The sequence below is a fragment of the Chenopodium quinoa genome, unplaced genomic scaffold (genome assembly GCF_001683475.1).
Source record: "Chenopodium quinoa cultivar QQ74 unplaced genomic scaffold, ASM168347v1, whole genome shotgun sequence".
Classification (NCBI taxonomy): Eukaryota; Viridiplantae; Streptophyta; class Magnoliopsida; order Caryophyllales; family Amaranthaceae; genus Chenopodium; species Chenopodium quinoa.
The window spans coordinates 824305-896393 of record NW_018744504.1 but is presented as its reverse complement, the minus strand read 5'-3'; the positions used below and the strand labels follow the sequence as shown (position 1 = coordinate 896393).

The 72089-nt window shown below is 37.6% G+C and overlaps 1 protein-coding gene and 1 long non-coding RNA gene across 2 annotated transcripts; one reads left to right on the top strand and one right to left on the bottom strand.

The window, feature by feature from the left end:
• Window positions 1–33665: 33665 nt before the first annotated feature.
• On the bottom strand, window positions 33666–42799 carry LOC110698329 (FK506-binding protein 3-like). Its single transcript, XM_021875739.1, has 6 exons — window positions 42534–42799; window positions 35338–35719; window positions 34613–34780; window positions 34051–34405; window positions 33847–33944; window positions 33666–33746 (listed from the first exon to the last, which is right to left on the bottom strand). Exons 1-6 carry the CDS (start codon window positions 42797–42799, stop codon window positions 33666–33668), a joined length of 1350 nt encoding a protein of 449 aa, XP_021731431.1.
• Window positions 42800–46696: 3897 nt separating this feature from the next.
• Window positions 46697–52258, top strand: LOC110698315. Its single transcript, XR_002506695.1, has 8 exons — window positions 46697–46919; window positions 48029–48080; window positions 48196–48241; window positions 48338–48383; window positions 48510–48613; window positions 49993–50052; window positions 50134–50569; window positions 52143–52258. It is a non-coding gene; the product is annotated as an uncharacterized LOC110698315 (long non-coding RNA).
• Window positions 52259–72089: the final 19831 nt, after the last annotated feature.

The window sequence follows — 72089 nt, the reverse complement described above, 5'->3', positions numbered from 1 at the left end:
GAGACTTGTTTGACTCAATTTGGCAAAGAAATGAGCAATCCTCCATTGTTGGACCTCCTAAGGTCGTGAAAAACAATGTGGCTCGTTCTTGATGTTTTTGCTAGCAATTCTTGTTCAATTTGTCACAATAATCACTATAGTGTTGCAAGAAATTGTTTGATTGCTTGAAAAATGCTTATCATGCTCAATTCGAATTTGTGCTTTGTTTTAGTACTACGTACTCTGTTTTTGCGAACATAGTATCATGCGGCTAGGCAAACCTTTAGATACTATAGAAACTTGATTTATGATGATTTTGCACAATGTAGCATGGCTAGACAACGAGGCTCCAGTTCACGGTCCCAAAACACTAGACGGGAGCATGAGCCCGTGGAGGACGACACTACACCGTCCACTTCGCTTGGTCAGTTCCCAGAGTGGGATGAGCAGACCTTGTTCTTTGCCCCTGTCCACCACATTTCTGAGAGGGTGAGACGGAGAACCGAGCTGGGAAGAACACGACATCACGGCTCTGACTGCGATGGTCTCGGCGATTTGTATAGGATGCGTATCGCCAGAGATCGAGAGACGAGACTCCTATGGGAGTCTTGCGGATTGGTTGCCCTATTTGAGACCTCCGAGGCTATGGTTGCCTCTAGCGGGGGTCACCACGTAGTACGCGCTATGGTGGAGTTCTTTTGGGTCACCACCAACACATTTCATTTTCCATGGGGTGAGATGATGGTCACTCCTACAGACTTCAGTCTCATCACAGGACTGGAGTTCTCTTCTGTGCCGCTGCCATTCGACGGCGGTATCGACGTCTTTTCTCCAGAGGTCGAGGAACTACTGGGGCCGATTGCTGTTTGGGCCCGAGCTGAGGTCGAGACGACTCAGTTTAGTGCTGGAGGGATTCGCCGCTCGACGCTGGCAGCGGCTCTTGATGACGATGCGACCACCTGAGAGCAGCGGGTGCGCATCTTTGTGCTGATGTTGTTGTCAGGGACATTCTCCCCTGATAGGGGTAGTAGGGCGTTGCTTTACTACCTCCCTGCTGTTCGCGATCACCGGCGGATCGGGACTTATGACTGGGCCAGCTTGGACTATACTGACTTCGTTCGCGCACTGAGGGACTCGTGTCGCCACCGGTCTCTTAGGACGAATGTCGCTTTGTCCGCTTTCTGGAAAGTTGTAGAGGTAAACATTATTCCCTATAAAATTTAGCCCTATATGTTTAGTTAGCATTTACTTATGCTTTAGCCTTTTGTAGATCTGGTTCTATGAATACTTTCCTTCCATTGCGCCGGCGAGACCATCGCCGAGGGGGTATCCGGTGAACGCCTCTTGGGCGGCCACCATGTGGACTTGTCTACTGCACGCGTCCGGAGTCGGATCATCTCGGTGCGATTTTTGGCGCTTATCTTGCTCTTCTGAGATGTTTTATACATGTTCTTACCCGATTGGTATTTTTATAGGGACCTGAGGTAGTATACCGGCCATGGGGTGATTGGACAGTCCCTGGATTAGCTGCACAGTACTCTGCTGAGCGCCGTTACTTTCTGGGGACCTACGGAGCAGTTGCGTATTTAGGAGAGAGAGTTGCTAGACATCACTCTTCCGATGTCTTTGTCGTTCCTGCTCCTCCACCACGCCACATGTTCGACGAGAGAGAGTTGTCGAGCATGGATGAGGAGCCTGGTTCTCTTTGGCGGTCCCATGTGATCCTTGGGCGGAGTTATGCTGAGGAGCTACTTCCTTTGTTAGCTCCAGCCCCCGTGCCGGCCGAGGATATGAGGGTAAGATTCTTGGCTTTTTGTTTTTCGCTGAGTAGCCCCCAAGTAACACCTTACTGATTTCTTTTCTAAAGTATTTAAATAGTTGTAATTATTTTAATTAAAGTATTTTAATTAATATTATTATTAAAGGAAAGTTTATTTAATTATTTTATTTAAAAGTTGGGGTTTTATTTTAGGAAAGTTTAATTTTCAACAAGTTTTATTAGGGAAGGAATTAGGAAAACCTAAAAGAGGAAAGTTTAGGGAAGAGGGTTAGTAGAGAAGGGGTATAAATTTCCCACTTGTGAGGCAAATCATACTTTGCCCAGAGTGGAGAAAACCCAAGGTAAACTTCTCCCTCTCCTCCTTATTTTTCTTTCTTGTTCTTTTTCTTTTTCCCCTTCCCCTTATTTTTTTCGGCCGCCCTTCTCCCTCACCACCGCTGCCAGCCACCGGCAACAGGCAGCCGCCGCCGCCAGCAGCCGGCAGCCGGTGGTGGCTGCCGTTCTTCCTCCTCTTTTTCCCCCTTTCTTTTTCGAACTATATATATAAAAATAAACTTAGCTTTCTTATTTTAATTTAACCTATGCTTAGATATAATTCTAATTTATGAGTTTTGGGATTTAAATTTGATGTTTGATAATTGTAATTGTATGAATTAATTTTCAGATTTGGTTTTTAATTAAAAACCCCAATTTTTGAAACCCTAGGTTCTTGTTTCATGGTTTATTGAAAGATTATGTTGTATAATAGGGTAGGCCTTTGTTTTAAGTGTTTTAAAACCAAATTACAGCAAGTTTTAAGTATGATAAAGTGCTGAAATTTTATGTAGAACACTTAATATTGGGTTTCTTGAAGAAATTTTAATTACCCACTAATTGGGACTTAATTTAGGGTGTTTTAAATATAATTTCAGCTTATTCTAATTAATTTATGAAGGGCTTTAAAATAATATATATTGCTGGAAATTTGTTTAGAGTGAATATTAATACTCTATTATGGATTTAATGTGTAGGAGACTTTGAAGTAAGCGATTTCTTCTAGTTGTGGCAGTTTTAATAACGTACTCAAGGTACGTTCGCGTACTTAGCATATTTTGATGATGTAGAATCATGCTAGGTTTAATTTCAATCAATTACAAGTAGTATCATGCTAAGGTTTATGTATTGAGTTGTGAATTATTGGTGTTGGTGATTGAATTGTGAAGCATGAATTATTTGTGAAGGTTTATGGATTGGAAAATTATATTTTGGCATGATTATATGGACTACATATTTATTTATAGCATGATAGAGAGCATGTTTAATTAAACTAATTGTTTAATTATGTTTGGAATATTGAAAAGAAATTTTATTATGGTTCATATAATTTTTATTGATGCTTTAAGCATGACAAAGGAGCTATATAAGTGTCTATGTACACAAGGAATAAATTGTATGTTGGTGCCTTTGTACACTTAAGGTGTTTTTAACACCGAGGGATAGGATTTTTGGCGCTTTATGCGTTTAAGGTATCTTTGACACTGAGGTAGAATTAAAAAGGGTTCAACATTAAATATTATGAAGTCACTAAATATTCAAGAATTAAATTGGTATGTTTGAGTGATTGAATAATTATTGATGATTGAATTGTTATGCTTTGAGGGTCATCACCAAGTCTAATAATATGTAAATAACGTAAAGTGAAAGAGATTACACACCAAAACTCTTAGAACGTATATACCTTGAGTATGAACATATGGGGGGGGTTATGTGACTTTATATTTGATCATAACTTCTAACGGAGTACAGGACGCTGTATATTCCTTATTATTATTATTATTATTATTATGCGCTAGATTCTGCCACCTATGTGTGGCACAGGTTTGTTGCTGGCACGGTTAGCTCCCGTGTCAGTTAACCTCAATTTATTGGGGGAGGTATAGTTGGAAACCCGTTCGATGCGTAATCAACGCTAAATGAATTATTTAGTGTCTAGTTAAAGTGTCTTGTTGATTGTTGTGTGTGCTTGTAAACAGGTGCAATGAGGTAAGTGTGTGTGATGATAGGAGAATGCATGTTAGTGTGTTTAATTACGCTTATGTACTCAGCTTTGCTGATTGTGTGTGTTGTTTGTGTCTGGCCATGTCTTTATCTGGCCCTAGGATGATCCATTTTAATGGAGAGTAGTGGGGGCAAGTAGAGATACACTTTTCAGGTATTGAAGCATGTTCATGACGGGGCATGAGGGAAGAGAGAATCATGCTAGCTTCCATTAGAATATGATGTGTTTTATGCATTGAATATTTTATTATATTACTTTATGGACTAACACAAAAGTTTGGTTGTTTCGGTTTTGAATAAGGGCCTTAAATGGTTCCAAGTTATATTGGATTTTATTTGACTTTGGTTTTGTTGATTTTCAACTTTACTTTAGTTGGTTTGGTTTTTAAATTGTGTTATTTAAATAGTTTTGGTTTTCAAGTCTTCCGCTGTGTATCTTTGATAGTTGCCTTAGCCGTTTTCACGATGGCGGTAATGTCTTAGATATTCCTAAAACGTATTTTAAAAAGAGTAAAGTGTGTATTAAAAGGAAAGGAATTTCTAGGGTGTTACAAAGTGGTATCTGTGAGCTTAGGTTGAGATTTTAAATTACCACTAACCCAAAAACATTTTTTTTACTGGATTTAAACTTGGCCAAGTGTTAATTTAATTATTAAACGATGATTGTTCTAATTTTATATTTTTTTTACATATATATTTATATTTTTTTAAGGGCATAATTTTTTTTTTTTAATTAATTTATTTATTTATTTAATTATGGTCCGATTTTTTTTTTTTTTTAAAAGAACACTCGAATTTTTTTTGTGTCAAAAAAAAAATTTTTTTTTTTTTTTGGGCCGAAATTTGATTATTTTTGAGGGAAATATGTACACTTTATTTTTTTTATGTATTGCAGGAAGCAAGGATTAAGGTAAGTACTATGTGTTAAAAGCTTTTATTAACATTTTGGTGAGCTTGGGTAGGATAAAGAAAGGGCATATAAGCTAAGATTTAAATTTCTCCCTAAGTGCATAATTTTATTTTGAGTAACAAGCATGTGATTTGACTAGATGTTCGTTGATGAGGCATGCAAAATATGTATTATTCTATGTGAACCCTAAAGATTGTATGATTGAACACTGAACTTTGTATTATTTATTTCATTTTATTTTATTTCTTTAGGGAAGGAAAATCTTTTCTAAACCTTTTCTCTACAGGATGCCAATCTTTCCTAGCAAGTTTACCCAAATGGGATCTCTCGTAAAGAAAAATAATGAACACCCCTATGACTTTGTAGAAAAGATCAGATACTTTTGTTCCTACATGAGCAATGTCCTACGAGAGAAAGTTTATGATACCCCTGATCGTATTTCGGCAATGATTGTCCATTGTCTTCCAGAGGAGCCCCCTTACTTTGCTGTCAAACAAAGATTTTCTGATTTTTATCTTCCAGGAGATATCCCAAATTACCATAAATACAGAGACTATTATGGCCAGTGGTATCCAGACTATATTTTCTTAACCAAATATCTCGTAAGGGTGGAGAAAGCTTATTGTCAGCGCTTAAACCTTCCTTACCCTAACTACTACTTTGATAACCCAGCAGAGAACAATCCTCCTCCAAATCAACAACCAGAAAATTCTGCTTCTTCTTCTTCGTCGGGGGGTAATCCAGCAGAGAATGGAGAACAACAAGAGGGTAATAGTTCACTTATGGACATTTCTGATCCAAACCCACCTCCAACTCCAATAATTATAGATATTTCATCGGATGAGGAAGAAGAAGGGGAGTTTGTTCTAGTAGAACCTGAACCTGAATCACCTGAACCAATGGAGGAGTCAAATTATTCTAACTTCGATCCTTCAAGCTACAAGCAATCCACCGACAAAAGGGACAACATTCGAAAGGATTAAATCTTATGACTTTCCTCGCCACGAATTCATATTCTTTAAAAGGTAGTGGTGGAAATGATTTGAATGATGTAGTGAGGCAATTGGCAGTGGTTGCCCAACAATTGGCAAGGAACTCAACTGGTAACGGGGATGCTCAAGGGGAGCTCTTTAAAAAGGTGGTGAAGAGCAAGCCACCAACCTATCAGGGCGAGCCTGATCCTGTTGTGTTGGAAAATTGGTTAAGGGAATTTGAGAAACTGTTTGGAGATGTGGGATGCCCTGAAAACTCTAAAGTGAGTTGTGCTACCTACTATCTGAGGGGTGAAGCTGACCTTTGGTGGAAACAAAACGAGGCTACCATTAGAGCATTACCTGGGTTCAACTGGACCAAATTCCAAGAAAAAGTGAGAGACAAATTTTATCCTAGCTTTTTGCAGAAGCAAAAGGCCGAGAAATTTTCAAACCTTAGGATGGACAAGATGACAGTTACGGAATATTACACCAAGTTTATTAAGTTATCCCGTTTTGCTGAAGGATCCGTCTCTACGGAGAAAGCAAAAGCTAGGAAGTTTGAGAGTGGGTTAACTACTGATCTGCAGTTGAAGCTGTGCGGGCAGGTATTTGAGACCCTGGATGAAGTATATGGGAGGGCCGCACACCTTTATGCTCTGGAAGAAAAGAAGAAGAAAGAGTTAGCTGAAATAGAAGGAAGAGAGAAGAGGAAGGAAGTGGGACAAGTTTCTGGAAACCAACAGGGAAACCAGAATGGTTTTAAGAAACAGAAGTATCACCATGGTAATAACTTCCACAACAATAACAAATTCCATGGTAATAACCGTCAAGGGAACCGTAACAACAATGGAGGGGCTAGAAACAATAACCAGGGGAATAATAAGAATGTAAGGATTTACTTCTGCAAGAGGTGTAGGAACAATCACCCTGGGAGGGATTGTGAAGGCAATTTGGTTACTTGTCGTGCTTGCAAAAAACTGGGGCATAGGGAGTATGAGTGTTACTCTACGAATGTTAATGGGAATAAACAGAACAACTATAACTCAGGAGGAAACCAGAAGAATTTCCAAGGGAACAACAACAATTTTTCTGGGAATAAGGGGGTGCAGCAGAATGGGGTGAGAAACAGTAACACCAACAATAGTAACAGCCAGCAAAAGGGAGGAACTGCAGGGAAACTGAATGTTTTGACTAGGCACGAGGCAGAGGCCACGAAAGATGTTATCACTGGTACTTTTTCTATTAACTCTATTCCTGTTAAAGTATTGTTTGATTCTGGTGCAACTTTTTCTTTTGTTTCTAAGGGTATTGTTTCAAAACTTAAGGACTGCTTAAAAACAGTAGAGGCAGTAGATTTACCTATAACCATCCCGACAGGTGGGGTAGTGAAATGTACCAAAACTTTTAGATATGTGACCTTAGAAATAGAGGGAAAGATATTTCCGTCTGATCTTATTGAGTTTGGGCTGAGCGACTTTGACCTTATCTTGGGGATGGACTGGCTGAGTAAGTATAATGCTGAGATTAGTTGTAGATCACAGAAAGTGAAGATGGTCACAAGCGGAAATGAATCAGTGACTTATTGGATGAATGGTAAAACAAAGTGCCCAATGGTAATATCAGTGCTAAAATTAGCAAAGTACATGAAGAAGGGACATCCAGTATATTTCTGCAGCGTTAAGGATATGAACCATGAACAAGTGGGAAATCCAGGAAATATAGAAGTGGTCAACGAATTTCTGGATGTGTTTCCGGAAGAGATCCCTGGGATGCCACCTAAGAGGGCAATCGACTTTACCATAGATTTAGTTCCCGGAACAGCCCCAATATTCAAGGCACCATATAGAATGGCACCTGCAGAAATGAGTGAATTAAAGGATCAGTTACAAGATTTGTTGGACAAAGTGTACATTAGACCAAGTGCTTCTCCTTGGGGAGCACCTGTTCTGTTTGTGAAAAAGAAGGATGGAAGTATGAGGTTGTGCATTGACTACAGGGAACTAAATAAAGTAACCATAAAGAATAAGTATCCCTTGCCAAGAATAGATGATCTGTTTGACCAGCTGAAGGGTGCCACTGTGTTTTCAAAGATCTACTTAAGATCTTGGTATCACCAACTAAGGATTTCCGACGAGGACATTCCAAAAACTGCATTTAGGACAAGATATGGGCATTACGAATTTACAGTTATGCCTTTCGGATTGACCAATGCCCCAGCAATTTTTATGGATTTGATGAATAGAGTGTTTCATCAATTTATAGATAAGTTTGTAGTTGTATTCATAGATGACATACTTGTGTACTCGAAGAGTAAGGAAGAGCACGCAAAACACCTAAGGGAAATTCTGCAAACACTAAGAGAAAACCACCTCTACGCAAAATTCTCTAAGTGTGAATTCTGGTTGGAAAAGGTAGCTTTCTTGGGACATTATGTGTCCAAAGAAGGAGTGGAAATAGATCCAACCAAAATAGAAGCAGTTAAGGGTTGGCCGACACCCAAGACAGTATCTGACGTGAGAAGTTTCTTAGGCTTAGCAGGGTATTATAGACGTTTTGTTAAAGATTTCTCCAAAATTGCTAAACCCATGACCACCTTGATGAAGAAGGACAAAAATTTTGAGTGGGACGATAAATGTGAGGAAGCATTCCAAACCTTGAAGCAGAAACTAATCACAGCACCAGTACTTACACTCCCGGATGATAGTGGACTATATGATGTGTACAGTGACGCATCAAAGAATGGCTTAGGATGCGTGCTTATGCAAAATGGGAAGGTGATTGCATATGCATCGAGACAGTTATAGAAGCATGAAGTAAACTATCCCACTCATGATCTGGAATTAGCTGCAATCATTTTAGCGCTAAAAATTTGGCGCCATTATTTATATGGGGTGAAATGTAGAATTTACACAGACCACAAAAGCTTAAAATACATTTTCACCCAAAAGGACTTAAACTCCCGTCAGCGAAGATGGTTAGAGTATACGACAGATTATGATTTAGACATACAATACCACGAAGGGAAAGCGAATGTCGTTGCGGACGCTCTAAGTCGTAAGACTTGTTATGGAAACAACTCGTTGGTAGTGGCTAATGAACTATGCAGAGAAATGATGAAATTGAACCTGGAGGTCGTGGAATGGGGAGTACCAACGGGTATTCTTGCAAATCTAAGCATCCAACCAACTATCTTTGACGAGATCCGAGTCAACCAAGAAGGGGATGTAAAGTTGGATAGGATTCGCGAGAAAATTAAGCAGGGAAAGACTACAGATTTCAAAATCCACGAAGATGGGAGTTTGAGGTACAAAAATAGATGGTGTGTACCACAGAAATGTGAGGAGGTGAAGAGGAAGTTGATGGAAGAAGGCCACAATACACCTTACTCTGTACACCCGGGAGGAGACAAACTATATAAGGATTTGAAGAAGATGTTTTGGTGGCCAAGAATGAAAAATGAGGTTGCTGAGTTTGTGGCAAAGTGTTTAACATGTCAAAAGGTGAAGATAGAGCACAGAAGGTGTAGGGAATAGTTTCAAGCCTTTAAAAATCCCACTAGCTTGAACCCCACTGTGATCATACACTAAAGTACGGTGGCGTCCAAAAGGGAAGAAGATAGAGCAAAAGAGTCGCCAACAAGTTTTTAAGGAACTTGTAAACCGTTCACGAGGTGAAGGTTACACCCCTTAACGATCCAAGAGATCGTCAACTCCATAAGGTCATGAACCAAATAAGGGTTCGGGGATGTTGGTACAAATCCAACCTAAAAGAGATTGAACCTGCCCTAATAATAGGCCTCTACTTTATCCTGCTCGTATTCATGTGCGCTTTCTGATTAACATGCAATCAATAGGATTAACCCTAAACCTGTTTAATCTATGTTGGTTGAATATAATGCACAAATAAACTATTATTGGCGATCACTTGAATTATAATCAAAGTTAACCTAACAAGATTATTAATATCTTATTAAGCGTGATTGTAAATACCAATTCCCTTTAACCTGCAATAAAAGGTGATCAAGCAATAACAATATATAATATATATGCATATCAAGAAACATAATAAATAATCATCATCAATCATAATCATAAATGTTAGAAAGAACATAGGAAGCATCATATTCTTAATCATGCTTAATATTAAAAACACCCTAGACATGATACTAGGAATATCATAATAATAATATAAACATGATGCCTACATCATAAAATCAATTAATCAATAAAGTACTTACTTGGATGCCTCGTACCTCTTTCTAATAACAAAATACAGACGTTAGTAACTTCAAGGAAAATAATAGATTAAAACAATTAAATTAAATAATAGAGATTTGGGACCAAACCCTCAGAAATTAAAACCTTTCACGTCTAGGGCGAAGGCAACTTCGAATATGGCTAGGTGTATCAAGATCTTGTGAATGCGGAATTTTGTGTTAAAGAATAAAGTTTTAAAAATAATGAACGAAAGATTAATGATTCATAAACTAATTTGTTGACGATTGAAGATTGTAGATGATGAATGAAAACAGAATTTATTAAAACTTAAGAATAAAAGAAGTGGTGAATGATAGATGACAATCCGTCCATCAAAACGGAGTTTTTGATACGATATTTATAGAGAAAATCAGCCAAAAAAGATAATTTATCAAAACAGAGTCTGAAGATCGCAAAAACAACTTGGCACCAGCCCTGGCTCATTGGCGCCAGGACCAGTGGCTAGCGCCAGGCGCCAATGGCTGGCGTCTGGAGCCAATCCTGGTTCCAGGCGCCAAGGCCCGGGGTTGGACGCCAAATCGGATTTTAACGCGTTTTCGAAAATCTGATAATTTTACCGTACTGGAAGATAAAATAATATAATTTCAATCGAAAATGCTATTTGATCTTGATTAAAATTCTAAAGAATCCTAATTGAATTAAGAATGATGAGAACCTTCTAGAATGTTCTAGAAGACCAAAACCATTCCTAATTACATTAGGAATGATAAATCATATTAGACCCTCCCCTAGATCATTGGGCCGTATTTAAAACTCAAACCGGGCCCAGTTCAGTAAATTGGCCATAACTTCCTCAATATTCATCGGAATTGGGCTTATAATATATCGTTGGAAAGGTCTTTGAAAGCCCCATCAAACTACACCACTATTGGACCCATATCATGGACCAAAAAAACTGGATTGGCTGTTTTCTTAAAATAAAGTTTTCAAAAACATAGAGAAAAGAAAAGAAAAGAAAAGAAATAAAACTTTCCGCAACACTAGACCTTTCCACACTTTCGTTTCATTCGATTATGATTCGACGTGAAAGGCACTCATCACTGGGTTTGGTTTTGGGGAGACACAAATGGGTGTCTACAGAAGCCCCCACTTTGACTGAGTTTGGAGAAACGCAAGTTTCGAAAAACGAAAGTCAAAGTAACGATAGGGACGAAGAATGATTCAGAATGTTCTGCGATCCTAAATCAATCTTATAACGCCGATACCTGCAAAACTAGCATTAGTTAAACAGATAAAAGAGTTAAGAAACGCGTATCTTGCACCGTCGAGCACACGTCTCTGAAAGTAACCGATTGCTTTGATGACCTCCTGCAAGCTAGAGAATGTCATCCCGCTTGAAAACCGCTACGCCTTGTAACTGCTTCCAAATTAGAAGATTGCTTCGCCTGAAACTATCCTCTCCGCCGTGATAATATTCCGCGTCCAAGGGAATACCATCGAAAATTATTTCTCTTGAAATAATTCTCATCCGCATTATGATCACGTTCCATGCCTTAGGAACTATGATCGAAGACAATTTCGCCCGAAATTACCTTCAGTTGTTTGTGAAAACTTTCTGCAAGCTAGGGAATGATGCCGAAGACATCTTCTCTTGAAGTCATCCTCATTTGATGCGATAATCTCCCAAAGGAAAATACCGAAGATCCACGCCCGTCGATCTTTAAAAGTTCGCCTGAACTTTTCTTTTTTTTCTATGCCTGTACGTCGGCGCTCTTTGCTCTTGAACCTATATGTCGGTGTCCCTTTTTTTTTTTGCTAATGAACCTGTATGTCGGCGCCTTTTGCTAATGAGCCAATGCTTAGGCGCTTTAAGCTTAGTGAGACGATCTTTTCATCAGGTCGATCACTTCATGTAATCAAGCCGATTACCTAATCATGTTAAATTGCTCAGAGGGGCTAACTGGCATACCAAGGAACCCAAAATATATTGCAGAAGGCTAGCACTACCCCAAAAGGTGGCTAGCTGCTTTGGCGTCGCTGAAAATCGATCAGCGCCAGTTTTATCGCATTAGCGCCATGCGCTAAAATTGGCGTCTGGCGCCAAGCACATAATGTGACGCCAATGCCTAGGGACTGGCGCTTGCACGGGAATCACTTTAAATTCGCGTTTTCAGTTCATTTCGTGCTCTGGTTTGTTGCGAACGCTGCTCGAAAGAAGTCGAAACTTCAATTGATCGTTGCTCATTCGTTTCTCAACCAAATTTGCTCAAATTTGTTGCAAATAAAAGCTCTTTTCATCCATATTCCCGATCTATGTAAGTTTCCTTCCAACTCACACCAGTTTTTATGAATTATTGGCATGTTCATTCACAAATTTCATGAAAATTCGAAATTTATAATGCTCAATTTGCGTTATTTATCAAGTTTTATGCCATGAAATTGCTTGTTTATGTTTGTATATTTCCTTAGGAGTAATTTGAGACTTGTTTGACTCAATTTGGCAAAGAAATGAGCAATCCGCCATTGTTGGACCTCCTAAGGTCGTGAAAAACAATGTGGCTCGTTCTTGATGTTTTTGCTAGCAATTCTTGTTCAATTTGTCACAATAATCACTATAGTGTTGCAAGAAATTGTTTGATTGCTTGAAAAATGCTTATCATGCTCAATTCGAATTTGTGCTCTGTTTTAGTACTACGTACTCTGTTTTTGCGAACATAGTATCATGCGGCTAGGCAAACCTTTAGATACTATAGAAACTTGATTTATGATGATTTTGCACAATGTAGCATGGCTAGACAACGAGGCTCCAGTTCACGGTCCCAAAACACTAGACGGGAGCATGAGCCCGTGGAGGACGACACTACACCGTCCACTTCGCTTGGTCAGTTCCCAGAGTGGGATGAGCAGACCTTGTTCTTTGCCCCTGTCCACCACATTTCTGAGAGGGTGAGACGGAGAACCGAGCTGGGAAGAACACGACATCACGGCTCTGGCTGCGATGGTCTCGGCGATTTGTATAGTATGCGTATCGCCAGAGATCGAGAGACGAGACTCCTATGGGAGTCTTGCGGATTGGTTGCCCTATTTGAGACCTCCGAGGCTATGGTTGCCTCTAGCGGGGGTCACCACGTAGTACGCGCTATGGTGGAGTTCTTTTGGGTCACCACCAACACATTTCATTTTCCATGGGGTGAGATGATGGTCACTCCTACAGACTTCAGTCTCATCACAGGACTGGAGTTCTCTTCTGTGCCGCTGCCATTCGACGGCGGTATCGACGTCTTTTCTCCAGAGGTCGAGGAACTACTGGGGCCGATTGCTGTTTGGGCCCGAGCTGAGGTCGAGACGACTCAGTTTAGTGCTGGAGGGATTCGCCGCTCGACGCTGGCAGCGGCTCTTGATGACGATGCGACCACCTGAGAGCAGCGGGTGCGCATCTTTGTGCTGATGTTGTTGTCAGGGACATTCTCCCCTGATAGGGGTAGTAGGGCGTTGCTTTACTACCTCCCTGCTGTTCGCGATCTCCGGCGGATCGGGACTTATGACTGGGCCAGCTTGGACTATACTGACTTCGTTCGCGCACTGAGGGACTCGTGTCGTCACCGGTCTCTTAGGACGAATGTCGCTTTGTCCGCTTTCTGGAAAGTTGTAGAGGTAAACATTATTCCCTATAAAATTTAGCCCTATATGTTTAGTTAGCATTTACTTATGCTTTAGCCTTTTGTAGATCTGGTTCTATGAATACTTTCCTTCCATTGCGCCGGCGAGACCATCGCCGAGGGGGTATCCGGTGAACGCCTCTTGGGCGGCCACCATGTGGACTTGTCTACTGCACGCGTCCGGAGTCGGATCATCTCGGTGCGATTTTTGGCGCTTATCTTGCTCTTCTGAGATGTTTTATACATGTTCTTACCCGATTGGTATTTTTATAGGGACCTGAGGTAGTATACCGGCCATGGGGTGATTGGACAGTCCCTGGATTAGCTGCACAGTACTCTGCTGAGCGCCGTTACTTTCTGGGGACCTACGGAGCAGTTGCGTATTTAGGAGAGAGAGTTGCTAGACATCACTCTTCCGATGTCTTTGTCGTTCCTGCTCCTCCACCACGCCACATGTTCGACGAGAGAGAGTTGTCGAGCATGGATGAGGAGCCTGGTTCTCTTTGGCGGTCCCATGTGATCCTTGGGCGGAGTTATGCTGAGGAGCTACTTCCTTTGTTAGCTCCAGCCCCCGTGCCGGCCGAGGATATGAGGGTAAGATTCTTGGCTTTTTGTTTTTCGCTGAGTAGCCCCCAAGTAACACCTTACTGATTTCTTTTCTAAAGTATTTAAATAGTTGTAATTATTTTAATTAAAGTATTTTAATTAATATTATTATTAAAGGAAAGTTTATTTAATTATTTTATTTAAAAGTTGGGGTTTTATTTTAGGAAAGTTTAATTTTCAACAAGTTTTATTAGGGAAGGAATTAGGAAAACCTAAAAGAGGAAAGTTTAGGGAAGAGGGTTAGTAGAGAAGGGGTATAAATTTCCCACTTGTGAGGCAAATCATACTTTGCCCAGAGTGGAGAAAACCCAAGGTAAACTTCTCCCTCTCCTCCTTATTTTTCTTTCTTGTTCTTTTTCTTTTTCCCCTTCCCCTTATTTTTTTCGGCCGCCCTTCTCCCTCACCACCGCTGCCAGCCACCGGCAACAGGCAGCCGCCGCCGCCAGCAGCCGGCAGCCGGTGGTGGCTGCCGTTCTTCCTCCTCTTTTTCCCCCTTTCTTTTTCGAACTATATATATAAAAATAAACTTAGCTTTCTTATTTTAATTTAACCTATGCTTAGATATAATTCTAATTTATGAGTTTTGGGATTTAAATTTGATGTTTGATAATTGTAATTGTATGAATTAATTTTCAGATTTGGTTTTTAATTAAAAACCCCAATTTTTGAAACCCTAGGTTCTTGTTTCATGGTTTATTGAAAGATTATGTTGTATAATAGGGTAGGCCTTTGTTTTAAGTGTTTTAAAACCAAATTACAGCAAGTTTTAAGTATGATAAAGTGCTGAAATTTTATGTAGAACACTTAATATTGGGTTTCTTGAAGAAATTTTAATTACCCACTAATTGGGACTTAATTTAGGGTGTTTTAAATATAATTTCAGCTTATTCTAATTAATTTATGAAGGGCTTTAAAATAATATATATTACTGGTACTCTATTATGGATTTAATGTGTAGGAGACTTTGAAGTAAGCGATTTCTACTAGTTGTGGCAGTTTTAATAACGTACTCAAGGTACGTTCGCGTACTTAGCATATTTTGATGATGTAGAATCATGCTAGGTTTAATTTCAATCAATTACAAGTAGTATCATGCTAAGGTTTATGTATTGAGTTGTGAATTATTGGTGTTGGTGATTGAATTGTGAAGCATGAATTATTTGTGAAGGTTTATGGATTGGAAAATTATATTTTGGCATGATTATATGGACTACATATTTATTTATAGCATGATAGAGAGCATGTTTAATTAAACTAATTGTTTAATTATGTTTGGAATATTGAAAAGAAATTTTATTATGGTTCATATAATTTTTATTGATGCTTTAAGCATGACAAAGGAGCTATATAAGTGTCTATGTACACAAGGAATAAATTGTATGTTGGTGCCTTTGTACACTTAAGGTGTTTTTAACACCGAGGGATAGGATTTTTGGCGCTTTATGCGTTTAAGGTATCTTTGACACTGAGGTAGAATTAAAAAGGGTTCAACATTAAATATTATGAAGTCACTAAATATTCAAGAATTAAATTGGTATGTTTGAGTGATTGAATAATTATTGATGATTGAATTGTTATGCTTTGAGGGTCATCACCAAGTCTAATAATATGTAAATAACGTAAAGTGAAAGAGATTACACACCAAAACTCTTAGAACGTATATACCTTGAGTATGAACATATGGGGGGGGGGGGTTATGTGACTTTATATTTGATCATAACTTCTAACGGAGTACAGGACGCTGTATATTCCTTATTATTATTATTATTATTATTATTATTATTATTATTATTATTATTATTATTATTATTATTATTATTATTATTATTATTATGCGCTAGATTCTGCCACCTATGTGTGGCACAGGTTTGTTGCTGGCACGGTTAGCTCCCGTGTCAGTTAACCTCAATTTATTGGGGGAGGTATAGTTGGAAACCCGTTCGATGCGTAATCAACACTAAATGAATTATTTAGTGTGTAGTTAAAATGTCTTGTTGATTGTTGTGTGTGCTTGTAAACAGGTGCAATGAGGTAAGTGTGTGTGATGATAGGAGAATGCATGTTAGTGTGTTTAATTACGCTTATGTACTCAGCTTTGCTGATTGTGTGTGTTGTTTGTGTCTGGCCATGTCTTTATCTGGCCCTAGGATGATCCATTTTCATGGAGAGTAGTGGGGGCAAGTAGAGATACACTTTTCAGGTATTGAAGCATGTTCATGACGGGGCATGAGGGAAGAGAGAATCATGCTAGCTTCCATTAGGATATGATGTGTTTTATGCATTGAATATTTTATTATATTACTTTATGGACTAACACAAAAGTTTGGTTGTTTCGATTTTGAATAAGGGCCTTAAATGGTTCCAAGTTATTGTGGATTTTATTTGACTTTGGTTTTGTTGATATTCAACTTTACTTTAGTTGGTTTGGTTTTTAAATTGTGTTATTTAAATAGTTTTGGTTTTCAAGTCTTCCGCTGTGTATCTTTGATAGTTGCCTTAGCCGTTTTCACGGTGGCGGTAATGTCTTAGATATTCCTAAAACGTATTTTAAAAAGAGTAAAGTGTGTATTTAAAGGAAAGGAATTTCTAGGGTGTTACAGCCGAGCACACGCCTCTGAAAGTAACTGATTTGCTGCTGTATTCTGTTGTTTTGATGACCTCCTGCCAAGAGAATGCCATCCCGCTTGAAAACCGCTACGCTTGTAACTGCTTCCAATATAGAAGATTGATTCACTTGAAACAATCCTCTTCCACTTTGATAATATTCCATATCCAAGGGAATACCATAGGGAATACCATCGAAGATTGCTTCGCTTGAAACAATCCTCATTTGCATTGATAATATTCCACGTCCAAGGGAATACTATCGAAGACTGCTTCGCTTGAAACAATCCTCAGTTGTTTGTGACAACTCTCCACAATCTAGGGAATGTCGTCGAAGATATCCTCGCTTGAAGCTATCCTCATTTGTTGCGATAATTTTCTAAGGAAATTACCGAAGATCTTCGCTTTGTCGATTTTTAAAAGCTCGCTTGAACTTTGCTTCTGCTATGCCTGTACGTCGGCACTTCTGCTGCTTTCAAACTTGTACGTCGGTGCCTTTGCTGTGATGACAATCCTCTTTTCTTTGGGAATTGTTTCCAACACAAATCTTGTATGATGTATGACAATCCGGTTTAGGGAAAGTTGTCAATGCTACGTAACAATCCATCCTTGGAAATGTTGCCACGATGAAGCGACAATCCGTATCTTGGAAAATTTGCCAAAATCCAATTTTTGGGAAAAGTTGCCAATGCTTCGTAACAATCTGTCATAAGAAATTTTGCTACGATCGAAAATCCACATCTTGGAATATAACTCTTGAAAGCAATCCACCTTGGAAATTTGACAATGCTATGCGACAATCCTTTTAGGAAAATATTGCCACAATTGACAATCCGCGTCTTGGAACATTTGCAAAAAAGAGTCGGCCGACAATCCACTCCGGGAAAATTTTCCACTTACTGAAATGAATGACAATCCACGTTGAGGAACCTTTGCCAATTTTTATGATGAATAGAGTCCTACAACAATCCTTTGGGAAATTTTTCCATAGGGAATTGGGTGTATGACAATCCAATCTCGGAAAACTTGCCAATGAGTCGATGAATGTATGATAATCCGAACTTGGAAAAACTTACCAAACAAAGAAGGAGCACGACAATCCACGCTTGGAAACTTTGCCAGAGATGACAATCCAATCTTGGAAAAATTGTCGTTGAAGAAGATGCACGACAATCCATTTTTGGAAATATTGTCGTTTAAGTGCTTGCTTTTAAACCGATACGTTGACCCTTGTTATGATCAAGTGTTTTAGGCGCTTAAGCTAAGTGAGATGAAATTTTTTTGTCAGGTCAATCACTTACCATGATTGTAATCTAGCTGACTACTAATCATGTCAAATTGCTTATAAGGGCTAACTGGCGTACCAAGGAACCCGAAATTGTTGTATGAAGTCGAAATAACCATTCTAAGAGACTTCGATCTCTGTCGCTGCTGAAATATCTCTGGTGCCAAGAATTGACTCTGTCGCCAGACGATGGGATCTAGCACTAGGCGCTAAATGTTATTGCCAGACGCTAGATGTTTTCGTCTGGCGCTGGGGTAGGGTCTTCCTTATTCTGCTGCACCTGTATTTATTTTTGACTATAGAACTTTGCTAATCTCTTTAATCATCTTAGGGTTGACCTAAGGTTTAGCATTGCTTAACTCATTGACTTGACACAACTCAAGGTATAAACTTGACTCGCTGTGATTGACTCGAGGTTGACTCGACTCGAAGTGAAACGACACGTGTGACTCATGACCCGTGTGTGCATAGTGTTAACTCAATGTGACTCAAAAATGCAAAAAAGCAAAAATTTTCCATCATTTTTGTGGAGGGTACCGACTTTCTCCCGAAAAAGAAAGACACGAAAAAGAATCGAAGTTTTGAGGGTGCATGTTGAATGAGCTTAGTCAAATGTTGTTTGATACTATCTCTCAAGGTGCAAGGATTAATCCATCCTAGGCTATCTCAATTGTTGACTCAATGATGAAAGCATTTCGGTAACTTAGGCACGGAGGCTAAGCACTTCATACTTTGTAATGCAATGATGATTATGATTGATGAGTGATTTCGACATGACAAGGCATGGTTCAGCGTTGTGTTAAGATTTCATGACAAAGGGTTCCTAAGGGAAAGTATATTTGGTCATGTATCTGTGCGGTGTGTGATAGTGACACTAAAGTTAGGCCATAAGGGCTAAGTGTGTGGAAAGATATTATTTTTAAAAGAGTCAAATGGTGGTGACTCTTAGGCTAGGTAAGCTAATGATGTAGGGATCAAGCCCCCAAGTCTAGCTCTAAGTAAATAGGGATGATCATAGGGATCCCTTGATATGATCAATTGTGAATGTAAACATGAATGCATTTTTATTACGACCGCACCTCGATGTGAGGTTGCCTACGTATCCGTTAGGAATCAGGCCGAACGTAGCTCTAGCCGAACCTCGCACAAGTATGTGTGTACCTCAAAAAGGTTTTTTTAAGGGTTGTAACGTGGTTAGGCTAAAGTTTATAGAAGAAGGGGATAAAGGCTCAAGACCCTAGATAAGCCCCCAAGGTGTGCAACCTCACTTTTGAGTCTTTATATTTTTATGCTTGAGTTTCTACTCTTTTTTAGCTCTTTTCTTTTGCTTTATTTATTTTATTTTAATAAGTGTGGGCAATCCCGATCATGCGGTCTATCACTCACTTGGCATTCATGTTTCTCAGGAACGGTACCAAGGACTCGATAAGAGACGCAATCTTAGACGTATTCATATCAAAGATATTTTCATATCAAAGACATTGGAACACTTGCCCTTTTTGTACACTTTTATTTATTTTTTTGCTTATTTTATTTATTTGATCTTTTGAATTCACTCAAGCCTTTTTTAGAATTGCATAAGTTGCACACTGTCCCATCCCAAGGTTAGGTAGACATGGGTTGAAAAATGAAAGGTCTATCGTTAGACAAGGCTCAAACTGGTTTATGAAGAAAGGATTGTAAATTAGAAGGGTGAAAGGCAATATGATGTGGCTACAAGGGGTGCCTCAAATCATTAGTATACCTTGTTCTTAGTTCGACAATGATTTTTTTTTTTTTTTTTTTTTTTTTGCAATGTAATGAAATGATCATATGCAAGAAAATAAATGCTCATTTTATTAAAGGAAAATAAATAAAGAATCTACAAAAATAATCTAAGGGAAAAGAAAGGTTCCTATGCTTGAATTATTGGGGAAAGGAAAAAATGAAAAAGAAATAGAAAAAATAGGTCATGAAATCTCATCATTGAAGCTCGCCTCAGTCTTGTGTTGTTTGCTCCGACATCATCCAATCTTCTCGCTAGCTAGAGGCAATGGGATCTTATTTGCCTCTATGAGATCTTGAATGAGGTTTTGAAACCTGTAGCATTCATTAGTGATATGACCGTGTCCTCGATGGTACTTGCAATAAGAATTGGGATTCCATCTCGAAGATCGATTTTCTGGCGTTGGATCCTCGGTAGGTCCAATAGGTTTGATTAATCCTCAATCATAGAGACGATCGAAAGCAGCATCGTAGGTCATTCGAATGGGTGTGAATTATCTTCTGGGTTTCCTTTTAGATCCTTGATTTTCCATGGCTAAGACACCATTATGGTCAAAGGTACTAACATTATTACTAAAGTGGGCGTTTTCGGAAGAAGAAGGATTGTCGTTCTTCTTTCCTTTCCAGCCACTGTGGTTACTATTGTTAGTAGCTTTTTGTTTTGCGAGGTCATCTTCGATTTCAATTCTGATGTCATAGACGGCCTTGAAAGTATTCAGATTGTGTTGATATTTTAAATGCTTTGAATACTTCTCTTGGAGATTCTTGATAAACATCCTCACATATTCTTTTTCGGAGGGCACCTCAATCATCTTAGCGGAAGTTTACCTCTACTTATTAAAGAAAGAAGTAAAGCCTTCATTCTCTTTTTGTCTTAGCATCTCCAGTTGTCTATAATCGGTTTCAACTTGAATATTGCACTACTACCTATCAATTAAAGCGTTTACTATCGATTCCCAGGTAGAGGTTTTCTCTTTGTCAAGGGAGAAGAACCATTGTTAGCAAACGGTTTCAAGAGATAGTGGGAACAGAGAGGGGAAAACCTTCTTATCGATACCCTTAATGTTCATTATAGTTTTGAAAGCTCTTAGATGGAAGTAAGGGTTATCTATTGCCTTGAATTTAAGGATGTCAGTGGCGTTGAACTTATGCGGAAGAAGTTCCTTGTCCAGCGAGACCCCTTGTGAACTCATGCCATGAAATTTATAGTCACTAGATAGCTTGCTCAAGCTTTATTGCATGAGGTTCATTTGTTGTTGCTTCACAGGGTCATCAATTTTGAGGGTTAAAGCCTTTAACACCTCAGTCACGTCATTCAATTGATTCCTAAGTTCATTGACCTCTTCTTGACTTGCCATTATCTTTTTAGCCTTCCTCTTTTGATGAATTGGTTTATCAAAAAGTGAGACTTGAATAAAGAGGTTGTCCTTGATTAATCGCCCTTCTCTCCTCGACCAAGTACTGTGGAAAAGGTATTTGGGGATATTCATTGTTAATTATTTGACTCAAACTTTATTCAACATGCAAGGGGTGAAAGAAGTGAAGAAATATTGGAATAGAATGTGAAGAAAAATGATGTAGATGGAGGGATATGAAGAATTAGGAATAGAATGTACCCCCAACTTAAATGACGGAAAAAACCGACTCATGCATGAACCTAAAACATGGTCATGGTGATACATACTCGAAATGTGTGCTAAGACTAGTGAGTGTAGGTGATATGTTAAGACTCGTGTCATGACCATGTAGCTAGACTATGTGACTAGACTCAATTAATTACTCGACAAGGTGTTATTGACAGCGAAATTTAATCGACTTAATTAGCAAACTGGTTAATTAGACACTAGGTGATGACTCGATCAATAATCCAAACTGTCGGCAAAACGACAGGACTGGCGTTGCAGTGTGTAGTGTAGCACCAGACAACAAAGCTTTCGCCAGGCGCCACACTCCACAGAGTGGCGCTACAGTCTAGAATTTGGTGCCAATGCTGGAGCTTCAATCCGAGACTGTTTTCGGTGTTATTAATCAACAGGGGTATGCCTAAAGTCGTACTAGGTCAATTCTGATTAAAATATTACTTTATTTACTCAAATTAATTAATCAATTAGTTAATTAGGCAAAGTTCTTTAAGTCATTAATTTATTAAATCTCAACACAAGTCAAACAAATGGTCAAGAAATCATAGTATATGCACAACAAATAATGCACAATTAGTCAAGTAGGCACAATATGATGCAATGAGTTTGCAACCTAACCATGGCTCTAGTTCTCTAAAGTTTGGGATGCACCATGCGGAAGCCTAACCGTGAAGGGTTGGCGCGAGTGGATGGGACACCGCGAGTTTTAGAAAAACTCGCTTCCATGGTTTGGTGAGTTCAAAATTCTCGGATGTACCCTTTGTTGCTCAGAGCGTTCAATCAGGTAGATGGAGCATGAATTCCCAGAGGGTTATGTCCATATGTAGAAGACATATAGGTTTCAGAAAAGTGAGAAAAACTCAATCAGGAAGTAGGATCGAGCAAACAAAGCGAAAAACTGGTCGAAATTAGAATGCATATTTCTGGCTCAGTATTGGAAGAATTTGGCGCCAGCAAACAGAGGTTGGCGCCAGTATTTAGCTGTAGCGCCTGGCGACAGAGCTGTCGTCTAGCGCTACAGTTAATTGTCTGGCGCCAGCTTCTATTCGCTGACGCTAATTCCTACATGCCTCAGCAGCTTTCTGTGCTCAATAAAATTTTCCAGTTTCGCGCAGTGTTATTTTGGTCCTAGTTGTGAAAGATATTTCTCAAATTTCCTACGTGTAAAAATCCTATGTTTTAACTCATTACGGATGGTCTTTCCAATGAGATCTTTTTTATGCATATGACAATAATGTTAATTAAAATTACGCACATGAAATACTTAGAACTTTTCGAGTCTCATCCACTCATTCTAAATTATTGCCGAAACAAATTAAGGAATTAAAATAGAAATCCTCCCCAGTGGAGTCGCCAAAAACTGTAGGGAATATTTCAAGCATTAATCCCCTAGCTTGAACCCCACTGTGATCATACACTAAAGTACGGTGGCGTCCAAAGGGAAAGAAGATAGAGCAAAAGAGTCGCCAACAAGTTTTTTAAGGAACTTGTAAACCGTTCACGAGGTGAAGGTTACACCCCTTAACGATCCGAGAGATCGTGAACTCCATAAGGTCTTGAACCAAATAGGGTTCGGGGATGAAGGTAAAAATCCAACCTAAAAGAGATTGAACCTGCCCTAATAATAGGCCTCTACTTTATTCAGATCGTATTCATGTGCGCTTTCTGACTAACATACAATCAATAGGATTACCCTAAACCTGTTTATCTATGTTGGTTGAATATTAATGCACAAATAAACTATTATTGGCGATCACTTGAATTATAATCAAATTAACCCTAAACAAGATTATTAATTATCTTATTAAGCGTGATTATAAGTACCAATTTCCTTTAAACTTGCATAAAAGGCGTGATCAAGCAATAACAATAAATATAATATCAAGCAACATAATAACAATCATAAATAATTATAATTATAATAATAATAATAATAATAACAATAATAATAATAACAATAATAATAATAACAATAATAATAACAATAATAATAATAATAACAATAATAATAATAATAATAATAATAATAATAATAATAATAATAATAATAATAATAATAATAATAATAATAACCCTAGTGATATCGCTGCCCCCAAACTCATGAAAAAGTTGGCAGATATATATTTCATGAAGGTCACTGCATCCGCGGATTCCACTTTCTCCTTAACTCCGCGTCAGGTAGCCTTATGGAAGTCCCAACAGGGGGATCACTCTTCGGCCTGGTTGCGGACGGTCCCGATATCGGGTTTGGGTCAGACTATGAATGGTAAGACTTACCGTAGTGTTCTTTGTTACCGGTTAGGTGTTCCTTTGTTCTCCGTTTCAACACTGTGTTCTGCTTACTCTAGGGTTTTTGACGGGGATATTTATGGGGATCATGCAGTGTCTTGTGCTGGGATGGTGGGTATTAAACATCGGCACAATGTTGTTCGTGACACCCTTGTTGATATTTGTATTCGGTCTGGAATCTCTCCTCGAAAGGAGGTTAACATTGGGTTGATTGGAGGAAACGACGGGGCTCTACGACCTGCAGATGTGCTGCTTTATTCCTGGGATAGAGGCGTTGATGTATGTGTTGATTTGACGGGGTCTTCACCTTTGACACAATCGGGGTTGTCTGACTTCGTTCCTGGTCGTGTTGTGTCGGCGGCGGCGCAGCGGAAGCGGGACAAGTATGGGGCGCGTTCCAGGGCTATTGGCTATGGTTTTCTTCCTTTCTCCTTTTCTTCGTTGGGGGAATTAGAGAAGGATGCTATTGCGTTGCTGAAGCGGGTTCAGGCGTTCGCTAAGACTCAGGATATTGGTGCTCGTGCAGCTGCTCACATCTTCAGCAGGATCGGGTTCGCTATAGCTAGAATGGTGGGGGCCCAGATTGTATCTCGGCTCCCTACCAATTTCTTGTAAATTGATTGACTCTGTACGTTTTGTTTTTTATAATAATAATAATAATAATAATAATAATAATAATAATAATAATAATAATAATAATAATAATAATAATAATATCGGTTGGGTGTACCATTGTTCTCTATCTCGACGTTGTGCTCTGCTTGTTCAAGGGTTTTTGCCAGAGATATTTTCGGTGATCACGCAGTGTCTTGTGCTGGTATTGTGGGTATTAAACATCGGCATAATGTTGTTCGGGATACCCTTGTTGATGTTTGCTTTCGTTATGGGATTTCAGCGAGAAAAGAGGTTGACATTGGGTTGGCCGGAGGGAACGATGAGGCCCTCAGACCCGCAGATGTGTTACTTTATTCATGGGATCGTGGCCGCGATGTCTGTGTTGATTTGACAGGGTCTTCTCCTTTGGCACAGTCAGGGCTATCTGACTTCATTCCTGGGGGGGTTGTGGCTGATGCAGCTCATCGGAAGCGGGTTAAGTATGAAGCTCGATGTCAGGCGATTGGATATGGTTTCATTCCCTTTTCCTTTTCTTCGCTTGGGGAATTAGAGAAAGAGGCTATTGCGTTACTGAAGCGGATTCAAATGTTCTCGACGACGCAAGACATTGGGGCTCGTGTTGCAGCTCATATCTTCACTAGGGTAGGATTTGTAATAGCTAGAGGAGTGGGGGCCCAGATTGCATCTCGGCTTCCCACTAATTTATTGTAGGTTGTATGGCTTTTGTTTTTGAGATAATAATAATAATAGTAATAATAATAATAATAATAATAATAATAATAATAATAATAATAATAATAATAATAATAATAATAATAATAATAATAATAATAATAATAATAATAATAATAATAATAATAATAATAATAATAATAATAATAATAATAATAATAATAATAATGTTAAAGCATAATAATAGCAAGATCCTAGGCATGATACTAACAAGATTAATAACAAACCCTAGCATGTCACTAAACATCAAAGATCAAATATATAGCCCTAACATGATACTAACGTTAATAAATATTAGGAAGAAAATAAAAGGCATCATACTTTTAATCATACTTGATATTAGAGTTACCCTAGACATGGTACTAGGAATTTATTGTTGTCACCCTAAACATCAAATTAAGGAAAACATCCTAACATGATATTAGGAATCAAAATAACAATCTAAGCATGATTTCTATATCATAATATCAATTAAACCATTAAAGTACTTACTTGGATGCCTCGTATCTCTTTCTAATAACAAAATACACGCGTTCGTAACTTCAAGGAAAATAATAATTAAAAAAATTAAATTAAATTATTGAAATAAAGACTTGGGACCAAACCCTCAGAAATTAAAACCTTTCACATCTAGGGCGAAGGCAACTTCGAATATGGCTAGGTGTATCTAGATCTAATGAATGCGGAATTTTGTATGTAAAAGGCTAGTTTAGAAAATAAAGAGAGAGAGAGAGAGAAAGAGAATAATCAAGAAAATCTTGATGAGAGTTGGTGTATGATTAAGAATGAAAATTAGTGATTGTAGATGAATAAAAATTGGTTATAGAAAACGGAGTTTTTAGCACGTTATTTATAGAGAAAATTAGCCAAAAAGATAATATATCAAAACAGAGTTCTGCCGCAAATAAAATCTGATTAGCGCCAACGCTGGCTATTAGCGCCAGATGCCAATGCTAGCGCCAGGCGCCAATGCTAGCGTCAGGCGCCAAGCGTAGCGCCAGGCGCTACAGCTGGCGTTTGGGCGCTGATCTAGAAATTCACGCATTTTTCTTAAAATCAGATAAAAATTGCCGTACAGGAGGATAAAATCGTATTTTCCTCAAAAAAAACGTTCTTTGATTTTAATTAAAACTCTGAAAAGTCAACAAAAGTCAATTTATCAATTGTAATTGAATTAGGAATGAAAAGAACCTTCTAGAAGAATCTAGAAGACTAAAACCATTCCTAATTGCATTAGGAATGTTAAATCTATATTAGGCCCTCCCCTAGATCATTGGGCCGCATATAAGGCTCAAACCGGGCCCAGTTCAGTAAATTGGCCATAACTTCCTCAATATTCATCGGAATTGGGCTTATAATATATCGTTGGAAAGCTCTTGCCAAGCCCCATCCAACTATACTACTATTGGACCCATATTATGGACCAACCAAACTGGATTGACTGTTTTTCTTAAAATAAGTTTTCAAAAACAGAGAGAAGAGAAAAGAAAATAAAACTATCCGCAACACTAAACTTTCCACACTTTCACTTCATTCGATTATGATTAGACGTGAAAGGTACTCATCACTGGGTATGGGTTTGGGGAGATACAATACACCCCCATACCCCCAAAAGGTGCATCACCCCCATATCCATGGACTGAAGAGTAGTCCACATAAGTACCAAATGCGCCGGGGGTGGAATACCCTCCTTGGGGGTATTGGAACCAGTCGGGAACTAATGCCTCAGGAGGATAGCCCATCGGCGTGTATAGTCATCATACATGGGATATAGACCCCTCCCAAGGTTCCTCTCTATGTGACTTACCCGACCATCCAAGGTGCTTAACTTAGAATCTAGGTTTTGCATCATGCCCTCTACTCTCCCTTTCCCCATCTCTATACGGTCCAGTTGGCTTCTAAAAGCTGAAAAGTCATAGGGGGCATTGGGGTCGACGTTATAATCGACCGAGGAAGTGGGTATGCCATAGGTGAAGGGTGGGGGTGGTGGGTAGTGTGGTGAATGGTGTGGTGAACGATGTGGGGGGGGGGGATTGGTCTTGGGGTGATTGGTGGGGTTGTGGTGAAGGGTGAGGTGCTTGAACCTCGCCTTGACCGTTAATCTCAAATGTGTAAGAAGGCTTCCCCTTCTCAAATTTGGTCAAGGCGGGGTTGGGTAAGGTAAAGGCTTGGTCCCTCCTACCTATTGTCGGTGGACTATCCACCAAGTGTCACCTCCCACGGGTTGCACCCAGTTTAGACTCCCTAAATAAGCTAGGCCCATGAGGTTTGAGCCCGCTACTTTCCTATGCCCATCCGGGTTCCAACCTAGGTGTTTGATGGCAATATGGGTCACTAACCCCCCAAAATAAATAGGTTCCCTAAACCTACCCATTTCGGCCACATTGGCCGCCCTTTGAAAGTGATTGGCTATCCTATGGGGTATGTTCAATTTTTCAGCATTAGGGATTTCATAGGATTCCAATAGTTCTAACTCCTCCCTCCTCACGTTTGCTGGTTCATGCCTCCCAAAAATAGTGAGGCCGGAAAACCTTTGCCAAAACTTTGGGACGGGATGTTGAATCCACGTCCCTTTGGCGTGTTGGAGGTTAGCCAAACCCTCCCCAGTGAGTCTCTTATAGACCACGACAATGTGGTCTTGGGAGGGTTCAATAGGTTTATCCATTTTCAATTCAAACAACTTTCCAAAGTCTTTAAGAGTTAAACGCACATCGTTGTTCAATAATCGGAATTGCACATGAGCATTCATTTTAATAACATTAAAACTAGAGATAAATTCTAATGTTAAATAATCATATGTATCATGGCACATTTGGAAGAAACCACTCATGCCTATACCCTTAAACAATTTTTCCACATATTTATTAAGACCTAATCTAGATAGCGTAGGATGATGAACAAAGCGGGTTGAGATTAACTGTCTCTCGATGAGGTTTAGCATCCTTGCCCTTTGTTCCGCCGAGGTGATAACAACCTCCTCCCATCCCGGTACTTGAAGCTCCAGGTCGACCATTGGTTGTTGCCTCGAACTTTCGCCCCTTTTTGCCTAGAACATTTTGAAGCCATTTGTAGTTAGAAAAATGGGTATTTGAAGCTTTCTCTCTCTAAGGGTTAGGAGAAATTATAAGAGAAAGTGGGAGAAAGTGGGTGGAAAATGTAGAGGAAGGTGTGAGGATTGAGAATATGTAAAAATTTTGAGGTTTTGATGAGTGAATTTGAGGAGATCTTGGAAAGAAGGTGAGGTTGAAGGTTTGAAAATGGAGGTTTTAGAGAGAGAAAGTGTGAATGAGAAAGAAGAAGTAAGAAAGAAAAAGAAAAGAGAAATGGAGAAGGAGGTTTAAAGCCTCCGGATAAATAGGCGCGCCCGATCGGGCGAAGGTAGCTTCCTCTGAAATGCAAAGTGTGCTCCCGATCGGGCGCAAATACGAACCTGTAAATCGCCATTTGCTCGCCCGATCGGGCGAGCTTTGCCCGATATTTCTTTTTGTGGCACTCGATTTCTCCAAAATTCCGCCCAATCAGGCGGCCTTGCCCGGTCGGGCGAAATTTCCCTTGATTTCTTCCCTCACTTGCGCGCTCGATCGGGTGAAATTAAGCTTCGATAAAATCAATATTTTGCTCCCGATCAGGAATCCTTTCCCGATCGGGCGAAATAACTTCAATTCTGACCCTTAGGTGCGCGCCCAATCGGGCGAGCCTCGCCCGATCGGGCCCGTACCCAATCCTGGAGCTTCTCTTTCTTCGCCTTTTTCTCTTGAAACCTCCGTACTTTGTGATCTAAAACCTGTACACAACACTCATGAAAGGTAAAATTCACTCTCCTCACCTCTCTAAAAGAAATAAAAATAAGGAAAAATTTAGTCTAGAACGCAAGAAATACAGGTTGCCTCCCGCAAAGCGCTGGTTTATCTAGGTCCCGCACGACCTTCTTACCAAGTACAAAAACTAGGACCCTTGGCCTAATGCTCGATCGGGCGGTTTCTCACCCGGTCTAGCGGTGTTTTGGTTGCGACGCGGCTTCCTAACATGCCCTGTGGGACGCCAATTTACCTTATCTGGTGGATCCTCCTTGACTTGGATTGGGAGGTCTTCAATGCTACGCACTAAAGATCCTTCTTTTATCGAGGGTTGCTTCAAATTGTTATTGCAATTAACACTTGCAACTCGATTTGGCAGAACACTTACCATAGGCTCAAATTGCACAACTTGCTTGATTGATTCCACCTTTTCGTCCTCAAAACCAAGACCAACAGTGTAGAGTGCTCTTTCTATTGCATCAACTTCCTTCTTCCATTTGTCTATCTCATCTGAAAGGGATGCAACACAAGATACCGCCTCCAAGGGGTCTTTTTCAAGAGCTTATGGCTTGTTAGAATAATTATGAACCACATTAACACTATAGCACTTCTCCTTTGTCATGGGGCTTTTAGGGGTATTATTAAGATTATAAACAATTTTATCATCCCTTACTGATAGTGTTAAATTACCACTTCTCACATCTATGACTGCTCCTGCAGTGTTAAGGAATGGTTTACCCAAAATAATTGGGATTTTCATATCCTCAGCCATATCAAGAACAACAAAATCAACAGGTATATAAAATTTAACTACTCTAACGGGGACATCCTCTAAAACACTTAAGGGGTATTTGAAAGAACGGTCGGCCATTTGTAGAGTAATATTAGTAGATTTAAATTTACCCATATTCAACTTGGAACATACAGATAATGGCATGACACTAACTAGCATCCAAATCACACAATGCATTATCAATCATTAGTTTGCCTATATGACAAGGGATAGAAAAACTACCCGGATATTTTAATTTAGGTGGAGATTCATTTTGAAGTACGACACTACACTCTGCAGGTGAAAGCTATTGTCTCTACCTCACTAATAGACCTTTTTCTTGTCAATATTTCTTTCATAAATTTTGCATATGAAGGAATTTGTGTGATTAATTCAGTGAAGGGAACTGTTACCTTCAAATCTTTTACCATCTCTAGGAACTTACCAGATTGCTTATCCAAGTTTGTTTTCAACTGACGATTGAAGAATGGAAGTTTGATAATTGGCTTTGGAGCATTGTTGCTCTTATCTGGAGTAGCCACCTTCTCTGGAGTCGTACCCTGCAATGTAGATCTAGATATATTAGTACTATGCTTTAGCCCTACAAGGCTATTAGCTACATTGTCAGGTTTAACGGAATTAAGATTAGCATTATTTATTAAAACAGGTTCATCAACTTTGGGCATACGGGGCCCTTCATAGTTTGAACCACTCCTTAGAGTAATTGCATAGGCTTGATCCATAGGCCTGGTCGGCTGTGCCGGCAGAGCTCCCTGCTGGCGGGCTTGAAGAGTAGCGGAAAGTTGCGCAATTTGATTATCTACAATTTTATTATGCGCTAGAATTGAATCAATTTGCGCATCTCTGCTCTCCATGTGCTTCTTCATATTAACCAACAACGCTCTAATTTCCACCAAAGAAGGGTCCAAAGATGAGGAGGGTTGTTGTGGTTGGTTCTTCTTACCAGCATTGGGATGGTAATATTTCTGTTGTTGTTGTTGTGGCGCCTGTGGTTCTTGTGGTGGTGGATTTTGAACATTAGTACTCCGGTAGGAAAGGTACGGGTGATTCCGATACCCAGGATTGTAGGTGTTAGAGTATGGGTTATTCTGCCTATAAGCTTGAATCTTATTTTAGATTCTGCAACTAGTGGGAGATTTATGAATCTTAATGTTGATGATGCAGGTCAGCTAGTGGGAGATTTATGAATCTAGCGGTAGGAAAGAGAATGCCCCCACCATTGTAAAAGGCTTGGATTAACTGCCATTGTGCTAAATTATGGTGGGGGCATTCTCTTGGTAGGTCCTTGAACCTCTCCCAAGCCTCATATAAAGATTCATCGGCTTCTTGGGCAAAGTTTTGAATCGCACTCCGTAGTACGGCTGTTCTCTCTGCAGGATAATACTTGTTATGAAAATTCAGAACAAGAGTTTCCCATTCAGTTATACCAAGTGCTTTTCTATTTAAGCCATTAAACCACAATTTAGCTTTTCCAGTTAAAGAGAAAGGAAAGAGAATCTCCCTGGTTTGGTCTTGTGTGACCCCGGCTTGCCTGATGGTATTGCAATATTGACAATAGTCGGAAATGTGAAGATTCGGGTCTTCACCCTTGGCTCCACTAAATTACTTCCTCTCAATCATCATTATAAATTGAGGTTTAATTTCAAATTTTACCCCATTAAGAGCCGGAGTAGGGGTGAGATGTGGAAAATCTGTAAGCTTTGGTTGTGAGTAATCACTAAGCTTCTTTGGAGCCGTCATCTCTGATTATGTATCTGATGATACCTCTGAATCGCTAGAACCAGTTGGAGGATCGCGGTGATTATTATTATCACTACAGTCCTCCAGAATTTGCTTGTAGAAATTCTTCTGTCTATGAAAGGATCGTTCGATCTCAGGATCGAATGGGATATACCCTGATCTGGAACACCTGGGCATAAACAAAAAAAAAACTAAAAGAAAATATTAGATTTGCCTCAGAGAACGTTGACAAAAAGAAATAACCTAGACTACAAAAATAATCAGAAATAAAAATAAAACCGTTTCCCCGGCAAAGGCGCCAAATTTTGACAGGGTAAAGCCGTATCCCCAAATCAAAAGTAATTCCTAAATCCTCTAACTAATGTAGATAGGGAAGTAGGGTCGAATCCACAGAGAAACGAGTCTTTCTATTCCTAATTAACTAAAGTAATCTAAATTATAAAGTAACCAATATATAAATTTGAATGTGAAACTAAACTACGAGGGTTAAGAATAAGGAGAAAATAATATATAAAAGGATCTAGGGCATAGGTTCACCAATAAATAATATTCCAGGGTAGAATATAATAATCATTCATCAATGCATATATTAATCAGATTGTAAAGGGCTTTCGCTACGTATTATAATCACACAATTAATTTACCGGTATTAAATCTCATCTTTCGAATCTCTACTTAACCATTTATAAATTAACACGCCTATTGAAACTAGACCTAAACATCAATTCTCATTTGTCGAATCTCGAATCAATATTGTCAAACTCATGCATAAAAGATCAAGCCTAATCTAGTCACAGAGCATTAAATCAATCAATAGGAAATTAATCTAGCATTGACAATCAACAACAATAAATTACCCCTTCATATTATTTATGGATCCCCACAAACCCTAGAAATAAAACTACTCACACATAATAAAAACTAAACTAATCAAAGCAAATAAACAAGACATGATCAAAGGAATAAAGTAAATAATTGAGATTAAGAGAAGAGAAATAGTTACCAAATAAATCTGGAGTTAAGAATAGATTAAGAACAAAGGTATAAGAGAGAGAAACTAATCTAAAAGCTAAGTCGAGAGAGAGAATCTAAGAGAGAAGTAATTAAGAGAGTAAAGAAGAGAGTAAAAAGATACTAAAATCGTTTTACGGAGAAGTATTTATACTCCGTACGAATCCTAAACTAAAACAAACTTAAACGACGAAATTAAACCCTAATAATTACACGCGCCCGATTGGGCGAGGCACCGCCAGATCGGGCCCGCCTTTTTCTATGCCCCTTGCTTGCCACGCCGTGCCTGATCGAGCTTACGCTCACCCGATCGGGCGCGCTACTTCCTTGAGGCTGCTACTGCGTGCATCTGCCTGATCGGGGTAAGCTTTCCTGATCGGGCCTGACTTCTTCTTCGAGGCTTGGATTTCGATTGGGCTCGATTCCTCGGCCCAATCCGGATTTCCTCATCGGGTCTTGATTAGTTTATCCAATAGCCCCGGTATCACTTACCGAGCCCTTAATCACCGGCTCACACCGATCCTGGGCTTCAAGAATGGTCGTGTCCCTCTAGCTTCCGTAGTCAATCCATGAAAACCCGAGAAAATGCTCCAAAAGTGCAATTTCCTGTAAAACTCAACTAAAACTACGAAAACACTAGAAAACACAAATTAGTAATAAAAGCGACCCTCAAGAGCTAAAAACACTACTAATTATGAGCACGGGACGGGGGTAACACACTATATAAATTGGACATATCAGCAGCCAAGGCAGGCGGTTGCCGGGGCTACTTCAGCCACTGTAGCCGCTCCCGGGGTTGCGTGATTCCAATGGCGGACAGCCCCGGCAGCGGCTGCCGAGTCCGGAGCTGCCCGGGAAGCGGCTCCCGAGGTCTGAGTTTCCCGGGCAGCCGCTCCGGATGCCGGAGCAGCGCAAGGAGCACCAGCCGAGGCCGCCGCTGCCTCGGCATCGGAGATGGGGGCCGGGGAGTCGTGCTTTTTTGGAGGTTTTATTTTTAGAGTGCCTAACGGTTATTTAACACTTACAAAAATTGAGAAATAAATAATTTACCTCCTTATTAATCAACTTGACCTATGCACGTGGACAATCAACGAAGCTGCCTATAGCTAGCCAAAGCTTTGTTATCTCAACCTCCTCTATCGGTACGGGTAGTGGGATGTCTTCAAACCCCGCAACCACTAAATTGATCCCAACCGAGTAATGATGTGGCCCTGCCGTAGCACCCGTCGTCGGTTAGGCACTACCATACGCCACCCAACTCAATGCCGTACTATTTGCATGCCCCGGGGCTAGAAGTGCACACCGGGTGTCTTCCTACACAAGTGTATATATAAAAAGAAGATATTTAAATAGGACTTTTACAACAACATAGATAATATAGCAAAATTCATTAAGGTAGAGGGTTACAAATCACCTGTAACTCTGGATATTCATGCGGTGTTGGATTATCAAGCTCCCTCGAGTCTGCATGTGTAGGAGTAGGAACTTGCAACAGTACATCAATCATTGCACCTCAAATATCAATTAACTCAGTATTTTAAAACTTTTAATAACCCAATTGATTTTACCTCAGGTGGCACATCTTCACCACGTATCTCATCTCCTCCATGTCTATCACCTTCTCCTTGTCCTTTTGGTTGAGAACATGAGTCAACTAGGGTACTAGTGAGGAACGACAAAGTCGGTAAGTTCATCTTCTTTTCCCAAGCATTGAATTCACCAACTAACTCGTTGTGTACTTGTTCCGTAATTGATGCCACCTTGGCATCCAACTCCCCCGGTGAGTTAACACTGGCTTGAGATCTACCCGATTTTGTGTATTCTTGACCCATCACCTTTTTCCATCCAAGCAATGACCCTCCCGAACCTACTACTCGTCCTGGATGGTATGGCCTTCCCAAAGCCATGGCGAAAGGGTCATTCTCCACACTTGGTTCAAATTTGCCCTCCACCAGCTCTTGAGTGTGCTCAAGCTATAACATAAGGGAAAATGAGGTTAGTTAAACAATTAATGGTTTGTATAGTGATTTAAATGCAAAAGTGACTTAAAATTCAACAGTTCATAGGTAACTTACAAGCTTATCTGCCAGTTTTTTGGCTTCCGGACCCTTGATGACCCATTTTCCGGTTTCCTTATCAAACGTATGGAGAGAACAAAAGAAATCACCGGAACGACTCACCAATGTAGTGATCGTGGAACTAGAGGGTTCCTTCGATGCCACTAGAAGCACTTTAGGGTATAAACTCGAACTGACCCACTCAGGTCTCTTTTCACCAAAAGTCTTAGGACCCATACGATGGACGTATTCCTTCATTTCTGCATTCTTTTTATTTTGCACTTGAAGTTCCTACAAAAATAAAAATGTTAGTATCGTTGCTACAAAAAGAGTCAAGCTATTATTCAATTGAGATCAGATTTACACAAACTTACAATGGCTTTCTTTTGAGTCTTCATTCTAACGAACTCTTCCCAATCATCTTTTGACACGGTCGGCCATATTTGCCACGGGAGAAGGTCATCCTTATCAGCTTTCTTCTTCTTCTTATAGATCCACCCATTAGTTAAGTTGGTCTTAAATCCTCTGAATTATTCCGCTAATAAAGATTCAAACACCCTTCTCTTCTCGGGATCATTAGGAATAGAAAAGAGCCTCTACAAGCATAAATTAAAACCGATTATTAGTTTCTATTTAGTAACAACCATAAGGTTAAGGTATCTTAAATTGTCTTAATGTGCCAAAAACACACTTACCCTTGTATCATCATAAAATGTTTGAATAAAACCCGGAGGTACTTGACGCATTACAAGTGTAATGGGGATTTTCCGCGCACACATTTCAACTTTATTAGCATATTGTCGACGCCATTTGGGCCCGGGTTGGCCGTTGTTGTCTTACTCCAAGACCATGGGACCGTCCAGTTTCTTAAAGATTCTCGTCGGACCCCTTCTTTTTCTTTGAGCTGGTGCCTTTTCCCCCCCTCCACCACCTGTGTTGTTTTGATCTTGTCCTTGGCCATGAGTTTCAGGAGTCGGGTTCTCACCAACAATCTCACGTGCTGTATTTTCAATAAGCGGTGCACGTTCAGCTGAAATTTCAAATTCTTCAAGCCTACGCTCAAACTTATCTTGAGCCTGATCCTCTGGCTCACCCAAGTCATCCTCCTTATTCACATCATAAGGTTCATCATCGTCCTCGTCCTCATCCTCGTACTCGTCCTCATACTCATCATCGTCAATGTCCTCTACACAATGAGGGTCATGATCGTCCGCCATGAGATATAAGCACCTGTCAAAGCAATCATAAAACAATATTAGTGTATAGTAAAGTATATGCATGATAGTTCATACACAAAATAAAGGAGTTGGGTTAAGTAGAAGCTATTTAAGCCATTTTCACCTACTTATGGTCCCATAACCTTGTATATGCATGATAATGAGTACACTTAGGCAATTTCAAACTACAAACATGTTAAATATAATGAATATAGGTTGTTAGAATGAATAAATGTTAATTCATATACAAAACAAAGGAGTTGGGTTAAGTAGAAGCTATTTAAGCCATTTTCACCTACTTATGGTCTTATAACCTTGTATATGCATGATAATGAGTACACTTAGGCAATTTCAAACTACAAATATGTTAAATATAATGAATATAGGTTGTTAGAATGAATAAATGTTAGTTCATACACAACACAAAAGAATTGGGTTAAGTAGAAGCTATTTAAGCCATTTTCACCTACTTATGGTCCTATAACCTTGTATATGCATGATAATGAGTACACTTAGGCAATTTCAAACTACAAATATGTTAAATATAATGAATATAGGTTGTTAGAATGAATAAATGTTAGTTCATACACAAAACAAAAGAATTGGGTTAAGTAGAAGCTATTTAAGCCATTTTCACCTACTTATGGTCCTATAACCTTGTATATGCATGATAATGAGTAACTTAGGCAATTTCAAACTACAAATATGTTATTTTATGGTCATTTTTGCCTACTTATGCTCCTATATACATGATAACTAAACTATATTTGCAATGAAACCATTACTAACTTTTAATCAAACTACCTTAATCTGAAAATCCTTCGTTGTGGTCTGATCGCATATAACCTGCTTCGTTGTCTATGTCATTTAGTACAACAGGTCTAAGAACAGTGAAAGGTGCTAAATCATCAAACGCATTATATTCTTCCTCATCCTCAACATCTCTAATGCCTAGGATTCTTCTTTTGCCAGCTAGCACTATAGACCATTTTGAATCCATTGGGTCAGTTACGTAGAACACTTTCTTAGCTTGATATGCAAGGATAAATGGTTCCTCACTATCATTCAAGTGGCCATGATCTACAAGAGTAAATTCCTCATATTTGACGTTATGCCTAATATTACCAACCCACTTACACTTGAAAAGAGCAACCGTGAAGTCACAATAATCAAGCTCCCATATTTTTTGAATTCGACCATAGTATGACAACTCTGAATCGACAGGTAATTTATCCTTAGAACTTGCAAACTCCCTTGACGATGCCACAAGAGTTACACCACTGTTTTGGGTGGAGGAAGATTTCAAATCACGACCCTTGGTCCAAAAAGTGTACCCATTGATGTCATATCCCTCAAATGAACGGACATCATCCCTAGGATAGTACGCAAGCCACCGTACTGTATCGGTCACATTAGTAACATCCAATCCACTCATTACTCGATCACGAAACCAATTAACAAACCTCTTATTATGCAACTGCATAAGTTCCCTTTCACCTTTGGATGGAAATTCGTCACGCAAACTAGCCATGTGCTCGTCTAAATATGGGCGCACATCTAAAACATGGTGCAACACATAAAGGTGTGCTTGTAAGAACTGATCTCGGTCTGGTGACATTTGTTTTGACCCAATTGTGTCATGACCATCAAGTCTACCTTCATGTAAAGAAGTAGGAATACCAATAGGTTGAGAAAGGTCTATGTAGTCCACCACAAAGTTACCTATCTCCTTACCCACGGTCCCTTTCATCATACTTCTTTCAGGGTGAGCCCAGCTCCGTACTTTATCTTGTAATGTACCCATGTGTCTTTCAAAAGGGTAGCACCACCTCATGAACATTGGACTTCACAACTTAATCTCACGCACCAAATGAAGAACCAGATGAACCATTATGTCAAAAAATGAGGGTGGGAAATACATCTCAAATTTGCACAAAGTCACAACCACATCTGCTTGCAAAGCATCTAGTGTACAAGGATCAAGAACTTTGCTATAAATTGTATTGAAAAACAAATAAAGGCTTGTAATCGCTTCCCTCACGTGTTTTGTTAGAATACCACGGATTGCAATCGGTAGGAATACTTGCATCATAATGTGACAATCATGGGATTTCAAACTTGTCAGCTTCAATTCTCCATTTAAGGTTACAAATCTTTTCATGTTAGATGAGTACCCTGATGGAACCTTAATTCCATACAGACATGCACAAAACATACGTTTCTCTACCCTTAACAATGTATAGCAAGTCGGGGGTAAATAATTCTTTTCATCCTTCTCTTTACCCTCAACTTTCTTCTTTGACGCATCTTTGGCCTTTCCCTTTCCCTTTCCCTTGCTCTTCTCCTTCCCTTTTTTCGAAACATTTTCATCTTCTATTCTCGGCTCCTTCCCCTTTCTAACCTTTTCTTGAGGCCACAATTCTGGACGAATCCCCATCTCTTTCAAATCTAACCGTGCACCCTTTCCATCCTTTGTTTTGCCTGGGATATTCATAAGCGTTCCCAAAAGAGAATCACACACATTCTTCTCTATATGCATCACATCAAGACAATGCCTAATGTCATGTTCTCTCCAGTACGGAAGCTTCCAAAAGATTGATTCTTTCTTAAACAGAGCAGCTGAGACCACAATTTTTTCTGATTTTCCAAACACCGTTCGTATCCCTTTCACCCGAGCACTAATTTCAGCACCAGTCAATGGTCTAGGCGCAGTATCCTCTTCCACGATTCCATCGAAAGCCTTTTTCTGCCTACGGTATGGGTGATCACGCCTAAGGAACCTTCGAGTCCATAGATAGAAATCTTTGTAAGAATGAGTCAGGTATATGCTTGATGTGTCATCAATACATATGGGGCATGATTTTTTTCCTTTGACCTTTTAACCACACAAGTTTCCATATGCAGGGAAGTCATTCATGGTCCACATAAGGGCTGTACGCAATGTGAACATCTCGTTCTGATGAGCATCGAAAACGGAAACCCCTTCGTCCCACATCTTTCTCAAGTCGTCAATAAGCGGCGCAAGGTAAACATCTATGTTGTTTCCATGTTGCTTAGGACCAGTTATTAGCAATGAAAGCATTACATACTTACGTTTCATGCACAGCCAAGGAGGAAAATTATAAATCACTAAAAGTACCGGCCATGTGCTGTGTTGGGTACTAAGAGTGCCAAATGGATTCATCCCATCCGTGCACAACCTAAGCCTTAAATTTCTGACTTCATCACCAAATTCCTCAAACTTCAAATCAATGTTCTACCACTGTGGAGAGTCAGCTGGATGCTTCAGCATTCTGTTTTTCTTTCTTCCCTCTGCATGCCACCTCAAGTTTTTAGCGTCTTTTGGTATTGAGAACAGACGCTTAAACCTTGGAATAATGGGAAGATACCACAACACCTTAGCAGGAGGTCCCTCCGTGCCAGGATTGCAACTCATGCGCTTGTATCGCGACCGCTTGCATCGTGGACACTCTTGTAGTTGTTCAAACTCATTTCGATGAAGAATACAGTCATTAGGACATGCATGTATCTTCTTATACTCCAAACCAAAGGGACACATGAGCTTCTTTGCGTAATAGTAAGACTTAGGAATTTCATTCCCATCAGGCAACATATCACTTAATGCGGTCAACAAAGAAGTAAAACTGATGTCCATCCATCCATGCTTCGACTTAATGTTGAAAAGTGTTAGCATGGCCGAGAGTTTGGAGTATTTTTTACACCCGGGATACAAAGGCTTTTTGGAAGCCTCCGATAATAACTCAAACACTCCACCTTCAACACTATGCAACATCTCATCCACTTGTTCATCCTCGACCTCATCCGCCTGGTCATCATCAGCTCCATCCTCACCATTATCAACATTATAGTCATCATTCTCGTATTCCTCGTCCACATGAATCTCATTGCTTCTAACACGCACATCATTCCGATCAAGATCCCCACTGTACTCTCCACTTTCTCCGTGCCAAATCCACACATGGTATAAATTCCTAAACCCACGACATAATACATGATCTCTAATGATTTCAACACTATCGACCACATTCACATTATTACAATCAACACAAGGACAATAAAGGCCTTTGCCACCCAGTTTGCGTTGATAAGCTAAAGCCCTCTCGCAAAACTCTTGAACCCCATTCCAAAATTCCAATGTATCGCGTCTACCATACATCCAACCACGATCCTTCTCCATTTAGTAAATTGTCTCTAAACATATATAGCAACATATAATGAATAATGTGTGATTGCTACATATTTTATGTAAATCAAATTCAAGTACAAAACGTGAATATACCATTCATATAGTGAAAAAATGCATGTTTCCAAAGGGTCCTTATCACTCCAACCTAACCCATCCTTGAATGTCTACTATCACTAGTGAATGTATGTCAACTTTCCAATTTTAAGGAAAATCCGGCAGCATTTCCCCCTAGTTCTCCAAGTACACGATGTAGATAATTAATTACCCACATATGTACCCAGAGAACGTAGTGAGGAAATGGTAAGCCAATATGTTCCTTAAAATCGAAAAGAAAACATACATTCACCACCTAAGTGAGAGTACACATTCAAGAACAGACCCAACCAGGGACTATTCAAGACTTTCTCCTAATGAGAAAGCCTTGAACGGGTATCTAGGCATATAATGATGCAAGTATTCTATATATTGTTGTATTTATTTGCAATTAAACAATACACAAGTTGCAATTTCGTGAATAAACTTTTATTAAATGGATAAATAGAAAGAAATATAGCTAAGTAAAGTTGATAAGTCATACCAATATAGCAACTACCCACTTGAGCTCAATATGTAGTCCACAAGCTAAACTCGTGCTTCAATTCACAAATCTATTAAAAAAAACAATAAACAAAAATTAGGTTAAATATTAGGTATGTACTATATCTTTCTCATAACATGTCAATTCACTAATTTATTTATAAGCTAAAACACATCATTCATCGAACTAACAATTGCTAAACTAACAAGGTTACTAATCTCTAATTTTTTCAAAATTACCCATCAAAACAACTTAAAAGTAACCATTCATGCACCCATTCCAAAATTCATCTACTTTAGAAACAAGCAAGGTTACTAATCTCAAATTTATTCAAATATACCCATCAAAACAACTTAATATTAACCATTTAAACATTCCAAAATTCAACTAATTTAATAACAAAGTTCACTAATCTCTAACTTATTCAAAATAATCCATCAAAACAACTTCAAATTAACCATTAAAAGTAACATACCAAATTTCACCTATTTAATTACCAAGGTTCATATATATTCTATAATTATTTCAAAATTATCCACCAAAACACATTAAATTAACCATTAAAACATAATAAAATCAAACTAATTGAGTAACAAGGTTACTAATCTCTAATATTTTCACAATTTCCCAATTATATTCAAACCTAAAATTGAGAAAAATTATATTCAAACCTAAATTTTTTAATTTACTAACAATGGTTCAAAATGCAAAACAAATTAATATATATAAGTATATAATTGGAAAATAATGTAAAAAAACAAATAAATTAAAAGGAAACCTTGAACGGAAAGAGACAAGGAGGGTAGCAGATGGAGGAGGAGACTCAGGGCAGGGCACGACGAATGGAGGAGGAACCTCAGGCCGGTGGCGCGGCTCGGTGGTGGAGGATCCTCAGGGGGGTGGCGCGGCTCGGTGGTGGAGCAACCCCAGGGCGGTGGATGTTTTTTTCGAACTATGTAGGTAAAGGAACTATATGTAGGGCAGCAGCTTAATTTGAAAGAGAAAGAAAGGGAAAACAGAGAGAGGAAGGATTGAAGGTGGTTTTCGACACCTCTGGTGGCCGCCGGTGAAGGTGACGGCTGTGGTGGAGGGAGAGAGAGGAAGGATTGAAGGCCGTTGTTCGCTCAGCTCTAATGAAACAGTGAGGAAGGAATGAAAGAGAAAGAGAGGAAGGAGAAGAAAATCCGCGTTTTTTTTTTTTGAATTTGGCTCCGGTTAAATTGGCACCGGTTCAAACCGGTGCCCTTTTAATTTTGGGCACCGGTTCAGGCCAAACTAGTGCCTTTTCTCTTGTTCTAAAATCCCGCCCATTTCTAGACCGGTTTTGGCCACCGGTTTGGCCTGAACCGGTGCCATATGGGGGCTGCCTATTGCTATTTTTCTACTAGTGTTCCTCCCAAGTTTTTTCAGTTTCAATTTCATTAGGATTTACCTTTATAGGTGTAATTTTCTTCTTAGGACCTCCTCCTTGATCGTATTTCTGAGCATCAACTATTTGTTTCTTAAAAGATGAGTCTATAGTGTTTACCAACTTATAAACCACCTTCCATCTTAGTTGTATAGGTCGTGTTCCTTTATGCATTTTCACTCCTTCTGTTAATAACTTAATAGCTAAAAACTTTGACGCAAAGGAATCCTCCAAGCTCACATAATATCTAGGTTCACATATATAGCTTACCGTTCCTTGACTTAAGTTACATGTGATACCACTAATTATTTGATCATAAAACTCTTTATGTCTAATATCACAAATAAAACTCAAGCATTTAACATCCTTGCCAAAATCTTGCATAGGATTTATGTATACTTGTACTGCACCAATACAAATATAGCTATAATTTCCTTTTTCTTTATGTTTTTTAATACTTTTCCAGTTTATGATATTAATTTCGGTTGCCTTTTGTTCACAATCTTCGATTACTATGCTTCCTTCCATTTCTTCACATACATATTTAGTTCTAGTTTTAAAGAAAGAAGTTTTAAATATTAAAATTTCAGCTTTCTTTGTTTACTTGATGTAGGTCGTTATCTTCAAACGAATACTCAGCTCTTTTTAGTTGACCTATTGTCATTTTGCTTTTATCTTCCTCATTGTCATCTGATTCTGAATTTTCTAATTCTTCTCCTTCCATAATGTTATTTATTTCTTCATAATTTTCATCTTCAAACTCATCACTAACTTCAGGTTCTTCATTATACTCATTTTCCTCTTCTATGATTTCTACTATTCCTTTATTATTACTAAAAGCCAATTCTAAAGCCTCGTCTTCTGGTATTTCTATGTAATCCCAACTTCCTAAGGCTTCCATTAGTTTATGATTAGCTTTCTTACATTCATTAGCATAATGTCCTAGTTCTCCACAAGACCAACACTTGCATGTTTTCTTTTTCTCAGGACAATATGTTGCCTTTCTGAAAAACCTATTTGGTTTTCTATATTTATGTTTATAATACTTCTTCTTATAGGTTTCTCCTCTTGATCAGTCAAATTTATTTTTCTTATAGTTCCTTCTTTTATTATAGTTTTTTCTTTTACATCCATAGTTATTTGGGGAATCCCAACAAGTGAGAAATTGTCTCTTCATTTGTTGAGTTCCTGAAACCTCTCTACACTTCTTTTCAATCCACTTTCTAAGGAAAGCAATTATGTTACCTAGGGCATACCTAGCTAAAAATCTCTCTCTCTATTCTTGATATTTTTCACTAATTTCTTCATTAAGAGGACTCGGTAATTTGTCATAGATCATTCCAAGATTTGTTTCATTTTCACAAATTTTATAATAATATGTTTCAAATTCCATAATGTAATCATCAACATATTTCATATTACAGATGGACAAATTACTTAACTTTCTTTGATATTCCATTTGTTTCTCATTAGGGTCGGCTCTAGGACCAATGAACTCTAACGCAATAATTGACATAATTGCCTAAACATTCTAGTAGGTGATTCACTAGCTCTTAATGCAGTTTTTACTTCTTCATCCATTCCATCGTACCAGTCTTCTACACAGCCGTAGAGACTATGTTCAATATAATTCAAGAAATTTTCTAAAGTCCATTCAGTATTTAAATTAAGTATTGTAGACACCCATTGGTGTCTCCCTAAACCAAACCCAGTGATGAGTACCTTTCGCGTCGAATCATAATCGAATGAGGTGAAAGTGTGGAAAGTATAATGTTGTGGATTTTTTTATTTGTTTTCTTTCTCTCTGTTTTGAAAACCTATTTTAAGAAAACATCCAATCCAGTTTGTTTTGGTCCATATCAAGGGTAAAATAATAGTGTAGTTGGATGGGGCTTGAAAAGAGCTTTCCAACGATATATTATAAGCACAATTCCGATGAATTATGAGGAAGTTATGGCAAAATTACTAAACTGGGCTCGGTTTGATTTTTATGTGCGGCCGAATGATCTAGAGGGGGGCCTAATATGGATTTATCATTCCTAATGCAATTAGAATTGATTTTAGTCTTCTAGATTATTCTAGAAGGTTTTTTTCATTCCTAATATAATTAGCATCGATAAATTGACTTTGGTTGACTTTTTGGAGTGTTAATCAGAATAAAAGAAGTGTTTTTAAGGAAAATACGATTTTGCCCTTCTATACGGATAAATTTTATCAAAATTAAGAAAATGCGTAAAAACGGCTATTAGCGCCTGACGCCAGTTATTAGCGCCTGGCGCTACGGATTGGCGCCTGGCGCTAATGTTCAGCGTCTGGCGCCAATAGTGTTTTACTCTCGTCGAAACTCTGATTTGTTTTTCTATTCATTCGGATGATTTTCTCTATAAATAGCCTCCTAAAACCTTCGGTTTCAATCATCAACAACAATTAATTTTCTTATTCTCTCTAGTTTTCAAGAATCTCTTCTTTCTCTCAAGCTTTCTCTACAAAATTCCGCATTCACAAGATTTAGAAACACCAAGCATTGTTCGAAGTTGCCTTTGCCCTAGACGTGAAAGGTTTTAATTTATGAGGGTTTGGTCCCTAATCTCTATTTCAATTATTATTTAATTAAATTGTTTGATTTATTATTTTCCTTAAAGTTATTAACGTGTGTATTTTGTTATTAGAAAGAGATACGAGGCATCCAAGTAAGTGTTTTAATTGTTTAATTGATATTATGATATAGAGATCATGTTTAGGTTGTTATGTTGATTCCTAGTATCATGTTAGGATGCTTTTCTTAATTTGATGTTTAGGGTGACAACAATAAGTTCCTAGTATCATGTTTAGGGTAAGGAATATAATGTCAATTATGATTTCTATGATGCCTTTTATTGTCTTTCATAATAGTATCATGTTAGGGCTAAATATTTGATCTTTATTGTTTAGTGACATGCTAGGGTTTGTTATTAATCTTGTTAGTATCATGCCTAAGATCTTGCTATTATTACGCTTTAACATGAACATGATTATTTCTATGATTTATAATTATTTTGATGATGTTAATTATTTTTATTATAATTATTATTTATTATTATGATGATTATTATGTTGCTTGATGTTTATTTATTGTTATTCCTTGATCACACCTTTTATGCATGTTTAAAGGAAATTTATACTTGTAATCACGCTTAATAAGTTAATTAATAATCTTATTTAGGGTTAATATGATTATAATTCAAGTGATTGCCAATAATAGTTTTGTTTGTGCATTAATATTCAACCAACATAGATAAACAGGTTTAGGGTAAACCTATTGATTGCATGTTAGTCAGAAAGAGCACATGAATACGATCAGAATAAAGTAGAGGCCTATTATTAGGGCAAGTTCAATCTATTTTAGGTTGGATTTTTACCTTCATCCCCGAACTACCAGTCATGGTTCCAGACCTATTGGAGTTAACGATCTCCTGGATCGTTAAGGGGTGTAACCTTCACCCTGTGAACGGTTTACAAGTTCCTAAAACTTGTTAGCGACTCTTTTGCTCTATCTTCTTTCCCTTTGGACGCCACCGTACTTTAGTGTATGATCACAGTGGGGTTCAAGTTTGGGGTAATGCTAGAAATATTCCCTACAAGTACACTACTCATACTCTTCTTCCATTGATATAAAACGTCTTGTCTATCTCTTACACCGTCTAATTTAAGTTTATAACCAGTTTGACTTATGGGTTCAAGAGTCACTTCTTGTTTGGGTATATGAGTAGGCATAACCTTGACACTAAATCGGGTAGTCTTCCCTGGTATGTATCTTGGTCGTGTGCAACTTCCTTCTCCTTGGTACCTAGGTCTTTGGATAACATTGTTAACATTAATATTTTCATTAATAATTTCATCTCCAACATCATTATTATCCATTACTCTTTCACCTAGTTTATTTTCGATCTTTTGTTGAACAACTTCTATGGGTAGAAATTCTAGATCATTCAACTTTATTAATCCCATTTGTTGATATAAATCTTCTTCTATAATAACATAATTATTTTCCTCTATTTCATTATCAGAAGCAATCCCTTTTTATAGAAATTAAGTTCATGATTTTGTTAATCTTATTATGGTCTTCTTCTTTGTCAAATAGGACTTGTAATTCATTTAGCGTTTTCTCCTAAAGATGTGGGCTCATGTTTAGTTTCTTTATTATTTTCTTGGTTACTAGTAGGTCTTTTAGAGAGTGTTACAGTAAACTTTTTATTTTTATCTAGATTTTGAAAAGGATATTTATATTTATATGGGACAATTTTTTCTTTATTTGGTGATACTTCTTTTCCAAATTGATGCCTAACTTCGTTTGTTAGGGCTAGTTGAACTTGTTTAACCTGTTCGTTTAGGTCGCTTACTTTTTTATTAAGATCGGTTGTGGTTATTGATATCTTATTTTCGATATTAATACAACGAGCATGTATGTTATCAACTTCCGATCTTAATTCGCCAATTTGATCTACTATATAATTAAGGGTTGGGCCAAAATTACTAGTATTTTCAGGAATATGATAACAATGCTTAAAATCAGGTTTCTTACACTCAGTAGAGGGCCTAGTATTCTCCAGATTTACTTAATTATTAACAACTTAATTTAGCTTTAACCGTATGGCTCTGATACCAAATCGACGCAACACTTAAGACTAATTGATGAATTTGTAGGGATAAATAAAGTAACTAGTAAGCAAGTAGTTTTTATAAGATGTTCCACTAGGTACTTAGTTTATATCACTGAACAATAATGTATTATTGATACATGATAATATGATCCAAAATTTTTCACCAACTAGACCTCAATATGATTCAAAATTTTTCACCAATCACAATTTCAAATCTCTTTCTCTCTCTTACTTCTCTACTCCTCTCTTTCTCTTTCTACCAATTCTATCTTGCTTTCAAAAATTCTTGAAGCTTCTCCATCTCTACAATGGCAGAATTGCAGTTCGGTGAAGGAGGCATCGCAGAGGAGGAGGAGGATTTCTTTGCAGTGATTGATCAATGTAAGTTCACTTCATAATAATTTGAGTTTATTATTTCATTTCATGTTATAATTGCTTCAAAAATTGAAAATGCTTTTATTATTTATTTCGAATATCCTAAAATTTGAAATAGGAATTTCTTAAAACAACTAGCATCAGTCGCATGAGTTTAGAAAGTTGAATTGACACTGTGAAGTTTCGTCAATCATAAATTCTCTGAAAAATATTTTAGTTAGATTAATTTCTTCGCAATACTAAAGAATTTCGTTTCATCGTCCTATTATAATTTTCTGTAGTTTATGTTTCTCCTCAATTGTTTTGATTTTTAAAATACAGTAGGAAATTTGTACGATGCCGGAATTAATTGGTCGCATAATTTTTCAAACTAAAACGAAACTCAGTTTTCTAACATTGAATCAACTCATTCTATACTATATATTCATCTGATATTCCTATTACTACTATAAATCGGAATTTCAAATAATTCTATAGTTACCTTGATATTGGTTATAATATTGTGAAGCTGAACTAAAATCTTGCGTTTTTGTCTACTTCCTCTATTTAATCAGAAACATTTGAACACTATACATTTTTATTATGATTTTCAATTGTGTTTTAATGCTTTGAATTACCTATATACTTCTGTGTTAATGATTTCACATGGTATTGATGCTGGAGATGTCAAAACCCTCCAAAATGTTGGGATCATTAGTTACATTGACTTAATGACGCAAACAAAGGAGGTATCTGTGCTTTTTCAATATGGAGTGATATTTTTTAATAAGCTGAAACTTTCTTTGTATATTAAATGAATTGTTTCTATGTGACTAAAATCACATAATTACCTAGGGATAAGTTTGATAGGATTAACTAAGCTTTTGAGAAGATTGTGGTTAGTAGCTCTCACTTCCAATTAGTTTTAGAAAACAACCAAATAGTTATGCTAATGATCCTTTTGATATCTACAAAACTTTGGTTACATTAGTGGAAGTGAAGCTCTACTCTTAGCCTTGTAATACTGTAGTATCATTGAAGAAAGAGGTCCTCTGCTCAGAGTAAGTTCCTGTTCCTGTTAAGAACATTTACTCGGCTGTTTTAATTTGTTGTTTCTAATTGTATCATTTGCGCAGAGAAACTCAGTGATCCTCATCACCACTGAAAACCAGGCACAACTGCTAAATGGTACTGCTATACCACGTTGGTTATTAATTTCTTTTCAAATTACTGTGGTAGAATCTTGGAAGGGCAATGTATTGTTGTTGTAACTCTTTTTGTTTTGCCTGAACATTGATAAAAGGTGGAATCGAGACATTCAAAATCATTGGAATGTTGGGAGAATTTAGGTGAGAGATGTTTATTTCAAATTTTAAATTGTGAAATTTATGCTTAATATCATAATGACATAATCTATGTTGACTAACCGTATTCCTTTTGCTCAGCTGTTGAAACACTCGGCTAGCATGTACCGAACACGTCTCAACAGAGGTAAGATTGACTAAACCCTAAACCCTAAACATAATGTGTTTAAATATGCACTTTGAGTAGTTTTGCTATTTTTCTTTGTGAATGATTTGCTTATTGTTAAGATCAAGATGATATTTTTTTCTACAGTGTGCCAGGCATTAGTTGGTGTCATTTCTTTCTGGATTTCCAACAATTGGAGTCGTCAGTTTCTCATAGCAATCCATGTCGGCAGCTCAGTTGCGGACATAGAGGTAAGTTAGGTTATTCTGCATCCTTAATTTCTAAACTACACTTCTTTTTATTTTTTAATGAAAAGGGGGAATTAAATTAAATTAACGAAACATAAAGTAGCAGTACATAAAACGTACATAAGAAAATCGCAATACATTAATTATTGTCGAAGTGAGCATTAGCATCATCATAATATTTTTTCTAATAAACTATTTCCATTTTTCTTCTTAAGTATCAAATAACAGATTTCTTTGCACGCCTTTGTTATTGTAGCAAATGTTTGGGAAGTATGGTTACAAATAAGAAAATTTATGTTTAGCAGCTTTACAATCTAATGTGATGGAAGTATGCGAAACAATATCATTGCTGAAAATTTCTTTATGGTATGTGGGATAGATTCATGATTATATATATGATGCCGCAAGTCAAATTTCTGTTGAGGTATGTTGCTTTGGGATTATGAGGAGTGACTATTATTGTGAACTATGGTGTTAATTATGAGTAGGTAACTTTATTCTTGGGTGTTATAGGTGTGAGATGTTGACTCAAGCAAGTATTTTTTAAAATAATTTATGGTATAGGCTGTATGGTGATAATCAAGAGAGATTTCTTTTTTACTTTGTCATCATGATCATCATCAAGACTACATCTCCATTGCAGTTATACATGAAAACTTAAAAATTATGTAATGTTTACTGTTGTGATTCAGCCAAACTAGGACACTTCATATATGTGTTAATAAACACACTACATAAATAAATATATATTTATATCAGATTGATTGAACTCATGCTATATCCAAATTTTTATCTGTACAAGTTGAAAGGAAAAAAATGTTCGGTTTGTGGGATTTTTGGACGAGATTTAAGGTATGAGCAAATTGATGATATGCGGATTTCAGGTTTATGATCCATGCCTTTTCTCTTTGGTTGTAGTGAATTTGATGTATGCGTTTCATATGCGATAGATTTTTACTTGAGCATGATATTTTTTTCTGAAAAGTGAAGATGTCATTAATGGAAAGTAAGGTCACAACCAAGAGAAGCTCATGTAACATGAATCATATTCAGTAGTTTTAATGGTTTGATTTGGAGACGTGAAATGAAACCATTGCTGAAAGTTTCTTTATGTTCTTACAGATAGGTTTAGATTATATTTGATGATGCAAGTAAAATTTCTATAAAGATAAGGTATGTTAGAGTTCTAAGCTATGGAGTTATGGGATTTTTAGGAGTTGCTGTTTTTATCATGGTAGTGAAACTGATTCATGGGTATTAGAGGGGTGACATACTGAGTCTAGCTTGAAGTTATCTTTAAAAATTATGTGCGGCAAAAGTTGTATGTTGACTAAGTGATCTTTTTTACTAGTAGATGACACTTGGGGTTTGATATAATGCAGAAATTTGCTACGAAGTTTGCAAGTACTTCAGAAATAAAAAGATCCATCACCTTATTGGAGGTGAATTCTAAAACCCTCTTTTTTTTGTGTATCTCAATGGTTTCCATTGACGATTGTTCTTTTATCGTTTTCGTTTTGCAGAAAAAGATCATAATCTATGTGGACAGAGAGCAACTTTATTTCAACCAGTTTGCACAAGTTGAGTTTGATGACTACAAATTCACTCAACAAATGTTTGATCATTGGAAGAAGAAACCAAAAAAGGGAACGTCCCACTATGAAGGAACCACAGCTAAATCCATTAAATCAGCTAAGAAGGAAGTACATTTCTAGGTTTCTTTACATGATCGGGCTAAAAAGATGTTGCAGAAGATCGCATGGAACTGGGATCCTAACCTGAGTGAATTCAGTTTTGTTCTGCGAATTACAAATGATTGGAAAGCAGTTAGTTACTTAAGGAAAGAAGGTGTTTGGAAAGGAACTAAAGTACTTTATCACACAATGACAAAAACAGACAAGGATTCCATTGAGAGTTCTGAGACAGAAGTTGCTGCAATAAAAAGGACCTAGACAGAAGGTATTTGTTCTACTAATATGCTTTCATTTTGATTCTGTATGTTATAATATATGTGATTTTCATTGTGAATTGTACTAGGCTAGGTTTAGGCTCATTGTTTTGGGGTTTGGTGGGCTTTTTGGGATGGAACTCGGTGGGCTCACTAGGCATGGGCTTACTTGGGTGGGTTAGGGGGCTTGCTGCTTGCTAGGCTGAGCAAGATGTGTGTAGGGCTGGGTGGCCTGGGGAAGATTATATGGTGGCTTGGGCAGTAAGCTTGGTGATCTGCAGAGGGAGTGTAGTTGGGGACAGTAGGCTGCAATTGTGGCCTTGTGGGATAGCCTTAATAACTGCAAAGGGAGTGCAGTTGGGGACAGGTTGTTCTGGTTATGTATAACTGAAACTAGATCTATGCATAATGTGATGCTAATGTTCAAGTTTTAGCTAGCTTGTTATTAAGTCGGGCTTACTTAAGGCTCTGAGTCATCCTGTGAAGCTTTTCTTAACATGTTGAAGTGCTTTAGTTGGTAACTACTACAGATGTGCAATTAACTTTTGTTGTTTCAGGAACCTACATGTGAATTTAAATTAGTGGGTTCCTAATATCATATGAAGTATGTCAATAGTAATATACTGATGTCATAATTCTTATGTGAAAAGTGGATATCTGTATTGCATTCATATTAAGGTTTGCTAATAATTATTGTGAGTGTTGGTATTAGAAATTTCGCATCATTTGGCTCCTTTAATTTATCTTATACTCTTAGAATGAATTTATGTTTAAATATCAAAGAAGAGGCTTATTTATCCAATATATATTAAAATATATAGTAGGTTGTTAAAGCTATTGATTGCTATGCCAATTATTGATTATATTCAAGTTGTCAACTCATTTAGCTTTTGGATTACCTTATAGAAGTCAGTTTTTTTTAGGTAATATAACACAACACAAAATATAAAATGTACACTGTCAAGGCAATGACAATCACAAAGTTGATGAATGATGTATTTTTGTCCGAGTATAATGTATCTTACATATGCTAGATTGAGCTAAATCCAATAGTTTTAGATTTGAAATTCGAAAATTTGGTACTTTTATATGCACATTTATTATCTTAAAATATATGCACACTCACCCTGAAATATATACCAATTTATCTTCAAATATATGCACATACACCATGAAATGCACGCACATTTACCTTCAATTATATGCACAATCGCACAATCACTGTGAAATATATGCACATCTATTTACAGTTACACTACAAACTATGCACATTACCTTCAAAAGTGTTGCATATGATTCCTTGAGCAGTCTTAGTGGCTTCTACTATATTAGCCACTAGGTGATGCCATGCTTTTGAAGGTACGTAGGTCTTGTACTCATTAAGTATAGTTTCTAAGCTGCAACTAGGAGCATTTGTCAATGGATCTGGCAGGCCGAGCTGTTGGTTTTCTATTGTTTTGTACTAGCTTGTTGATATTTAGATACTATAGTTTTTGGTTCACAATCCTGGTAAGTTCAATTGAATAGATTCCGAGGTCTGGTCACTGTGATCTTATATTACAAATCCTTGATTGTTTTTTGCAGCCGTTTATGGACACGATCACTTATCCACCAATACATCCTACCATGCGCTTATCATACCCGCTCTAGCTGTTGTTACACTTCTTTGCTTTTTCTGTGTTTTCATTGGGTCAGTTATGCTGAAGTTGAAGAAGAAGAAAGCGTAGGGACATTGCCTGAGCTCATTTAGATTCATTTTCTCATCTCTTTATTCGTAGAATCATCATGTAGGTTGTCAATATGCATACAAGACAAGTATTACAACTGCAAGAGATGTGACAAGGATTATCCTGGAAAGGATTGTGATGGGAACCTGGTTGTATGTAGATTCTGTAACAAAAAGGGCCATAGGGAGTTTGAGTGTTTCTCAAAACTACTGAAGCAACAAGGGAATGAGAACAAGTTTACTCCAACAAGCAATCAAGGAGGAATTTCGAATGGTCAAAATGGGAATGCAAAGAACGGAATTGTTAACAACAACAACTCCGGGAATCAAGGGAAATTTCACTCCAGGTCGTTGGTCTATGATGAGCAAGAAGGAAGCTGAAAGGTCTTCTGATGTTGTCACTAGTAACTTTTCTATTCATTCTATTTCTATTAAAGCTTTATTTGATTCTGGAGCCACCTATTCTTTTATTTATAGTTCCGTTGTGAACCAATAAGGACTAGTTGAACCGAATTTGATTGACTTGCCTATTAGTTTGCGTATTGGTGAAGTTGTGAGGTGCACCAAGATACATAAGGGTTTACCTTTGAGGATTGGAGAGACTGATTTTTTTTTTTCCATCTGATCTTATAGAATTTGAGTCGGGTGACCTTGATGTCATTTTGGGAATAGATTGGTTGGCTACTTATAAAGCTAAGATTGATTGTGAAGTACAGAAGGTTTATTTAAGGAGTCCTTTGGGAGAGAATGTGTCTTACAGACGTTTTGGGAAACCAAAAGGTATTGTGATTATTTCTACAATGAAGTTGTTGAAACTTGTAAGTAAGGGGTATCCTTTGTTCTTTTGTTATGTAACTTGTAAGTAATGAGTAGTAAGGTGAATGTGGAAAATGTGCCAATTGTGAATGAGTTTTGGATGTATTTTGTGAAGAAGAAAGATGGGAGCATGAGATTGTGCATTGAATATAGGGAGTTAAAATAATATGACAATAAATAATAAGAACCCACTGCCCAAGATCGATGATTTGTTTGATCAATTGAAGGGAGCTATTGTGTTCTCCGAGATTAATTTACGTTCGGGGTACCATCAATTAAGAGTTGCTGATAATTAAGGACATTCCTAAGACTGCTTTTAGGACTAGATATGGGCACTATAAGTTTACAGTCATGCCTTTTCGGTTGACCAATGCACCTGCAATCTTTATAAACTTGATGAATCGAGTTTTCCATGAGTAAGTTTGTAGTTATTTTTATTGATGATAATTTGGTATACTCTAATATTGAGGAAAAACATAAGTCCTTGGGGGCCGGGGATTATATGAGAAAGAGATATTCTGAGTTATTTAATGAGGTGAGTTACGAGGGCGTAACTCTTGTTCTTTAAGGGGGTAGAATGCGTATAATTTCGCGCTTTTTGCCCTATTTTATGCTATTTTATGGTGTTTTCATGTTTTTCGTAGCTATTTTATTGTTTAGGTATTTAGTGAATTACGTAAATAGGGATGGTGATAAGTCATTAGTGTCGATATTATGACACAATTGGAATTCCAGCAACATAATATTGATAACTTTGAAAGGATTTTATGCAAATGTCTTGCTATTTAAGAGGTTTTGTGCTAAGTTTCGGGACGAAACTTCTTTTAACAGGAGTAGATTGTAATCCCCCGTATTTTTAAATATTTTATAAATGAAATTTTATTTTATTTATAATATTTATTTGTATATTTCCGGAATTTAATTTCAAAAAATTCAAATTTTTTATTTTTGGGTCGAAAATTATTTTGGTACAATTATTATATGTAACTTCATTCTATAATTCATGTCCAAACAAACAAAGCCAAACTCACTTTACTTACTTAATTAGCCCATTAATTTTATGAGGCCCAATCTTACTACTTACCCTACACCACTCTCTCTCCTATATATACCCCGTGCATCCCAAAATTTTCCCCACACAAAAAGGTTAGTAATTTCCTTTCCCTTTTATTTTTTTCTCTTTCCTTTCTTTTATTTTTATTTTTTTTTCCTTTCTTTTTTCCCCTTATTCCTCCTTCACGTGAGAAATTTCTCACTTCCACTGCTGCCACCTAAGCCTGCCAGCCACCTGCCGTCCGCCGGACTCCGGCGCCGCCCCTAGGTCGCCGGCGAACCACCAGCAGCCCGGTCAACCACATGGATGCCTCCCTTACCTTATTTCTCCATAAATTTTGTTATACTATCTTGTTTATTAATCTAATTGTTTTGGGTTTTAGTTTTAATTGTTTGATATTGATTAAATTAGTATCAAATCTATATTTTTATGGTAAAAGATTATAAATTTCAGATTATAAATGTTATTATAATTTTGAGATTTTAAAATTTTAAAATCTTGGGTTCTAATTTATTTAAATTGGGATTTTAGGGTTCTAATAATCAATTAGTTTGGGGCTTTTTATTCCTATTTTATTTATAATGATTAATTAACCATAAAAACATGTTTTAAAGGAAGTTTTAAAGAGTTTTTAATCTAATTATATTGCTAGAAATTTGGTTAAGTATTAATTTATTGTTGTTGGTTGTTTTCTAGGAAGTGATTATTACCTAGGAGACTTTTAATAAATAATTAAAAGTGGCACAAAGGATTGTTTACACGAGGTACGTACATGTCTACTTCGTTGTAAGTAGTATTATGTTTAGGTACCAAAAGAAAAAAACTTAGTTTCATGTTTAGGGAACACTTGTATGGAAATTGTTTGGTTATACATTGATTTAATTCATGTGCTTATGTTTATGAGGCATGTTTGGGTGAATTGATTATGTTTGTATGGAATTATGGATGCAAGCATGTTGAATTATAGTGGATTAATTGTTTGTATGGAATGTTGATACAAACATATTGGATTGGTTTGTTAACCACATTTGGATTATTAAAGGATTGGAATTGAATGGTTTTAAGTGGAATGAATTTATTAATTATGCCACAAGGTTGTTATTTATTTTATTTATTACTCAATCATGACTTGTTTGTATGTTGAGTAAAGGTGGATTAAGCCAAAATAGCTAGTTGAGTTAACTATGTTAAACAATTTTGGATAATTTGGAAGTTTAATGGAATTAAAGGTCAACTTGTGATGTGATCACCATTGTACTAAATAAGATTAAAAGTGAATTGATGTGTCATTGTTATTTATGGTCTTCTGGAATGAGTCGGCTATTAATTAAAATTGTAATCACGTAAAGTGAAACATGGATGAGCAATAAAACTCTGGAAAGTGTGCACTTTTAGAGTATTGACAATTATGGGTTGGGGGTACACGGTGGTAGCCCGTGGCTTTCCGAGGCTTGTTTGATCAACATGTCCTCTTCTCTTTTGGTATTTACATTTTTATTTTATAATGAAAGTTAGATGGGATCCTAGACTAACTTTGTGAGAATGGAGGCGCACCCATTCTTGCATCGTACTAAACTTTTATTTTAAATGGTCATTTGAGACCAAAATGATTTGGTGGATTGGACAACCTCGTCTATTGCTTACTCCAAATTAAATTAATTAAATTAAATATAAAGAGTCGAGTGTTTAGAATTGGTTAGAAAGTATGTTGAGTCAATTGAATTGTTTAAGTGTGGAGTCTTGATTAATGAATTCGTGTTGTATATTTATTTATTTTGATTAATTGAGCATGCTAGGTTATGTGTGTTGTAGCTTGTATTTACTCAGCTTTGCTGATTGCGTGCTTTTGTGTGTTTTCTTTTGGTCATGGCCTTTGCCTTTCAATGACCGTGTGATGATCCAATTATTACACTTGTATTATTGGGGAGCAGAATTGTACAAGTTAGCTTAATGATGTGAACTTCGGGGATTTGACATACGCATTGTCAAGGGATTGGTGTGATTGAGAGTATTCATTCTTTGTGGTGAACTTATTTATGTTTTACTACTTTAATTATGTTTTGGGATTTTGATTATTGATTTGGTTTTAAATAAAGGCCTTTATGGTTCCAATTTGTAAGCTTTGACTTATTCGTTTTCTAAATTATATTATTTTAAGATTTAAGTTGGATTTCCGCTGCAATACTTTGATAAAGACTTAACGTTTTAACATGTGGCGGTAACATGCCAATGGTTCTCCTCTATTTTTATTTAAAGTAAGTGGTTTGGAAAAGGGAGAATTATTGGGGTGTTACACCTTTAGGGTTGCCCAATCATCTTCCGCATCTTGATGTGTGTATATATATATATATATATATATATATATATATATATATATATATATATATATATATATATATATATATATATATAATAGGAATTAAGAACCAATCTCAGCCATTGATCACACTCAATCTGATGGGTCATGTTTCACCCGCATTCATTAATGACATTTTCGTAATTATGCATTTTTTGCAACTTTTTTCCAGTTTTAAACTTTTAAGGCAATTTCATTTACTTTATGACCGATTTCATTTACTTTTACTAAATTTTCATTTACTTTTTAGAAATGAAATTGGGAATCAGTTTATAACATTCAAATATTACAAAAATGCCATTAATGACACGGGAAGCATGTGAGCCGCCGGATTAACATGATCTAAGGGTCTAGATTAGTTCCTAGTTCTTATTTTAACATTGGCTCTCATTATAACTTGGTTATATAACCTAGGTAGCCACTGTCAGATATTAATAATACACCTTCCCATTGTTCTTAATAAGCTTATTAATTGATTTTCGTAAGTTTTAGCAAAACAACAAACATCAAATCTACAGCTATATTAGGCACTCAATATCATATAAGCAGCACTGTCAAGTTCAGAAATTACTTTAATAATGATGGAAATTAAATTGTTTTAAGAGCTCATATTTTTAAACATATATTGTATATTATTGGCTAACTAAAGCCACAGACATTCTAGTTATAATTTCTCACTACTAAAATTTATTAAATTATTATTCTATTCCAAAAAATAAGCCTACAAAGTTGTTTAGCCTATACTCGCTTTGTAAACATATCATTATATTAAATCTTATTGGGAAAGAATTTTATTGTATTTTATGTATTAGATTTCATCAGTGCATCAGCCGGCCTTTGCTACATTAAGTGAATAAAGCATATTGAATTTAACTAACACTAATATTTCATTTGTTTTTTGCTTTTAAAATGGAATAAAATTTTCTTTCAAGCACCAAACAAATAACTAATAGTCGATGCCAACAAATTGAGTGGATCTTATGCCAGTATTTTGAGAAATTAATCTCACATAATTAGCAACGAACTAATGCAAATTAGTGTTAGGTAGAAAAATACCTGAAGTTCTATGACTTTTTTAGGGATTGATATGTACACTGATTTGATATACCCATAACAAAGTGTCCTGCATAGCAACACATTCTTGTAAAATTTAACTTCAATTTACATTGATATGACCAAGGAATACTTAATAATAATAATAATAATAATAATAATAATAATAATAATACTAATTTACTAATAATAATAATAATAATAATAATTGTTGTTGCAGCAAGTGCAACGTGCTATGCCACAAGATTTATTTCCTCTGAGCTGCTGGGTTGAGAGAGGGGTGGAGGCTTCCCGTCAATGCTACCTCGGGAGAGCTGACCTCTATTGAACGTATAGGTGGAACCTTAGCACTTCCTCCAAGCAAAGGTGAGTCTTAGCACTTGTCCAAAGTTCTTAGCACAAATTGAGTCCTTAGCACCTTGATCACGCTACACCTCTTTAGCACATGCACAAAGGAGAATAATCCTATTCGGATTATCTCCCCTCCGATGCTTAAGTAAGTACGGGATTTAAGGGATAAAAGTGATATGAGAATTAGAGAGAGAAAGTAGAGAGATAAGTTCTCAATTGGTTGGTTGTTGAGAGAAATTGAATGTGTGTAATAAATGAGCTCCTCGGGGTATTTATAGGCATTTTACCTTGACCCTGGGGAGCTTGGATGTGTGACACTTGTCACAAATCCACACCGTTGATTATCTATTACTACCGCTTTGGTATACGGACATCTGATTCTCGATCTGTTTCTGATCTGGTTGACTTTTGTTTGTAGCTTTTTGCCACGTAAGATCGCTTGATCTAATATTGAGTAGACACGTGGCCAGTGCATTCCACTTGGCACATCATTTGCCCCACAATGACTCCCAAAGCCATTGGCCTTGAAGGGTGTTTGACCATGACATCTCAAAATAACTTCTTCGTAGTTCAATGAAACGTACGTGGGTGTAGTACTTTCATAAGGTTTTTTTTTTTTTTTTTTTTTTTTTTTTTTTGGTTGAACTAGGTCGAAGGACCCATTCTTGTCGAAGGACCCATTCTGGTCGAAGAACCCAACCCTTTTTCCCTTTCTTTTTTCCTTTCGCTGGCTCGCTGGCTATTGGGCCTAATTTCGCAGCCCAATTTCTCTTTTCCCCCCTTTTTCTTTCTGATGCTCAAATTCGAAATTCGAATTGAGGAAGCCCAGGGGTCAGACTCCCTCTATAAATAGGGCCTGATGGAGAGAGAGAGAAAGTTTATGCTCTGACTTCTCTCTAAAAATTCTTACCGCCTTCGCACTTCTCTCTCTTCTTCGCACCTTTACAAAGTTCGAAGACTGCCCGAGTTCGCACTTTTACCAATCCGGCTTCGCACCATCGCACTTTCAGGCTTCACCAATTTCGTAGTTCATCACACAATCCAGGTACTGATCGCACTTTTCTTTCTTTGTACCTTATTCTTTATTCTTTTTTATCAAAGTAATAAACATGAGCGATGCGAGTTCCACGAACTCTTCGCCTATTAAGTATAGAGTTGGGGGCTTCGAAGGGCGCAGGCCAACTTCGCCTGGTTCGATTGCGACCGAGTGCTCTTCGACCCTTTGTATAGTGTCTTCGCATTTAATAAGTCGTCGAACCATCCCTGACACTCTGCTTGTGCAGGATATAAGCATGCCTCGCAGAAAGAACGTCGCAAAGAAAGACCCTAAAGACCAAGTCCAGGAAGACTCAAAGGGGAATGAGATTCTTAGTACTTCGGGGCGCGACGTGAAAGATGTCGAGGATGAGAGGTTCGACAAGGAAACCAACACGGAGGTTGATGAGATAACTCCCGCACCTTTCACCGAAGAAGTTAGGGACAGGGGCGTGGAGGCCAACAACGAAGAATCAAGCGAGGATGAGGAGAAAGACATGCCAACTCCTTAATCTATTCCAGTGCGAAATAACTGGATCATCGCACTTAGGAAGCATAAAGCCATATAAGCTCCACATATTGGCTTCGTCGAACCTAACGTAAAGGAGAAATTCATTATCCCTGCGGAGGAATCAAACATTACCCAGACTCCTGAGGACACCTTTGCTGTGTATAAGGATGTTGTGGATTTGGGCCTCGGCTTCCCCCTTAAGACCTTTGTCATCAATTTGATGAAAGCCTATGGCATAGGCATCGCACAACTGACACCAACCTCCTGATGTCACATACTGGGTTACATGGCCACCTATAGTGCGAAGGGGTGGACTATGTCGACTAGAGCCTTCCTTCGCATGCACCACTTGGTAAAAAATAACAGGTGCAAGTGGGGATGGTTCCAACTTTCGAACAAAGAGCGCTACATGACTGCAGTCGACAAGCCCAATAAACTCAAAAATAGAAGTTTGATTTCTTCCTGGTACACACGAACGATACTGGCACTGCGAAGATTCTGTCGGAGTGGAGAAGGTATGCGAACACCTTCAAATCAGATGAGTTCCGAAGGTTGACTCCAAATGACGAGGAGAAACTTGCATATTTTGGGACTCAGGGGTTCCTCTCTAAGACTGGGAATCGCAAAGTGACCATTCCCCAACACTGGATTCCCTTCGCAGAATTCTTCTATGACAGAAACTTTTTAGTTGCCTTCGGCTTATTTGGTGGTTGCAAGGTTGAAAAAGAACAGAGAGGTAGCTTCGCCATTCCTCACTTCAAATTTTATTTTTGTTTAGTTTTTTAACCAAGTGCTTTGCTTCGCAGATAAAGTTCGCGCCAACCTTCTAGCTTTCAAGAAAGGAACAATGGACCGATCAGATTATTAGACTCTCGCATTGGATCTTCGCTTGAAGTCTCTTGCGGATAAGAATGTAATGTATTGGGTAAGTATCTCCCATCGCATTTTTATGCTTCGCATATTTCTCTTTATATTGTGTTTACAATACATTAGCATTCGCAAAGGATGAGGTGCGACGTCATTGATTTGTGTTTACAATGCATTTCGGTCGCATTCCTTTTTCCTGCAATGCATCTTCTTGGGCTGATTTTTTCACCAAATACTTTTCCTCGCATGATTTTTGATTCTCATATTTCATTGTGCGATCAAATTGTGTTGTAAGCACAAATCAGTGACGCCGCGCTTCGTATGAGCGTTTGCTCAAATAAGAAGTGCGATCTCCGTGATTGTGGTATAGGTTTATGGCATCTCACATTTTGTTCTTTGCCTTTTTGTTTTGCGGTGATGCTTACTTTGTCGTTTTTGTTTTTCTCTCTTCGCAGAACTTGTAGAAGCCTTCCGATATCTTAAAGGTGAAAGACCCTCTAGCTGGAAAGAAGGGAAAGTTCTCAAAGAGCTCCTCGAAGGTCGAGGAGAAGAAAAAACCATCAAAATCATCTTGTCGAGGGGAAGAAGGACCAGAAGAGCTCCTCGCATGTCGAGGAGAAAAAAAACAAATCGCAGCCACTAGTTCTTGGCGTTGTAATAAGGGAGCCATCTGCTGCGGATGGCAACAAAAAGAATTACGTAGATGCTTCACCATCTGCGAAGAATAAGGGCCCTCTCATAGTAGAGGAGAGAAAGAAGAAGAAAAGCCACCACTTCAAGCCTCCTCCAAAGGCAGAAAAATGCAAGGGCGGTGCCTCGCACTCTGGTCAAGCTATTAACCATCGTACCTCAGAGAAATATTCTTCTGGGAAACCTGCAGGGGAGAAGCGACAACACACCCCCTCGCACTCACAACCATATGCAAAAAGGCATCAAACCTCAGGTACACCATCTTCTTGGGCTCGCAGTTCTATACTTGGACCAAATGCTCATCCCACAGAGGTTCGTATTTTGAACACATTTGGGTTATACCCTGAACTGTTCAGGAGGTGAACACCTAGTGGGTTGTAGTCCTCCAAATACATTATGAGAGGAGGTCTAAGAGTTCGCAGGAGACTCCACTTAAGTCCCCTCGCAACCTAGATCTTGAGGGTTGGTCTGACTCAGATACAATTCCATATGTGTCAGGTGTCGAAGGAGAAGATGAGGTCTTCATGGAGCATCAGACCTTCAAAGGTCAAGATGCAACTACTAGTGGGTTTGTAGCTGGCAAATTCTTCGAACCGGAGATGACTGCCGAGGAGCTGGAGGCTGAGCTTCGCAGGAAAGAGGAGGAAGTCAATGCCTTCTTTCCTAAATTTTCCTTTGTCAAGAGCCTCAACAAGATTGACTTCGTCAACTTGAATTTGGATGATGAGACTGTTGATCCCCCTCTCGTCGCACCTCCCTTCGAAAGACCAGAGAGACCTGCTCCAATCACGAAGCCAGATAGGAACTTCGTCAAAAGTCTGGAGAGGTTTGTCGCAAAAAATCATCCTACCATCTTCGCGGATCTTAAGGCCAGCGACGCTGACGATGGAAAATGGATTGAAAAGGATAGCGGTCCAAATCTTTTGGATTGATGACTCTCTAGCATATTTCTCTAAAAAAGCCACTCAATCTCATAAGAGGTAAAGCAACATGCTTTGGTAAAGTTTTTCTAATAGATGACGGAAGCAAGTGTTGCATTATTATATGAGCATCATGACTCTTGTACCCCGATATTTTCCCCTCCTTCACTTGCACACACCTTGCAATATTTGATGCACAACCTTGGGGCAGCTTTGCCTTCTTCAAAACACTACAAAATATGCTTTTCTCTTCCTTCGTCATTGAGAATGATGCTTTGGGCAGCAAAACATACCGCCCGTCACCTGCATCTATAGGGTGTAGTTGTCCCCTTATACCCATTTCTTGCAGATCTAATCGAGCCTTATGATGATCTTTTAATTTTCCAGGTATGTCTAACAAAGTTTCTAGCACATTATCACATACGTTTTTTTCAATGTGCATGACATCCAAATGATGACGACACCCACAATCTTTCCAATAAGGCAAAGTGTGGAAGACGGAGGACTTTCTCCATGGACAATCTACATATTTCTTCTTTGGTTGTAACTTTCTAAACTTGTTTTCCCAATTTTCCAACAAGCTTAAAATTTGATCCCCTGTTAAAGGATCTGGAGATGTCCTCTCTTCCTTTTCCCTATTAAAATACTCCATATCATACCACCAAGGATGATTTTCATCTAACCATCGACGATGAGCCCAATAGCAGGATTTGTTACTATTATTTAAGTGAAGATGATCAGTCTCGTAGTGATAATAGGGGCATGCAAACTTCCCTTTGGTGCTCTAACCAGATAGCATAGCATAACCTAGAAAGTCGTTGGTCGTTGATTGTAAAGCTTCACGCATCTTAAATGTTTGACGCTTCTGCGCATCATATGTGTCCAACCCATACTCCCACAAATCTTTAAGTTCTTGAACCAATGGTTGAAGTAGACATCAATGTCATTTCTAGGAGAGGTGGGCCCAGGAATAAGGAGAGATAACATTAAGAATTCTGGTTTCATACACAACCATGGTGGTAAGTTGTAATTAATTATAACAACAGGCCATGTACTATGTTGTGTGCTCATAGTTCAAAATTGATTAAATCCGTCACTTGCAAGCCCCAAACAAACATTACGTGTTTCATTAGCAAAATTTGGGTACTTTTGGTCAAATTCTTTCCACGCCTCACCGTCAGCAGGATGCCTCAATAACTCATCTTTCTTTCTTTCTTCATCATGCCACCTCATTAGCCTTGCTATTTCTGAACACATGTACAACCTTTGAAGCCTTGGTTTGAGAGGAAAATGCCAAAGAACTTTTGCGGGGATTTGATGCACTTTCTTAGATGGTTGATTAGTAATATCTTCTTAGTTTTTAGTTTGTGTTTCTTTCCACCTTGGAGCATGACAAACATGACAAGACGTGGCAGCTTCGCGCTCCTTCCAATATAGCATACAATCATTACGACATGCATCAATCTTGTCATAATGAAGACCTAGATCTTTTATCAATTTCCTTGCCTCATTAAAAAAGTTAGGCAAATTGGATGCATCCGGTAACACTTCTCAAAAAAGTTCCAAAAAATCTAAAATTGCTATATTAGTTAACCCATGAGTACACTTCAAAAGGTAAAAACGAATAAAGAATGATAGCTTTGAAAACTTTTTGCACCCAGGATATAGCTCTTGTTTTCCATCTTCAACTAACTTATAAAACTTCTTAGCCTCATCATTTGGCTCATCTCCAACCCCTTCACACCTTTCTGCCACATCTCTATGAACATCATATATCAGATGTTTAATATCATCATGCATGTCTTCAACATCCCTTTCATTATTTGATGTTGATGACAAGCCCTTTTCATAACTATGCCATCCTTCAGTGCCAGGCTCGATCCTGTTTGCAATCAAATGATTGAAAATTGTCTCTCTATGATGCCAAAAGTGATGATAGCACACCTTACACGGGCAAGAAATTTGATCTCCAATTGCTTGTGTTGGAAACGCTTTATCTAAATAATCCTCTACACCTTTCTCATACTCGTGACTAGATTGTAAGAAGTTGGTCCAACTACTCATTTTGTCTCCTTTATAAAAATTTATACATAATTAAATTTAAAGATTTAAAATATTGGCATATAATTTAACATGTTCAAAAGGAATGACATTATCCGTAGAAACAAACGCACATATATTCAACCTCATATAATAATAATAGAAATGAAACAAGTAAAAAAAATAAAAAATTATGTTCAATCCATTTGGTTTAACTTATTATGACTTGTTTAGACAAATTCAATTTAAATAAGTTAAATTTAAACAAAGTCAGTTACTGCTGTTTCACACTTTAATTTACTTTGATCCCTATATAAAAGCACTGACCATTAGCAAACCTCCAAACACAAAGACACAATCCTATAGGATATTTAATTTACAAATGTTAATACCTTATTCTAAGACCCCCATCCCCTAGACTCCAAAACTTTTTGGGTGAAAAATTCTCCCTGTTCATTAAGTGAAAACCTTTTCTGTTAACATATTTAACTAATAACAAGTGAAGCCAAACAAATTGACCATAAAATTAGAGTCTAGAGGACAATAGAAAAATGAAAGTGAAAAACCACAAGTGAAAAGCTTGCAAATGAGGGAAATAGCCCAGACACTTTACAACTAATTTCTCTAATGCAATGCAAAACCTGCCAAATTTACTTCAAGATTTGTGAAAGATCAAAGTCTCATCTACAAAAAGCATATAGAATGCTAAAATCTAACAGCTAAGAACAATAAATCAGAGCCTTAATTCTAAAAGGATGTGGTCAGATACATAAACTATGATGTCCTGAAACTTATCAAATTTTAGATTATCTGACAGTGCATTTCACATTGTAACATGGTGTAAAAATTGAAGAAGTTAGTAACTTTTTTTAATTCAAACCAGCTAAGGGTACATATTGTATCATTGAAACTATGTTCTAATCCTCGTTATCTTATTGGATACTTAAGCAAATCATCAAAAAATAATTTAAACAAATCATCTTAATTGAAGATTAATTGTTAGAGGAAAAAATAAAAGGATTATCCAAGCCTCTAAAATTGCAATGGAATTCACGAATACCTCAATAAGTAGAACCCAAACACAGAATAACACTCAAATAATCATATCTTCAGAATTCATTATATCAGTTCAAAGTGTCTTCAATCAAATACACTATTTAACAAGCTCTGCACAATTTGCATGTAATCTCTCTGAACCTATGTTAATGAATAAATGATTAATTCCTACAATTATACTAATACAGATTAAACGCTTAATTGATTCCTACCCGATTAAATTATTTCAGAGTTCAATTTTTTTTTAAAAAATACACGCTTGATTTCTTAGATTCTTGAAATTAATGAGTAAGCATTTTATAGATTCTTGAAATATGATGAATAAATAAACAAAAAAAAATTAAAAACCACTCTCGTAAATCAGATAATACCTTAAATTGGAGCACGATTTTGATGATACCCACAGCTTCAAGGGAACGAATGATTTCCCTGATGAAATTGCGCTACATGATCAAGGATTCAATTGATTTTTCTGATGAAATTGCGCTAATAAACAAACTAGGTTAGAGAATTTCGTTCCTCCTGTGAAGAGGATGAAATACAGCTTTTGATTTTGTTTGACGGTTTCAGAATCAATTTTGCCCCAAATTTTTTTTTTTAATTTCCTTTGGCGCTAATAGTATTAGCCTAGCTTTTTTTTTTTTTATTTGGAAAGATAGTATTAACCTAGCTAGATGAATGAAATTGTTTCCCTTAAAAAAAAAAAAAAAAAAAAAAAAAAAAAAAAAAAAAAAACATGAATGAAATTGTTAAACTTACGTTTCAAAAAAAAATTGTTAAACTTAAGAATTAACACTACCTTTTTTTAATTGAAATTTTAATCTAAATTATTTTTTTCCCAAAAACACAAGGTAACACCTGTTAATGTTCACAAACTTTAAAAAAAACAATCGGGTGTACAATAATTATTGTACATCCACTATAAAGATAGATTAAATTGATCAAAAGTTACCCCTGAAATAAATAAAAGTTACCCTAATATGCATAAAAGTAATCCAATACAAATAAAAATTATTAGTAAGGAATCACATTTTAAATGACTAAAAATCAATTATTAGTGATTGAATGTAATTAAATTACCATTATAAAACTTTTCTTATTGTCTATTTATATAAAAAGTGTATTATGTTTAAAGTTACCCAAAAAAACGCAAAAAGTTACCCTAAAATTAGTTAAAAGTTACCCTTATATTGCTCGATGTACAGTAATATTAGTGTAAACCGGGTGTATACAAAAGTTTTTTGTTAATGTTACCAAAAAATGTTACTTAGTATGAAAGTGTTACTTTATAATGTTACTTATGTTAAAAGTGTTACATTGAGTGTTACATCTTAAAAAAGTGTTACCAAAGTGTTACTTATAAATCTAGTAATCTTCTCTATCAAAAAGTGTTACCAAGACGTGATACATAAAGTCAATTATGTACTAGTGACTTCCTCACAAGATCTGGAGAACGCAACCTCCCGTCTCTACACAACCTAATCCAACCGTGTAGCAAGTTCCCATACATATCATAGAAGACAATGACATTGTCAAGCAATTCAAAAAGACCAAGGTCGAGATGAATGTATGGAAACTTCTAGCTACGTCTCAGGAACATAGGTTTGTGGTAATGAATGCCTTGGATAAGATAGGGATAGATTCCGACACCACTCCTGAGGGGTTGGCTAACTTCCTTACGAGTGATCTCCCTAGTCCTATCAACTTCATCACTTTTTCTAATAAAGATTTACCTCCAGATGGTGACAAGCATTACAAGGCATTAAACCTCACAATAGTCCGCAAGAGAATGAACGCCCCAATGACTCTTGTAGACAATGGATCGGCAATTAATGTTTTTCCACTCAGAACTGCGAGGATGTTAGGCATAAGGGATGAAGACTTAACCCCGTCAACACAAGGAATAAGATCTTATGACAATACTCGTTGCCAAGCCCTTAGTAAAATTACTATGAATGTAACGGCGGAAGCAATAGAATATGCCACTACCTTCCAAGTGGTAGATATTAAAGTTTCATTCAATTTATTGTTGGGATGCCCTTGGCTTCATGACCTCAAGGTCGTCCCTTCATCTCTTCACCAACAGGTAAAAGCCATAGTCGGAGGAATTCCCATCACAATCAATGCTTCACCCATGAGGATCAAAACTGTTGAAAATCCGATCATTAATGTGGAGCACGACGAAGATGATGAAGACTTGTGGGGCTTTAATGAAGAGGTCACCTTAATCGAGGAGGATGAAAGGACCCCTCTCTGTCACAACCCCCACTCCAATATGACAGTAAATGCTATTTTCAAGAGATAAGGGCACTTTCCTGGAATGACTCTAAGAAAGAAAAAGGAAATAGCAAGACAACTAGAATTACCTGGCCTCCCTAAGTTAGATACTTTCAGACTTGGTTTCAAACCGACTCGGGAAGATATTAAGCGAGCCCAGGCGAGGTCTAAGGTGCGTAGGAATGTTCGCACCTAAAAGAAAGCAATCCTAATGGATCAGTATCCTCTTACTCTCAATGGACAGTTTATAAGAAAAGGAGGAAACTATCCATGCTATGAATTTCCCGAACCTTTTGTTGTAAATGGCGTAAGGAAACCGGGGTTCGAAATCTTTCTGGATTGCTACTTTCTAGATGAAATTCTAACTCCTATTCACAAGGAGAAAGCACCCCCATGCTTTGACTTTATTGTCATGGGATTACTATTTAGGCGAGATAAAGATGAGCCGAGATACATAGAGGATAACTCCTCGCTCATCCAAACAGTCTTACAAAGTGAGAACTTTGACCCTTCAAAGCTCATCACTCCAGCAGAAGGATTAGTAAAAGGATGGCGCAAGACGGTCAAGGTGACTACTCCAAGTAGAAGGAAAATCTCCATAACAACAGGGCAAGGACCGATGTTCGAAGAGTCGTCTGAGTCAGAGTCAGAGTCATAGTCTTTTCCTGTAGAGTCATCCAAGTCTTTAGTCGTAGCACCCCCTGTTTCTTCTATTTCTACTCCTAGGACAATTAGTAATCAAGTCCCTGAGGACATTTCCCTTTTCGGTGTAATGATTTCAAAGTTCAATAATATGTCTTCTTCTACTTACTCCTCGTGTTTTTCATTAACCCAAGATGACGAGCATTGCTTAACTAACAATGAAAATGACAAATAAATTATTAAAGCAACGGAAACACATGAAAAGAAAACAACGATAATTGAGGATACTGAGACAGTTGATATCTCAAATGATTCAACAATTAAAAGAGAAGTTAAAATCGGATTAACACTTGATGAACAAGAAAGAACCGATTTAATTAATTTATTTAAAGATTTTATTGATGTATTTGCTTGGTCATATGAAGATATGCCAGGCATTAATAGAGAAATAGCTCAACACACTATACCACTGATTCTAGGAATGAAACCTGTAAAACAGAAGATGCGTCGAATGAAACCCGACGTAGCTCTTAAAATAAAATAAGAAGTTCAAATACAAATAACTGTAGGTTTTATCAAGGTATCCAAATACCCCGAATGGGTAGCCAATGTGGTCCCAGTTCCAAAGAAGGATGGAAGGGTAAGAATGTGTGTCGACCATCGAGATTTAAATAAGGCAAGTCCAAAGGACGACTTCCCTTTACCAGACATCAATATTTGGTAGATAATACAACAAATCATGCACTTCTCTCATTTATGGATGGATACGCGGGATACAATTAAATTCTCATGGAAGAAGAAGACATGGAGAAAACAACATTAATAACACCATGGGGTACTTACTGTTACATGGTAATGCCATTCGGGTTGAAAAACGCGGGTGCTACTTGCCAACGAGCAGCGACTGCCCTACTCCATGACATGATGCACAAGGAGATTGAAGAATATGTGGACGACATTATTGTGAAATTAAAAGATCGCCCAGGACATCAAGTAGCCTTAAGAAAATTCTTCGAAAGGCTAAGAAAATACAACATGAGGTTGAATCCATCAAAGTGTGCTTTTGGATTCACCTCAGGCAAGCTCTTGGGGTATGTCATAAGCTCTAGAGGAATAGAGATAGACCCAACCAAGATCAAGGCGATCATGTCAATGCTACCGCCCAAAACCGAGAAACAAATTCGAGGGTTTATTGGCCGGTTGCAATATATAAGTAGGTTCATATAAAAATTAACAGAGATATGCGAACCAATATTCAACAAACTCAAAATGAATGTGCCAGTAATATGGGACGATGAGTGTCAAAAAGCCTTTGAGAAGATCAAAGCCTATCTCACAAATCCTCCTATATCAGCACCAGTACTTCCAGGGATCCCTCTTAGGTTGTACTTAGTAGTCACCAAGAAGACAATGGGGGCTATGCTTGCGCAAGAAGTAGAAGGTAAAGAAAATGCAATCTACTATTGAACACAAAAAGATGCTCGAGTATGAAGTACCCTACACACCGCTTGAGAAATTGTGCCTCACATTAGTGTGGGCCACAACCAAGCTAAGACATTACATGCTCGTGCTTACAGTCTTTGTAGTTTACCGAATGGATCCACTTAAGTATCTATTCGAAAAGTCTACACTTAATGGGCGCATATCAAGGTGGATAGTCAATTTAGCCCAGTTCGATGTAAGATTCATGCCTTAAAAGGCAATCAAAGGATCTGTGGTCTCAGATTTCCTAGCGGATTTCCCAATAGAAGATTTGACGCCGATACATGACAATGAATCTCCAGACGAAGACTTGATGGTCACAGAATATGATACTTGGACTTTACACTTCGATGGAGCCTCAAACCAAAAGGGATGTGGCGTTGGAGTATTATTAGTATCACCAAAAGAAGAGCACGTTCCAATCTCCATCAAACTAGATTTTGACGTTACCAACAACGCTGCTGAATACGAAGCATGCGTGGTAGGCCTTGAAAAAGCTTTAGTATTGGGAGTAAAGAAATTAAGAATATTCGGAGACTCTTCATTGATCATCAATCAGTTTTCTAAAAGATGGAAAGTAAGGAGTGAAAGTCTAGCCCCTTACCAAACTTATCTGGAAACTCTAACCAATCAGTTAGAAAAGGTAGAATACACTTATCTACCTAGAGAGGAAAACCAATTTGCTGATGTCTTGACAAGACTAGCCTCAATGGTTAGGATTCCTACAAAAATTGAGCAAATGCCTCTAAGTATAGAGAAAAGGCACAAACCGACTTATATTCAAGCCATATAAGATGATGAAGTGATCTAAGATGAAGAAGAAGAAGAAGAAGAAGAAGAAGAAGAAGAAGAATAAGAAGAAGAAGAAGAAGAAGAAGAACCGTGGTATACAGACATACTTAATTACGTCACCAAAGGAGAATATCCTCCTCATGCTGACAAAAGAGCAAAACGAGCATTAAGACTCTTAGCTTCCCAATATGTACTCAAAGACAACGAGTTACATTAAAGGGTACCTAAGGGCCGAGATCTTTTATTTGTAGGAAAAAAGGATGCCCAAAGAGCTATGAGGATAGTCCACGAAGGCATTTGTGGAACCCATGTTAATGGCAAAATGCTAGTCCAAAAGAGAATGCTAGAAGGATACTATTGGACTACCATGAATAGGGATTATCATCAATATGTAAAAATATTCCTTAAATGCCAAATATATGCCAATTTACAACATGTTCCTCCATCTCTACTTTATACCTACACTTCACCATGGTCATTCTCTACATGGGGAATTGATATTATTGGTAAAATTACCCCTCCGGGAACAGGAGGTCATGAATACATACTAGTAGCAATTGATTACTTCACAAAGTGGGTTGAAGCAGAATCATATGCTAAACTCAATGCAGAACATGTAGCACTCTTTATCGAAAGAAATATCATTTGTCGATACAGAGTCCCACATAAGATGATAAGTGACAATGGAACTCACTTTCAAGCTGAGTGTGAAGAATTGTTACAAAAATATGGCATTCAAAACCATCATTCTTCCCTTTATAGACCTCAAGCAAATGGAGCAGTTGAGGCAGCTAATAAAAATCTAAAGACTATTATCAAGAAAATGACAGAAAATTACAAGGATTGGCCTAACAAACTCCATTTCGCACTTTGGGGTTATCGCACGTCAATTCGCACATCAACAAGAAATACGCCATTCTCCTTGGTTTATGGAATAGATGTCATACAACCTGTAGAGCTAGAGATACCATCCCTACGCATTGCACTAGAAAGTAAACTCATTGAAGTCAAATGGACTAAAGCAAGATATGAAGAGCTAATTCTACTTGATGAAAAGCGACTATAAGCTCTACATCATACCCAATGCTCTCAAACCCGTATGGCTAGGCATTTTAATAAGAAGGTCAAGACAAGAAACATCAAAGTAGGAGACTTGGTGTTAAAGCATTAAGGAAAAAGTTTTGGATCCAAGAGGCTAATTTAGGCCTAATTGGTCCGGACCCTATATTGTCAAAACAATCCGATTAGGAGGTGCAGTAAAACTAACTGACCTGGATGGAAATGAGTTCTCGAACATGACAAACCTTGACCAACTTAAAAAGTACTACCCATAATTACTTGAGTAGGATACTCAAGAGAGCTACATTATTGATGGAATTTAAAGGAAAGCTTAATAAAACAAATTAACTTTAAATTTAAAACTAAGTCTAATAAATTGGAAGTTAAGCAATGCTTCAATCTTTCTTATCTTTCTTTTCTCTTTTCCAATTTTTATCTGAATCCTCTTCATCATCCATGACTTTAGCTAGTAGGCATCCTTTAGAGGACCTACATTCAATTTTAGAGTAAATGGTTTCTCCCTTAGCTAGGACTCCATGTTTCTTCTCTACCCAAACCTTCTTTTCTGAAGTGTCAGCTTTTCTTTTCCCTTTATCCTTTGTAGAGTGTTTCTTCTTAGGCATCACAAGTGTTTTGAAATCAATCTTTTCACCTAAGCGTTCCTTAACAAGAATCACTTTGTCACCTAGACGATTCTTCATAGTGGTTTTACTCTGATTTTTCTTCATGTCCTTTGAAGGCTTCTTAAGAAGCCATCTCTTTACATCATTGGGCAAGGAAGGAGGAGCCTTTTGGGTAATCACT

Excerpts from the sequence above, each read along its gene's own strand:
- LOC110698329 (XM_021875739.1), bottom strand. The coding sequence starts at position 42,799 with ATGGAAGCCTTAGGAAGTTGGGATTACATAGAAATACCAGAAGACGAG. Across the intron at positions 35,720-42,533 it reads GGTCAACTAAAAAGAGCTGA|GTGCTTATATCTCATGGCGG; the intron begins GTATTCGTTTGA and ends TTGCTTTGACAG. Across the intron at positions 34,781-35,337 it reads AGAAACTGGACGGTCCCATG|GAACTTCAAGTGCAAAATAA; the intron begins GTCTTGGAGTAA and ends TTATTTTTGTAG.